This window comes from Chanos chanos, chromosome 8, assembly GCF_902362185.1.
Source record: "Chanos chanos chromosome 8, fChaCha1.1, whole genome shotgun sequence".
NCBI lineage: Eukaryota > Metazoa > Chordata > Actinopteri > Gonorynchiformes > Chanidae > Chanos > Chanos chanos.
Window position 1 is genome coordinate 32,677,140 of NC_044502.1, and position 60,948 is coordinate 32,738,087.

The 60,948-nt window shown below is 42.2% G+C and overlaps 5 protein-coding genes across 6 annotated transcripts; 1 reads left to right on the plus strand and 4 right to left on the minus strand.

Moving 5' to 3' along the window:
* Nucleotides 1-10,768: 10,768 nt before the first annotated feature.
* LOC115818956 (death-associated protein kinase 2-like) lies at nucleotides 10,769-15,444 on the minus strand. Its single transcript, XM_030782476.1, has 11 exons — nucleotides 15,383-15,444; nucleotides 14,963-15,184; nucleotides 13,811-13,949; nucleotides 13,064-13,193; nucleotides 12,488-12,536; nucleotides 12,006-12,032; nucleotides 11,740-11,892; nucleotides 11,504-11,549; nucleotides 11,322-11,411; nucleotides 10,947-11,033; nucleotides 10,769-10,849 (listed from the first exon to the last, which is right to left on the minus strand). The coding sequence occupies exons 1-11, from the start codon at nucleotides 15,442-15,444 to the stop codon at nucleotides 10,769-10,771; spliced, it is 1,086 nt and encodes a 361-aa protein (XP_030638336.1).
* Nucleotides 15,445-23,816: 8,372 nt separating this feature from the next.
* tmem79b (transmembrane protein 79b) lies at nucleotides 23,817-27,813 on the plus strand. The gene is made up of 5 exons (XM_030782053.1): nucleotides 23,817-23,887; nucleotides 24,491-25,297; nucleotides 26,625-26,819; nucleotides 26,943-27,165; nucleotides 27,468-27,813. The coding sequence occupies exons 2-5, from the start codon at nucleotides 24,589-24,591 to the stop codon at nucleotides 27,673-27,675; spliced, it is 1,335 nt and encodes a 444-aa protein (XP_030637913.1). The 5' UTR covers nucleotides 23,817-23,887; nucleotides 24,491-24,588; the 3' UTR covers nucleotides 27,676-27,813.
* A 3,551-nt stretch (nucleotides 27,814-31,364) lies between these two features.
* Nucleotides 31,365-36,445, minus strand: cct3 (chaperonin containing TCP1, subunit 3 (gamma)). 2 transcript variants are annotated; one of them, XM_030782042.1, is made up of 14 exons: nucleotides 36,363-36,445; nucleotides 35,517-35,578; nucleotides 35,349-35,399; nucleotides 35,104-35,166; nucleotides 34,348-34,444; nucleotides 34,116-34,233; nucleotides 33,829-34,015; nucleotides 33,414-33,563; nucleotides 33,170-33,302; nucleotides 33,001-33,082; nucleotides 32,708-32,888; nucleotides 32,184-32,429; nucleotides 31,867-31,998; nucleotides 31,365-31,767 (listed from the first exon to the last, which is right to left on the minus strand). In XM_030782042.1, the coding sequence occupies exons 1-14, from the start codon at nucleotides 36,388-36,390 to the stop codon at nucleotides 31,675-31,677; spliced, it is 1,623 nt and encodes a 540-aa protein (XP_030637902.1). In that variant the 5' UTR covers nucleotides 36,391-36,445; the 3' UTR covers nucleotides 31,365-31,674. The 2 variants fall into 2 exon arrangements, with proteins under 2 accessions (XP_030637902.1, XP_030637903.1); XM_030782043.1 differs by lacking the exons at nucleotides 35,104-35,166; nucleotides 35,349-35,399.
* Nucleotides 36,446-38,495: 2,050 nt separating this feature from the next.
* Nucleotides 38,496-43,211, minus strand: pdia7 (protein disulfide isomerase family A, member 7). The gene is made up of 13 exons (XM_030781940.1): nucleotides 42,994-43,211; nucleotides 41,963-42,041; nucleotides 41,619-41,736; nucleotides 41,432-41,539; nucleotides 40,999-41,128; nucleotides 40,758-40,871; nucleotides 40,457-40,582; nucleotides 40,093-40,275; nucleotides 39,521-39,629; nucleotides 39,234-39,362; nucleotides 38,985-39,064; nucleotides 38,775-38,832; nucleotides 38,496-38,654 (listed from the first exon to the last, which is right to left on the minus strand). The coding sequence occupies exons 1-13, from the start codon at nucleotides 43,146-43,148 to the stop codon at nucleotides 38,565-38,567; spliced, it is 1,479 nt and encodes a 492-aa protein (XP_030637800.1). The 5' UTR covers nucleotides 43,149-43,211; the 3' UTR covers nucleotides 38,496-38,564.
* Nucleotides 43,212-44,308: 1,097 nt separating this feature from the next.
* gon4lb (gon-4 like b) lies at nucleotides 44,309-60,297 on the minus strand. Its single transcript, XM_030783112.1, is given in 32 exon segments — nucleotides 44,309-44,428; nucleotides 44,619-44,721; nucleotides 45,145-45,448; nucleotides 45,659-45,815; nucleotides 46,036-46,149; nucleotides 46,248-46,544; nucleotides 46,832-46,975; nucleotides 47,176-47,373; nucleotides 47,580-47,740; nucleotides 47,986-48,274; nucleotides 48,469-49,091; nucleotides 49,404-50,208; nucleotides 50,210-50,809; nucleotides 50,936-51,052; nucleotides 51,196-51,346; nucleotides 51,643-51,793; nucleotides 51,929-52,103; nucleotides 52,653-52,739; nucleotides 52,950-53,151; nucleotides 55,548-55,666; nucleotides 55,775-55,815; nucleotides 56,015-56,116; nucleotides 57,007-57,220; nucleotides 57,438-57,611; nucleotides 57,741-57,866; nucleotides 57,972-58,070; nucleotides 58,195-58,245; nucleotides 58,366-58,416; nucleotides 59,161-59,235; nucleotides 59,363-59,592; nucleotides 59,812-59,913; nucleotides 60,102-60,297. Coding segments are annotated over 32 exon segments (6,378 nt in total).
* Between the last annotated feature and the right edge of the window lie 651 nt (nucleotides 60,298-60,948).

Consider the following 60,948-nt stretch of genomic DNA (forward strand, 5'->3'; position numbering starts at 1 on the left):
AAATAGAACCTCATGGAGTATTAATCCAGACATACAAAACACAAACACTAATACTCATAACAGATGTGGCAAGAAACAGGCACGCGTGCATCTGCACGCACACAAACACACACATTCACACACACGCACACACAAACACACACACACAAACACACACACACACACACACACACACACACAGAGTAAAATATTATGATTATTGATGTCCAGTAGATCCCCATGCTCACTTCCTGCCTCATGGTCCAGACTGACAAGTCTCATCTGTTTATATTCTTGGTGGAGACATAAACCTCTAACTCAAACCGACTCTCTCTCTCTTTTTTTTTAAATCTCTCTCTCTTCTTTTCTTTCGTTCTTCCTTTTTAGCTGTGCTGTATCCTCATAGAAAGATCATAGATTTTTCAAATGTCATTTTTATATGAACTTTCCTATTACAGTTATTAAATCCTAAGACATGCTACCTCTCTGAACCAGCTGAGACCTGTGATTCTAACAGTAATAATCCACTCTTTTTTTTTTTTTTTTTTACTGCTCATATAATGCAGCAGGGTCACAGTAACAAACTGGGCTCAAAGACGAAACAAAGCAGAACATTTACCTTTACAGTTGCTCAAGTACAAGAATAAATGATTAGTTCAAACTAAAACTCTAAAAACATAAAACTCTTGAGAAAAAATACGGACTGAGTAAGTGTAGTCTGTTTCTTTACTTCACTAGACACACACACACACACACACACACACACACACACACACACACACACACACACACACACTTACACACACCCATGAATGCTGTAAGTTGCCAGAAATAGTTCCAGACAATCTTGCTATCGCAGGGCTGATTATGTCATTTCACAAACAAACCGCCACACTACAGTCAAAACTCAAATGCGGCTATGCAGACATAAGAAACAGCATTTTACCCAATGCACGACGATGTTTCACCACATCAAACCATAAAACATTATAGGCTGTGCAACAGTTCCCAAATTCAGAAGCATAGACTCTCTCAACTCCTATTTAGCCTGAGGAAGCATAGCCTGAAACTAGCTGGACCATCTGATTTTTTACATCCCAATACCGGTACTTTAAATAAAAGACATGGTCGCCCCCTAATGGTCAAAATAAATATGTACATCCAAGTTAGTTTTCAGTTGTTGTGACTTCTCTCTTTTTCTAATTGTCATGACTTCCCTTCATGTTTACTGAGCGTCGGATGTGTTTTGACGCTTAGGTAAAGGACAGAAAGCCTTTTTTTTAAGCACACTCAACTCCCACTGAGACTCTCTGTGTCCGTTTACAGTGATGTAGTGTAACATTTCAGTAATTCTCCCAGATTTTTATGGTAATGAAACGTCTGTCATTATTTTATACTCAAAAAATAGACAGACAGGACTTTTCTGTCCACATGTAACTCACACTAATGGTGTTTGTAAAAACTAAAAGAACTTCAGGATAACACTTCATTATCGTTTTATTAGTACTTTACGCACGTTAAGTTGATATCTTTGTGATCAAAACTAACACATGGCTTATCATAAGGCTTTTGCGACTGTGGTTTGTTTGTTTTGAATGCTATGACACAGTTTTGTTAGTCTTGTGGAAGGCTGGAGTTTGACATTATCTATACGATGTCAAAGATAAAGAAGTGTATCCTGGTGTTGAGGAGATAGAGACTAATGTGGGTCAGTGGTAATATCAAGTTCTTCTCAAGTTCTGGTGAAGTTATAATGATATGCTTACATTCCTATAAGCGAAGACTCACTATGTCTCTGTCCAGCTTCACAGTTCAAAAATATTTTTATTATTCACATAATGACTCAGGGTTACATCTGACCTTTTTACTGTCCTGTTGGGATTCTAATCTTCACAGAACTAAAACCAGTTTAACAAGTTTCACATAAATTAGACAATGAAAACTGAAAATGTAAATGAAAAGAGTGATTATGATCTAGATGCATCTGAGAGTAATGGTATCATGCTGGTTAACCATGTAACCAGCTATGAATGTAGTGGTATCACTTAACACACATCCCGCCACGCGCAGCCCCTGCACACACACACACACACACACACACACACACACACACACACACACACACACATAAACACACACACACACACACATGCACACACAGGCAAACACCGAATTACACGCACACACACACATGCATGCACCCTTAACAAAAACCAATAACTTCCTGTCCAGCCCTTCATTCTCTAACCTAATTATTTTGAACCACATGGGAAGTTGAAGCACAGCCTACTCCCCTGTCTATGTTCCTCTCTCTCTCTCTCTCTCTCTCTTTCACTCTCTCTCTCCCACACACTCTCTCTTTCTCTCTCTCTCTCTCTCACACACACTGTCTCTCTCTCTCTCTCTCTCTCTCTTTCTCTCTCACACACACTCTCTCTCTCTCTCTCTCTCTCTCTCACACACGCTGTCTCGACACCTCCGCACTCTTTCCCGTACCTTACGATTCCCGGCCATCTTGCGTAGGAAGCTGATTGTACGTCCCAGTGAGCTTCCAGCAATCTTATCCTCGCGGCCCACCCTCAGTTCCCTCTCTCCCTCCGTCCTTCTCTCCTCTCCTCTCCCCCACAGTCCTGCTCCCCGCTCGCTGTCCGCATCCACGCTGACACACACAGAACACCGCCCGTCAGCACACAGCTCAAAACGTACTCGCACAAACACAAACTCAAACACACGCACACGTCAAGCCTTCACAAAGAAGAGTTAAACAGAGCACGTGGCGGAGTTCACAGCTGTTTGCTCACGATATCAGTTATAATGGTCATGAACGCAGCGTTCAAATCAGAGTAGGTCTACTCACCTCTGTGTGGATCCTCCTAGCTCAGCATGAAGAGAGGAATCTGTGCGGATGAAAAAGACAAAAAAAAATGTCAAACTTTCTTCAAGAAACAGTCGTGTACCGTCTATCTTTCTATCCACTTTTGTTTTTTGCTCTCTTTTTTTTTTTGTCTGCAAGTCATCACCTAATGAGTGTCAACTCCTTGGTAAGTTAGAGTCTACGGTCCGAGAAGTGGCGGACACCCATGTCAATGATTTGGTTGACTGTTGAATCACAAATAAATGCTATATGGCGTAAAAAGAAAAGGAGACTTTGGGAAGCCGCTGGTAGAGCTCATTGGAAAAGAGAAAGAGAACAAATGGAGGAGAAGTGGAATGAGAGGAAAAAATGGCACTAGTGCATGAGCTCTGCTTTTGTGCACTAACGACAGACACAGCCACAGCAGAACAAACACAGGAAGACCGCTTCCGCATAACTGCACAGACCAAGAAACACACACACACAGACACACACACAAACACACACACATACACACACACTCACATCCTAAGACATTCAACATTCACTGGACAAGACATACACAAAACGACGTCATTTCTCAGACAGATAGACCGCACACTACTTAGATGCTGACAAAAACTGACAAAAGAAAATGTAAAAAATAAAATGTAAAAAATATATAGAGATACATTCTAACTTTTACTGTGCATCTCTCTCAGTGAAGTAGGAACCTTACTGGAAGCAGTTCTAAGAAATTCTGACACAAACACACCCTAATCATATCAGTTTTGGCAAACTCAGCGGAGAGTGTTACTGATAACCTGATGAGAGCCATAAGAAACCATCCTACTTTTGACATGATATATAAATTAACAAGACAGACAGCCGTGTGAGCATGGAACAGAAATACAGAAATACAGAAAGAGAGAGAGAGAGAGAGAGAGAGAGAGAGAGACACAGACGCAGAGAGAGGCATGGAGAAAGACAGGGAGAAAGTCAAGGAGAATAAGGCGTTTATAAGCGATGATGACTCATTTTGTCCTGCTGTGCGTGTTTGTTTAATGTGGCTACTTTACTTTGGATGTAAGGGTGTAGGTACTTGTTGGTACCGGTCGGCTGGCACTGGTTTGGCGTGACACACAGAGATGGAGCTGAGGCACTGCAGCCCTGCAGGTGAGACGTCTGTTCCTGAAACACACAAACAGCATGCGCACACACCGTCAGTCACACACTCACACACCTCTCCATCTCTTTTGTTCTTTCTTTCTGTCTTTCTTTGTTTTCTTTGTACGAGAGATCTTGAGCTATTTTAGACAACATTCTTAACAAGAAGAACAAAAGAAAAAAAAAAAGGATGTTCGGCATATTCTGGAATAAGTGGAGAGGAATAATTTATTTATGTTAAACGTGTTGGATCACACGCATTCCATTTTTCCGAACAGGACGTGAATTGCCTTCAGCTGAGAGTGACTAGGACTGAAGCTGTCTGTCTGTAACCGCTCCGAAACCTGAGTGACAACAAAATTCCCCCATCAAACATCTGAAATAAGTCTCACCTCAAGTGAGCAGAAATTCTCGTCTTCCGTGAGTGACAGGAGAGACTCAAACGCTTGAGCGCAGTGAGTAATAGGGGCTCGTCGCGGGTCCCGCCCACCTTTTAAACCTTGTTCCACCAAAGCCCCAAACAGCAATCTCTCCATCTCTTCGTCATGCTTCAGACCTTCCAGACTTACACTGAAAGACAAAAGGGAAAGGGAGAAAAAAAAAAGAGCGTAATTCTCCTTCCGTCAACAAGCATTTTCTTTGCTAAATGTCCACGTTTCTTTTTTGAAATACAAACCTCAGATATGTAGTAATATATTTTAATGTCTCCTGTAAGCGGTTCCAGCATTTTTAATGAGCCCTGCCAACAATACTCACACAGACTAACTGAGGATTTTCACGCCTCACCAAATATCTCACTGAAACTATTCCACCAACAATAATTGCTGTGGCAATCAGTAGAGCAGTGAACACAACAGATACCACTACATAGGCAAACGCAAACATTAATGCCAAAATAACGACAACCAAAAGCACTGCTACACCTACAGCAACTCTCCAAAGAACATTTGACATTTTGTTATATGCTCTATTTCTAGAGATCCTTAGCCTAAACCAACGACTTACGGCTGAAGAGGTTATCAATGAATGTGAGGGATGCTGATATGATAAATTAGGGACGTGTTTCTCCTGTCTCTGTGATTTAACAGAAGGACATTGTTGGTAGTTTAGAGGTTTTGTTCATTGAGATAGCAACACAAAGCCTGGTAAAAGCCTCACTCTGACAATAAAGCTCAATATGAGAGAAAAACAATGGAGAGAGGCAGGCAGAGTGGCTCCTGTTACAGTGCACAAAAGAAACTCTCTCTCTCTCTGTCTTTCTCTCTCTCTCTCTGTCTCTCTCTCTCTGTCTGTCTCTCTCTCTCTGTCTCTCTCTCTCAGACACTCCTCCACTTCTCCTCACTAACACTCACACACAGAGACTCATCGTCCTCTCTGTCTCTCTCTCTCTCTCTGTCTCTCTCTCTCTCTGTCTCTCTCTCTCTCAGACACTCCTCCACTTCTCCTCACTAACACTCACACATAGAGACTCATCGTCCTCTCTGTCTCTCTCTCTCTCTCTCTGCCTCTCTGTCTCTCTCTCTCTCTGTCTCTTAAACCCTTGTTGCGTATCTCTACACGCATCTCTGTATATATATGTATATATGAACTAGGTGAGTTTATTAGTCACTTTTTCCATATACTAGACAATATGATTAATACATTGGGCATTACAACAGAGGAATAAACAGAAATGCAAATAGCGATGTTCACAATAACATTGTCCATAGTTTCAAAGAGCTGTCATATAGTAAGGACATTAGTGAAGTCAGGACTGGTGCTTTAGGTGCATAATAAAAACAGCTATACAAGTCCTTAGCGACTGCACTCTGATTCTCAGAAATGTGTTTTGTTAGCATCACAGAAAGCATTTACTGTAAAGGGAGTGCTTTCTAAACACACCGAAATCAGTTCTTGGGACTTCTTCTGCTTCAGCAGCATGTGAATGAAGCATTAAGTATGAGAGAGGGGAACTAAATCAGGAAGTGAGGAGAGCACATACACAGAGTGAAAGAGAGAGAGAGAGAGAGAGAGAGAGAGAGAGAGAGAGAGAGAAAGAACCAAAATGAACAGACAAAAAACAGACAGTAAAAGTGGTGAGCAGCTAAAACAGCAATGATAAGAGCTAAGCTGCAGCCTGGAAGCCAAACGATAAAGGACAGAGGGGAGAGAGAGAGAGGGAGAGAGGGAGAGAGAGAGGGAGAGAGAGAGAAAGGGCATGAGAGAAAGAGAGAGAGAGAAAACACGAGAGAGAGCATGAAAGAGAGCGAGAGAGAGAGAGCATGAGAGAGTACAAAAAATCCCCATGGAAAATTTGCAGCTGCCTGCGATTTAACAAATGTCCCCATTAGACTGCGAGTTGAAATTAGTTTAAAAGCTCTCTGTGCGTAACATTCTTTCTCATGCCTGTTTCAAAATGTTAAAAAAAAGTTCAAAAGGCCAACAAACACAAAGAGGAAGCTACCCATTGGCAGCTAGCCATATGTGGAGAATTAATTTCCAGTCACCCTGAATAGGAAAAAAATATACTTTTATACTATCGTTAGCTACTAGAGCTTATTAAACGGTTTTAACCTTCACATTAACCTTTGCTCAAAAATAAACTGTAAAATATATAGTACAATTTCTATATTTGTGATATATTACACGCACAATGTACCCATCAACTTTATAGTTAACCAACCAGTTAACTTAATATGAACATTGGGATCAATTTCACTAAAAAGACAACAATTTACTGCAAAAATAAAGTGAGGTTCTTGTGTGAACTATCTTCACATTATTTTTTTATACAAAAAAAAATCACGTGAAGACAGAAAATGATTTTGTCTAAATTTGAAATACAAAACAAAACTGAAATAAAAAACATGAATTCAACGTGCGCTGTCATCTAGCACCGGGTCAAAAGAAGCAGAAGGACACTTCCTTTCACTTCCTTCGCTCAAAATAAATAAATAAAAATAAACTGCTCAGTTAACACATTCACGAGAGCGACTTCACAAAGGCGCTCGGTTTTAAAGCCGCTGTTTCTCAGACACTCTGCGGGCACCATGCTACCTGCGCAGGTCCAGCTGCTGTGCGTCTCCCACCATTATCGCTCCAGGCTGCCAGCTGTGTCTACGGAGGGGATCCGTTTGGCTGGGGTGACCGGCGTATCCAGCAGGGGGCGGCCTCACGCTGGCCCTCCCTGAACGGGGAGGGGGTGAATGACAGGGAGAGCAGGGCGGCGGCCCGGGGCAGTGTTCCCATCTGGCCTGGGGCATGGGGGAGTTTGGGATACGAGATGAGCTTGGAGGTGTGGTGATCATCTGGGTGAGAAAAAAAGGGACACGTGTAAATTAAACTTTACATAAGAAACCAGCTGCAAGATGTTACTTTGAACTGCCAGGAGGATACTATCTAATGCACAAACTAACAGCCTAAGTGACTCACAACATAAACTGTGCTTATACAAACAAATGTAGTTTCCACACAGACGCCAAAGTGCTGGTATATGGCAAATGCCTAAACATCATAAAATAGTGTCATTTCTGCATGCAATATCACTTGCAGTAAAGCCTTAATGCTGTTCAAGAGACACCATTGGTATGTATATGTGTGTGTGTTGTTACTGAGACTTTTCAAGACACTGTGAAATACAGAATTCTCACACTCCATAAAACATAGGAGCATGTTTTAGCTCAGGTCACATTGTGAGGGGAGGTAATTCTGCCCTCTAGTGACCCATTCATCTCAAGGCGGTACCACAGTCAAGTTCCTTATACGTAACTACACTGACTCATATGTTGCTGTGAAAATAAATGCTTAATGAGGACACAGTAAAAAGTGTCTTTTCCTCTACTAAGTTATCATGTGTCATTTCATTTGTGCATTCTTCATGCCCTCATGCTCTGTGTATTTCTGTGGGTGATGAGCGCCGGGAAGACAGCTCAGATAACCCTGATACAGCCTCCAGCTCTGAGTGGCACTGATCCACACATGTTTTCTATCACAAGAGGGAGTTCACCCTGCCTCTCTAGGCAACTTAAGTGTGTGTGTGTGTGTGTGTGTGTGTGTGCGTGCGTGTGCAGGTGTGTGGGCGCGCGCACAAAAGAAAAACAACAACAACAACAACTCAGAAATGCGATACTGAAGTATGCACTTGTCTGGAGAATACCCAGAGGGATCATTTGTTTCGATGTAATTAATGAGGTGAGCACTTCTATCTGCTGTGAAGTATAGTTTAGGATGTCACTCTAAAAAGCCACATTAACCATATGGCACACGCGTCTCTGAGTACTCATTCAACTGTGCATGCAAATAGCTTACTGTATAGGTAAAGCGTCTCAGAACTCTTCCTGCCATATGAAATTGAGTAAGTCTTATAATAATGGGACGTTTGCAAAATTAAGGGCAAATGACTCGCGTTTAATTACACGGCAGAAATCACAGGTGCTGAATTACATGACGCACAGCATTAGAAGAACACGAGCATGTCAAACACATGGAATTATGATCCAGGTTATAAGAACAAGAATGCTGAGGCATTTATTTAACGTCCTCCCTTCCTCCCTCGCATTTTTGCTTCTTGACAACATTTAACCAAATCTAGTCCTAATGGAATGCAAACACCACACGATGACAAGTGCATGAGAAGTCTGATGTGTCACACACAGTATCGACGGTTATTGTACAGTCTGTAAAGTTGCCGTCTCTGTTACTTTACAGCAATGTGAATAAGAAGTAATTTATTACGCTGTATTATTGGTAAGAATGTCACGTTTCACAAAGGTACCGCAGTGCACAGATGAATGTTTAACTACGGGAACGACACTCTTGTTAAAATCGTACTTTCTTAACTTTTCTCAAAGTATTTGAAACACTGCCAGTCGTACTAAACGTTGCAGGGTATTATCAGATTGAACTATAGGAAAATCTAACACCCAAGAGTGCAAATACACTTAGCATCTCTAAGATCCCATTAGGCATTAGCCAAACTACTCGTTGCGACTTGAGCAGTTAACCGATCCAACAGACCTGCCTGTCGCCTGTCTCTTTGACCTCTTCATTGTTAAATTGCCCTCAAGAAACAGCCACAGTTCGTTTTGTTGGCGCAACATCATTCTGAGAAATAAAATGACTGTTTCTGATGAAACCAGTATTTTAATGTCATCCTTCAGCAGTAATATTTCCTGTTCGTACAGGCTCAGTGGACATTCGAGTTGTCCGGTGTCCGAAGCTTTTTAGTTCATTATGCTGAGCAAATTCAAGCACGAGGACTGACCGACTAAACGGACGTAGGTTACAGTTATATCGAAGTAAAAGATAAAATGTCCCTTTTTGGACAGTATACCTTTGTATGATTCAAAACACGGGAAATGACTTACTCACCTGTTATTGTATCCGTGCACCTGTTGCTATGTTTGGCTTTGTGTGCCTTAGGTAGCCGAACCAAAGAAGGATGTCTTTTCCGAAACGCTCTGCAGTCAAACTGCGCGTATATTCTGTGACTTTCTTTAGGGGGTCATTTGTTTACTTATAAAAACGCTGGAAAATACTCTCTGGAAAATACTCCTCACAAGTACCTGCCGAAACTGTTAAACGTGTGAGCTGTCATTTGATCCCCTGACGGAAACCAGTTTTACATTTTGAAAGGCTCTCCCTGAATTTGTCGCCACTCCCACACCGAATCACTTCGCTCAGGTCCTAGTTCAACCATGTATATATCCTCTTACATAGTTTCGCTACACTGTTTCTGATCCGCTTTCAGTGGTCTGTTTGTGTGTGTGGCACCGTGCGCATATGCGTTCGTGCATACTCACAGGAAATTTAAAAAAAAACAAAAAAACAAAAAAAAAACAATAACCAGTTATCATTAGCAGTGAAAAGTCTTCCTTGGTTCACACAGGCACATAGACAGTCAGACTTTAGCTTACGTTCGTCCGGCTAAAGTGATAGTGATAACGCTTTCACGCTTGAAACACTGTTGAGAATTCGTCTATAGCAACAGCACCCGCTTTGCGCAACCGTTTCCAAAGGCCAATGCGCTGAGGTTGATGAGAGTGGGGAAGGCATCGAGCATGGGCAGTTTTAGGAATTCAGAATGTGAGAGCCTCTTTATTTCGTCTCCCTCTCTCCCTTCAAGAATGCGGACTCCTTCGCTACACTCCCTTGCCCTCCCATTCCTCTGCACGATATCACACCTCGTTTTTCTCTCTCAACTGGCTTTTCTCAGTTGTGGCTATCTAAACAACCTTAGTCCCCAGCCTCTGTGAAAAACCAGAAATAAAAAGTACGTTTTCGTAAGCTTTGTGTTTTTCTCTGACTACAAAACAGGCAGTCAAGTTATCCAGTAACTTGTCTCCGGTATCTTCCAAATCTTATGGCGTTTGTCAGTAAGAACTGTATTAGTTCATTTGTTGAATTCCAGAGACAGAAATCCACAGGTAAATTACTTAATTACTTAATACAAATGCACCATTGACAGCTATAAAACGGATTTACCATAGTTTTTAAATGAGGGGCTATGTTATTAGGTGTGTGCGTTCTTTTCAGACAAATCTAGAAATGTTTGCCACAGCCATGCTGAACGGGGCATTTGACGACCTAAAACTGAAAATATCAAATGTCTCAAACTGCTTCGAGTTGTCTCTTGTATGATATGAAGCACTTTAAGTGTGCACACTCATCATAAGAATGTCAACATTGTTCTTTAACCTGACAATTACTTCACAAGTTCTTAGTTACAGTATAACTTGAAGGTAAACTTCACATTGCCCTGAGGGGCCAGCTGGTGAGTTTTGTCCTGAGGTTCTCTGTTGGGGCTGAGTTTCAGGAACTGCTACTGAGTCTGCGACGGATCAGGGAGGCTGGCTTGGTGTCTGTATCCTCTTGATCACTTTCACAGCTTCTCTAAACGGACGAAACCAAAAGAAAAATATAAATTAACAACAATATCAGAGCCCATCTATGCAACGACTTGAGCCTACCCTCCTCTCCCTGTCCTTACCAGATCCCGGTCCTCTTTAGCACTTGTTTTGCACAGTAACTGCAAACGGCATAGTCTGTTGCATGCCCATACCATGTTATAGGACATCTGTTGAAGAAGGAGTCAGAATTTATGTTTGTTAACCTTTTAGAGCACTTCAAGTCTCTTTATGAGTGCAAATATAACATGTACTTCATTGACTTCTAGCTCTATGTTTGTTGTTCTCATAAAAGAAAATTTCAAATGAAACTGCAATACATGATTTGTCCAATAGGTGGCTCACTAGACTCCAAGCCTTAAGAGTCTCTGACATCACTCACATGTGCATAGATGCGTGCACGCATACACTACCATGCATGCGCATACACGCACATACACATACACGCATGGTCTCACCTTCCACTTCCTCCTAGCATTAAACTTTCTGAAATTCTTCATGTTGATAGAGGAGCGACTCCTGTTGGCAGCCTGTTTTCGGGTGAGAGGCTGAACAGTGCAAGAGAGGTTCCTCAGTATTATTACCTGCATGGTTATGAACTTATAATAACATTTTCATTCACTTTGATCATATTTCTCACCTTAATCCAAGGGTGTAACAAACATTCCTCCGCTGTCATTCTCTCACTGTCGAGAAGGAATGTGTCATAATATTTATCGTTGGACCTCTCATTGCATTGTGATAAATATTTAAAGAGTCTGAAACACTGATATCAAATAAAAGATCTCTTGGCAAGAGAGAGAGAATCCAGTTTGTACAACCAACAAGAGAACATGGGAAGAAAAGCTACAGTTTAATGGAAAACCGCTCAGTTACCTTGGGTCTTTGACGAGCAGTTTCTCAATGAAATCTTTAGCCATAGCACTTGTTTGGTTGAAATAATGGTCTTCGAATTCATAGTTCATAGTCACAATGTTTCGTAGTGTCTCCTCATCTGAATCTCCTTGAAAAGGAGACATGCCACTTAATCTGGACAGAGGAGAACAGAGAGAATGAGCTCTCAGTAATAAACTATCAACCAGACCTGCTGTGAAATTCTTGACCCCCCCCCCCCCCCCCGTAATAAATATTCAGATACTTACAGAATATATGTAATAACACCAATACTCCTGGGACAGAGACAGAGACATGTTTAAACATGAAGCAGTCTATGATTATGGTAGCTTATATAATAATAAAGAACTGGAACAAAATGGGTCCCCGGGTACATCATAAGACATTTCGCTATAAGAAATATGTTCATAAAATATACAAAGTTATAAAAAAAAAAGAGGAACTGGCTCTCTATACTCATGTCACTGATATAACTGATGCTAGGGGAAGACCCTTGTCCCTCCCAAAATGGCTAAGTCAAAGACATAGGTCAGCTAATATAATGAGAAGATCACACATGGCATTCTGAAGATACACATCAAAGGACAAAACGCAATAATTCTCTGAGCAAGTTGTCACTTGATGATCGCTTATTCAAATACTTCATCTTGATATATTTTTACTATGTGCTTGATGATGAGAGAAGACATTATTATGTGAAATTCAGTCAGAAGTATCTAACATGCCGTACCACATGTCTGTAGCAACACTCAGTGGTTCATAGTTTACAACCTCAGGGGCTGAAAAAGAGAGAGAGGGAGAGGGAGAGAGAGAGAGAGAGAGAGAGAGAGAGAGAGAGAGGGAGAAAGTGAAAGAGAGAGAGGACAGAAGGAGAGAGAAAAAAACAAAAAACGACTGTGTTAGATGAACTAATGAGGCAGATTTGTGAGATCAAAAAACTCTGCAAGAAATTGCACATGGGGTGAAATAAAGATATTTTTCTACCAGTTTTATACTGCAATATCATATTTAGATTAATCCTTGTTGGCCTGTGGATAATAATGTTGTGGAGAGATGCAGCTCTCTGCACAGAGTCACTCTGCACTCTGTTCTCATGAACCAACTACCTTTTGTCAGTAGTGTTATATCCTGTCTTCAACCACAAGTCATTTACCATTGTCATGGCAACCACTTTGGCTAGTTTCAGTGGGGTCGGCATTCACATGAAACTTTATCTCTCTCTCTCTCTCTCTCTTTCTCTCTCTCTGTCTCACACACACACACACACACACAAAAACACACACACGACATACATATTTCCACTCACCAATATACTGAGGTGTACCACAGAGACTTCTGTACTGTTCTCCAGGTGTAAGTCGCTGAGCCAGGCCAAAATCAATGATTTTGATGTGTGGATGCTCAACATGCTTGTCTGACAACATGATGTTCTCGGGCTACACACAACACACATCCATCAGAGTTTAGAAGGGTGAACACAGTCGTGCTAGTTCATATTTTATGCCTGTGCATTTTTAGTCAAGAATAGTACAATGGTTTTTCTATGACATACATACCAGACAATACACTATAGCTGCATAATACATTATGACAAAAATGATTTACTACTGTGAATCTTTATTCTATCATAATTCATTTATTTGCTAATTATGGCTGAAAAACAAAATATTTTGAGCTATGCATACATTTGGAGGAAAGTGTGATTGCTCTCTGCATGTTAATTATACTGTGTGTTCCCTTCAGACACATTAAGCATTTGTAAAGAACTCATGGCCTGTTACAGAAACATCCCGTTTATTCCTTATATGACATTCTATGGTTTGAGGATTCTGGACAAGTAGGGTGAGAGGTCGAGGGTGAGTAAGGCTATAAGTCAGGAGTTAAACCATGTCATTAGTTCCACAGCACTGACACCGGCCTCAGTAAAAGAATTTGTGGTCTATGTAAAACTGTTCAGAGACAGCCTGAGCAATCAATATGTGGCATCACACACCTACACACACACACACACACCTACACACACACACACACACACACAACCATAGTCTCTCACCTTCAGGTCAAAGTGAGCAATGTGCTTGCTGTGCATGAAGCCCACTCCTTTCAAAATTTGCTTCATGAACTCAATGGCTTCATTCTCTGAGAGATTCTCTTTCTCCGCAATGAAGTCAAACAGCTCACCCCCACTGATACTGGGAATAACAGAGAGCATGTTTTGGGGAGGGGTGGGGAGTTAGACAGAGACACAGAGACAGCAGTTGATATAAACAGATAAGTAACAGGGCTGATCTGTGATTCTTTTTCAGAGCAAGGAATTACACATTACAAGTTACAGGATATGAGCCAGGAACGACATTCATGTGCACAGAAACAACCATCTATGGTTAAGACGGTTAAGACGCCTTTTTACAAAGCCATCACACACACACGCACAGACACACGCGTCCACGCGCACACACAAATACACCCACAAACATACACTCTCACACAAACACATTGTCCAGATCAACAAAGTCAAACAATCTTTATAAACCACACAGAGTGGAACTGAAAGAGAGCAACTCTGATTTTTTCACATTCTGTGATGCACCCCACACACACACACACACACACACACACACACACACACTAAAAGACAGAGGGATCATGCCTTTATAAATAGTCAGACTAGTTGTGATGGCATTATGGATGTGTCCCCTCCTCATCTAACAACAGATGTCCCTGAGTGGAACATTCAAGCCTAGACCACTCATATCCTGTTTACTGGAAACATCACCAGACGTGGGCACATTTCACACAGCTAGCTAATACCCCATTCTAATCAGTTCATCTAACACTGCAATGGAGAAAAGGGCTGTCCATGGCTAATCACAAATGCTAAAAATACATACATAGAGTAACAGTCTAGCTTAAGCCCAAAACCAAGGCCATACATGTCACATGGTGTTGACCATGGTGTTGTGTGTGTGACCAGACTGCTTGTTTTAACTCCCACAGTAATGTATCAGTCAGTGTTTAAGCTAAAGCCTGGAAATATGTCGTTGCCACAACTTCCAACACAAAAAAATGGAAGAAACAGCTTAAATCTCTCTCTCTCACTCGCTCTCTCTCTCTCTCTCTCACACACACACACATACACACAAACGCATACAAAATCTATGGCTTGATCTCTCTCTCAGATACACACATACACTCATACACTCACAGCTCCACGATGAGAACCACCTCAGCACGGCTTTCAAACACATCTCTCAAGGCCATGATGTTACAGTGCTGTAGACACTGGAGGATCTCCACTTCTCTCTCCACACTCTTCCTCTCCACTCCCAGTCGACTACTAACACTCCGCCGCAACTTCAGGAACTTCCCCGCCCAGCGGGCACCCGTCGCCCGCTCCCGCACCGCCCGAACCTGTCCGAAATGCCCACTGACACACAGACAAGGACAAACATACAACTATAGGAACGCAACACTAAAAATTCAGCACTGCAATTTACATAGCACAGGGATTTTAGACATTGATTGTCACCGTGTAGTGAAATCTTCAGTTCCGTGCATCTGATCGTTTAAAAAGTCGATATGTTGATACTGTATGATCTGGTAAGAATAAGTACAGTTTTCTTACCTGCCCAACTCCTCTCCAATCTCATAGAAGTCCTCAACATTCTGTAGTTTGATCAATGCCATTTTACCACTCTGTGTCTTTTCACTTTTTCTATTACTCTCCCTCTGAAGTTATTCCAGCATCCTTTACTACAAACAGAGGGACAAACAGAGAGAGAAAATCAGGCATGAGAAAAGAAGTACACAAGGTAAAAGGACAAAGAAAGACAGCTAGACAAACAGTTTCAGTTAGAGGAAAGGAAATGGAACACGTCATGAAGTGAATGGTCAACGTGGTTGACAAATTATGCAAAAAAAAAAAAAAAAATAGAAAAAGAAAACCGCTGTGAAATGTACATATAGTATGATGCTGGAAAAAAAACAAAACAGTAAGTGACAAAAACAACGCCCTGAAATGTAATGTGCTCATCAAAAAATAAAAATAGAAAACAAGAAAACAAACAGAAATTTTAACAGCCAAATACTATACCATTGCTGAAATCAAATATGTATTATATATTTTTTCCATTCCACGAGCATTAAAAGAAACTCCTTTGATTTATATCTATCTCTCAGAGGAATGGAATTCCCGTTGTCCGCTTCTCCTAACAGTTCAAATAAAGAGCGTGCTTGTTTTCACATGCACTCTACACATTTCTGTATCACGTCCAGATCACCACCATCTCTGAACACCCATCTTTGGAATGACGCGCACACACACGCACAGTCACACATCCACAAGCTAACATACGGCCAAAATTCACGTTGCACGTACACAGTGGCCGATCTAGTTTTACATTTCAAGTCATTTTTCCTAACGTAATCGTTAAGGGGATTTTATTTCAGAAATATTTGTTCCAGGGGGACAATGTTGGGTTAAAGGCACAATTCACTTGTCACAAAAGCAAAGGAAGACAATGATGGAGCTTCCTGTGATTCCATGGTACAGAATGATATCAGCAGGAACAGGTGTGTGATGTGTTTAGTCGCTCTCCCACTGCTCCCTATGTAGTTTCCCAGAGAAAAAGCAGAGAGTAGAAAAGTAAATATTTACACAGAGTGCATTGAAAGGAGGCATGCCTCCCCATTTATCAGTGAATATCCCAAAACCACTGTAGGAACAACACACCCACACACGTGCACACACACTCACAAATGTACGCACGCACGTGCATGTACACACATAGACATGGTAGCCCCTGAGTCTTGGTTAAACTCGAACACAGGAAAGACAAGCTCTACTGTTTCATCTCAGCCTAAAAATGAAGCATAAAACTAGGGAGCTTTATCTCTCTGCCATAGTTTATTTATTCATTATAATAACTATGAATCAACGATATTACCAACTTGCACAACAAAGCAAAACCTGGGGAAGAACAAACTTAATGAGTTAATAATAGAGTATTTTTTTGTTTGTTTTTGCCAAATGACAGAACAACTTAGCCATTCACCCCTAGCTCCATCTCTGGATGTGTTTGTATGTGTGCCTTTTGTTATCTGCATTTCGCTTTGGAATATCACACACTGCCAAACACACTGGAGACAAAAATACTTGTATTGGAAAATGTAATGTAGAATAACAGGCAATAGTTGAAGTGGTCACACAGACATTCTATATGAACTGTTCTGTGATATAACCACAGAGAGAAAAGCATTTGGTTGGCTTAGTGCAGATCAGTAAAACAGGTTTAGTAGTCTGGGTGTTGGAAAAAGCCATGGGAAGTTAGGATATTAAAGCATGGGGATGTTCTTTGCTTGAAAAAAAAAGCAGCTTCATCAGCAGTCTTATTAAAATAAGCTCTAAGAAAAATGGAAATATATAGAAAAAACTACTATCCTCAGAGACATATTGTCATCTTTTCTGTAAAAAGAAAAATGCATCAAAATGTTTCTAATCTATTAGCATGTCCGCTACCCTAAATTAGGAAGGGTCGAAAAGGCTTGAGGGAGAATAATTAATGTTAAATAGATTTTAAGAATGTTAAAGTGTGAGGTTGGTGAAAATTTGAGCTGAAATATAATAGAATGGTTAGAGTAATTATTTCAAGCAACAGTGAGCCAAATAGACAATTTAAAGCATATTTGCAATATACCAAAAGGAACCAGTATTGTTCTAGGGGTGTATTTTCAAGAGCTGAAATACTGCTAAATGTTTGAAATTCGACGAGCTCTGGATTGATGTAAAATCCCCAAATCAGGTCAGTTACATCCAGATGAGTTCAAAGAACAGAGCACAACATAGGGTTAAAGAAACTCTTCTGTGAAATTTGCTCAACACACGAAAACCTATTAAACAAATTAGATACAATCCTGTCTTCTGGACGTCACACACACGCTTTCGGATAGCGGACATTAATTTACCGGCGGTAGGCAGTGATGTAGCATAAAAATGAAATGTGGTGTGGTCCCCCTGTTTTCAGCCAAAGGAGGTAAATACTAAGCTATGCACCTTATAAAATGTTGGTCTTAGGCATCAACTTCATCAGTGTTTGATACATAGCCTAGGCTTCAATGTAAAGAGAACTAATGTTGGAAATAGCTAGCTAGCTCCAGTTAGGCTAAACATAACGGGCTCCGCATAGCCTATTAGCATGCTTGTTAACTGGGCATGATAGTTTCTCATTTAAACATTTGCGATTGACAGCGCTCGCAAACCAATCAATTGACCGGGAAGCCACCGTGGATTTCGGCCCGAAGACAGATTGGACCACAGCGCTCCTAGTTAGTGATGCAATGCGTTTTTGTGATGTTTTGTGACATTATAGTGAGACACTAGAGTAAGATATCTATCAACAGACATTTTTATACCGTCCGGAGGATAGGCTACATATTGTCATATCACACAGCCCTACATGGAACGTTATTAACCGGTATTTCATTTTGTTCTAACCGGTTCGGGAACGATCATTTTAAGGTGGTACGCAAAACCGGAAACGTTAAAAAAACTGAACTGAGAGAAATTCTGGTTTGAAGCCCTGATCCCATCCCTTAAGTTTTCTGGGCTACCTTGTGCTTTTAATTACTTTTTCCTCCAAATTTTTACAGGCACTCACATTTTACTGATTTTTTTTTTCTTTTCAAGAAGTTACTCTTGAGAGTTGAGATTTATTAAAAATGTATTTAAAATCCCTAATACAGTCAAAGTAGTCATTTCCTCAGATTTGTATTCCACTATTTTAATTAAATTAATTATTATTTAATGGATACCTTAAATGAAGTCATTCACAATAAAACATTTAGCTTTTCACAGTGTCCGGTGCCAAAACCCTGACATCATGAGTTATTCTAGTCAGTCTTAGATATGCTGCCAAAATGATGCCGCTAGTTTCAAGGACAATCAGACTAAACTGAGTATCCCGTCTAGCCACAGAGATTAGGCCTCAGGATATCATCAGAGAAAAGTCCCAACAATGACTTGGGCATTGGATGGATATGGAAGAGACTCGCCAGTGGAGTATAACATGTTGACCAGAGCTTGACCTAATGCATATGAATAGGAAGTATGAGCTAAACAACAATGGCTTGCGAGTGGAGAGTAAGAAGGGTAGAGAACTGCCTGAGGAGGATGTAGCATCACACCGAAAACAGATGATTTGGGGACGGAGACAGGGCTGGCTGGTATGCTAATCAGACACTACTGAAAATCCCGATTACTGAAACTCTTCAAGGTCTCTTTAGCCCTCACAGTGTACGATAATAAAACAATCCAGACTAGTGGGCGAATTAAGGGGCGCACCCTCTGAAGTTACATGGTGACCTAAATCAGACACTAGTGTAAAGTTACACCCCCAACCCCGGCAAAAAACAAAACAAAACAAAAAAACAAGTCAAGCTGAAGGACCAAGTATCACACTGAATGATCTTAACGATGAACATATCAGGACAGAAATCCTTTCCTCTCAGTTTTGGCTGTGGACTCTTAGTCGCCCAGTTCAGTCTGAGTTCCTGGTCTGAGAGTTTTTATCTCTTACTTTCCCAGCTCTTGGCTTGGAATTCACTGGAATGTTTACTACTGTAGCCTTCGGCACAAATTGTTCACAGATGTCCAAGTCGTTTTAGCAGGTTAGGCTGTGGCGAGACTGAAAACATACAGGGGAAACACCAATTTGAATGGCGGAGTCCCTGAGACGGGGAAACCCAAATTTTAATGCTTGATGGCTGCTGGTATTCAACATAGCATCAGAGCTGACTGATGGGAATGACCGTTCAATATGAAGCATAGCCTATTGCTGCTGAGACGAGATGTGGAGTGCTGCAGCTCTTTGGTTCATAACGTGAATTTCTGGAAACACCACTAAGTGTAAGACGCGATGGGTTTTGTTAAGTAGCACATATAAAGCGCTTAAGAGTTTTACTGACAGAGACATGGTGCCGCTGACAGACAAAAGTATCCGACAGTCACATTGATTATAATGATTCTACTACATCTGTATAACTGAGTGGATTTATACTGCAGTGGAGACAGGCTACAGCTTAGTAAATTCAGTCTCCGTATTGCATGAATCATCTCCATCACCGTCAACAGCGCGATAAACTTCTGAACCTCTGACAATTTCAAACGAACGTTTCACTCTGTGCGCATTATCTTGTAAAACGTTACAGATTTCCTGTAGAATCACGGACGTGAACTTACCTGGACGTTTTGGTAAAAATTTGTCATAGCACCACTCAATCAAGCAGCTGATCCTCTGAATGCGAAACAAGGCGGCTATGCGAAAACAGTTGATTTCCTGATGGTCCACCTGCGCTTTCCCTTTCTTTGCGCCTTTCCTGTTTGAGTTGAGTTGTAATTCTGGTTCAGCCACTTCGATGCCGGGAGCTACGCAGAACAGGGGAGGCACAATGATTTGCGTCGACTGGAGGAGGGTTCAAACTCTAAACCTCATAATTTAGGATCCCATTGCGTCCCATGAGAATAAACAGCGCACAAGACCATGACAGCGGGAATCATATCGCTTAAATCCACCGCAGTGCATTTCAATACGTTCTGTAACAACAGATTTATATTTAGTGTACCATGCTGCATCTAAATAAGCGTTCAGATGCTCACAGGCACCTTAGCCTAGTCTGCAGCACCCCGCTACACCTCCTAACAACACGGCGTCATGGCGATATAACGAAGTTTCCTTATGAAGCACCACTTGTTTCACATCACAAACCGACTTCAAATATGACTTTTGGTCTTTCTTTACTTATTTGGGTTTTTATTTCTGACAAAACATTGTAGCAATGACCAACTGTTTAAAAAAACTTAATTGAGTCTCTATATGGATGGCTTTTAGATGATTAGGTAATACACAAATAAAGGCAGACGAGCAGGCATCCTCCTCTTTCCAAGAACATGTAGGTAAACAACAATTCCCCTGAGAGAAGCCTCAAAGAAACTTACCACAGACAGACAGTCTAGAGCATTTAGTCATTTCTCCACAGCTAAATATGAATTGATTTATGGGAAATAGTGATGAAAATGTAGCACCAGTTCTCACGACATTGAGCAATTAAAGACTGACTTTGCCACAGGAAATGTCCTTTTTTTTTTTTTTCTTTTTTTTTTTTTACAGCAAGAGCACATTGTCTCTTGTGGTTTCCCCTTAGTGCTTTGGTGTCTTTAAAAGAAAAAAAAAGGTTTTTTTTTTTTTTTACCATATGTGCTCCTTTACATGTCTCTGGTGTTCTGACCAATCCGATCCTTGTGATGACTGATGTTAGTTAGAACCCGAACTTTTCTTGCTCAGGATAAGATGCGAGAAACACGAATTAATAGTCTAGCAATCAGTTTAAAGTATCGCCCTAATACATTGATGACTTTCCATTTGTGAAAGTCAGTTTCAGCGAGGGAAAAAAACCAGACGAACAGACTAAAAGACTTCGGGGCTTTTCAGTGTTCGTCGAAGATCAAAATAACAAACGGTTTGTCTTTAAGATTTATTAATCATTATTTACATTCCCTAGTTTACAGATTCGAAAAAATAGAAGAATCCAGATCAGTACTTCGAAGGCCGAGTCCAGAGTGCCCTCTCGTGGTCTAAATGTAACAACCTCTAATGACGGACTAATGTACCTGTGAATAAATGGTTTTGAAGGATTAGCGCGCTCATGTAATAGTTCCATTTTTGATTACGAATGTCACAGTTAGGATAGCTATTCGGTTAATATTCGGGACTGCAAACCCGCAACATAATAGAAACATTACAGAGAGCATACGTTTGTATGTGTTTCATAGATGTTGGTAACTCCTCATATGAATATTATGTGTAATACCGTACACGTGCACTTACTAAACGTTTTAAAGTTTCCAGAATGCGGTTTAATGTCTGTATGATCCATCACAAGATTATACGTAAGCATTTATCATTTGTCACGCTGTTCATTACTCTGCACTAGAGACAATCTTTGTGATGCATTCTACACTGACTCCTACCACTAAAATTCCTCCTTTTTTATAACTGTGAAGTAAGATTGTTTGTCATACTACAGTTTAACTGTCCAGTCAAGTGTACCAAGTGTACCAAAAGTAACATATTCCTACCATATTTTTTTAAGTATAAATTAACCATGTAGCCAAATTTGTATTTATAGTGATTCTGGTTTTACAGTCCTTCAGGTTCCCTCATTCATGTCAGCACTCTACCCAAACCTCGCTCTCCCTTACATCTTTAGTAGAGCAGCTGTCAGTCAATTCCCACTAGTAGGTATGTGATGGAGTACATTTTATCCAAGTTAAAGAACTTGAATGTGGAATCTTAAATTTGGTTCCAAAATTTGTTTTGCTGTTGTTAGTGAAACAAGGATGAAGTTCTTGTGTTGTGCATTAATGTTAAATGGTTGACAATTTACTCAAAAGACAGACAGAAGGGGACAGTTAATTGCCAAGATCTAGAATGTGGGATTGCCATTTAATGATCCCCGTCCAGTTAGACTGTTCTTGTGTGTAGATCCAGGGTACATGATAACAATTATTGGGTGGATTATGTGGTCATATAGTTCATTTACCTTATTCATTGTGACTCACAAGGTAAAGTTCATGTTTTGTAAAATTGGCCCTATGCAGTATATTGGATTGGATCAGGATCAGCTGTAATTTACTGCTGCATGACATGTTGAAAGTGTTACTTCAAATGCTTTGCCATGGTGGATTGTTGGTATTGAGGTTTAGGTCAGGTAGCCATTTGCTAGCTGGTATGGTATTATGTGTATTTGAAGTAGATGATAGTTTGCATATTTTGCAAGACAAATTCTCGCTTTCAAGAAGTAGTAGCATGTGAAATAGTAATATGTGGTCTAGGTGAGGGTGACGTAATCCCACAGAATGATTCATGACTGTTTTAAACTGATGGTATTGAAACATGCTTTTGCTAGGAAGGTGCTTCTTTTTCTTGTAACTCATCAAAAGTCATGAAAGAGCCATCTTTGAAGACACATGCCAAATGGCTGATTCTGTGTTGTTTCCAGAGAGAGGGTGAGATGGGACTATGTAATTTAACTGGTTTGTGCCAGAACGTGAAGGTCTCACACTGGGAGTTTGGAGTCCAATGGGTGTTCTGTATCCATTCAAATTGAATATGTAGAGTTGTTTGTTCAGTGACGAACATGTTCCAGTTCAATGGAGAGGAAACAAAGAGGGATGGTGGGTGCTTCTAATCCTCCAAGAGAACTTGACTGTTATGGTGCATGTATTGAAATCTTAGGGTTTTTTCCAGCAGTAGTTACTAATTTTGTTATCTAGCATATCCAACAACTATGCAGATGGTGAAATCAGGATATTACTGAAGAGAATATATAAATCATTTCGAGGGTTTTCATCAAGGTTGTGAAGTTGAAGGAGAAACAGTCACTAACATTGTGTGAAATGTGAAGGACCAAGTATTTGATTTGTGATACAAGTTTAAAAGGAAGAGCTCTGATCTCAGCATTCCACTTTATGACACTGAACAGATTTTGGATCAGGAAACAGAGTAACCACAGATTTTGTCTAATGTTGCATATGAGATCATGGACCGAACGCAGAGAGCATTCAGGGTTTGTCAAATATAAAATGATGTTACTGGCATATGATCTAATTTTGTGATGAAACGAGGGAGTCGGAAGCCAGTGATGCTGCTATTTTGTCGAATGGGGACGGTTCATCGACGATAGCAAAAACAGCAGTTAAGACACCACCTGCTTAATTTGGTAAGGATACTCAGTCGCCATCTGCCTAAATTCTTACGTTTGTTAGAGGAAGTGAACTAATCCATGGGATTGCGATAAAGAACGCCGTAAGAAACTGTTCTTTGATTATTTTGTATCTTCAACATACCTTTTGAGCTTTAAATAAACTATCAACTGAGTAAACAAATTAACTTGTAGATGGACAAAGGGTAGCCTACACACCAAGTACACTCCCCTTTAACAATCTGCCCCTTTAAATATTTACCTGGACACACCTGTTCTTCCGCTCAAAGTTGCACAATAACAAAGAGTAAGTGTCGCTTGTCGAAACTATCGGAGGATATTTAGAATACGGATTTTCAAATCTTAGTTTTAGGTAAGTTTATTTGACATTTCTGATTTTGGCTAGTTTCGATGTGCTTCACTGTTCTTAACCCATAGCCTACTTTCGAACAACGTCACTGTTACGGTGTAGTATCAACCTTTTTAAAGTGAATTGAAGTTGCCGACGATTTAAAAACGTACGATACAAATTGAACAAAAAGGTAAACCCGAAATGGCGACGTTTGTGACATTGTCTATGAAAGATGAACCCATGATATGTATTGAAATAGGCCACTGAAATGTTTCACTGAGTAGTCACGGCCTAGTAGGTGCGTATACTGTTTCGTGCTCTCTTCCTTGATTTTGCAGTTACCTTGTGCGACTTCACATTCACTATGTACTAATCGGGGTGCCATCTACGGCGGTCTATTTATCCATAACTACCAGTTGCAATTAGCCGACTGTTCCAAGTATCGCTACTGTGAATGTTGTGTTCTTGTTTTAGCAAAAACGAGGAAACAAACCAAACAGTAGTATTGCGTAATAAATTTCCGATCTGTTATTTGAATTTGTATTAATTAGACAATACAATTTATTTGGACTCCCATGTAGTTTGTGTGATTATCATTGTTATGCTTTCTCCCCTTTTTTACAGAGAGGACACTGAGAATGTGCCAGGCCAGGGCCATTCATACAAACAAACATTAGTTTTTAACACCAAAACAGACAACTGCCACTGCTCATTTTGAAGAAATGACTGAGATCCTGTCACCAAACACTGAGCCAATAGACAAGAACCCCCCGGAGCTAACGGCAGTGCCCCCTGTGCTAACAGCAGAGCCCCAGTCCCCAGGATGGGTAACTGAAGGAGACACAGAAAAAGTAGGCCAAGGGGTAAATAAAGCGGATGAAGGTTTTGACGTGTATGGCAAAGAGAGAATGGGCTTAGCCAACAGTGAGGCCAGCACTCTCCGGTTGCCCGTTGTTGAACAGCCGAGCGGAAGCAGAAAGGACACGTCCAAATCTAAAGCGAGGAGAAGAGAGGGAAAGGGGTCGGACGCAGAGGGAGGTAGTATGCGATCTGACTCTGCCTCGCTGAGAGGAAGAGTGAGCAGGACGGAGAGCGAGAGAGAGTTTGGGACAAGGGAGAAGGGGAACACGGGTGAGGGCTGGAAAGAGTTAATGGAAGAGAGGGAAAGAGAACACGAGTTGGGGCTGTGGGATAGTAGGATGGGGAAAGATTTAGAGATAGAGGTGGAACAGGTGAATTCAATGCCAGAGAAGGCAGCAGGGGTCTTTAGCCCTGTCACCATCATCCATTCCTCCAGCGTCCCGGGATCACCCAGAGAGAGTGCACCTGTCTGGGAAGGGGACACAGAAAGGAGCCCCTTCCTAGGAACTGGTGGGTCCCAACCTGATGCCTACTACCAAGACTGGTCAAGAGAGGCTCCCTCATTATCCTGTAAGAAAAAAACGACAGTTCAAAATGTTACTTTACTCAGTGCTTTTATTTTAGAGTAAAAACAGCCATTTCACAGAATAACAGAAACTGAAGAAAGCTGAAGAAATTAACATGGTACATGTTTAAGCACACTGGACTGGTATTGGTTGAGAGATCACACAAGACAATGCCACAGATGTCACAAGTTTTGAGGGAGCGTGCAGTTGGCACGTTAACTGCAGGAATGTCGACCAGAGCTGTTGCTCGTGAACTGAATGTTCATTTCACTACCATAAACCAGCCTCACAACGTAGACCACGTGTAACCACGGCAGCCCAGGACCGCCACATACGGCTTCTTCACCTGAGAGATCGTCTGAGAACAGCCACCCAGACAGCTGATGCAACCGCTGGTTCAACCGCAGAATCTCTGCACAAACGGTCAGGAACTTTCTCAGGAGGCTCTCAGGACCGGGGTCTTGACCTGACTGCAGAAGCTGGATTTGGCGGTCCTGGGCTGGCGTGGTTACACATGGTCTGCAGTTGTGAGGCCAGTTGGATGTACTGCCAAATTCTCGGAAACAATGTTGGAGACGACTTATGGTAGTGAAATGAACACTCAGTTCACGGGCAATAGCCCATCATCGACATTCCCGCTGTTAGCATGCCAGGTGCGCGCTCCCTCATAACTTGTGACATCTGTAGCATTGTGTTGTGTGATAAAACTGCACATTTTAGAGTGGCCTTTTATTGTGACCAGTCCAAGGTACACCTGTGCAATAATCATGCTGTTTAATCAGCATCTTGATATGCCACACCTGTCAGGTGGAGGGATTATTTTAGCAAAGGTGAAGGGCTCACTAACACAAATTTGAACAAATTTGAGAACAAAATCTGAAAGAAATAAGCCTTTTGTTTGCATAGCAGTAATCAGAATCAGGTTTTATTGGCCAAGTATGATAACACACACAAGGAATTTGGTTCTGGCTGTTGGTGTCTCTCTAGTACTACAGGCAATATACAGACAACGTACATGTACAGACCAGAGTACACAATATATGGGTGTGGAAGTGCAAACAACAAGAGTAATGTGCGTCTCATATGTGGATAGTGCAAACAACAGTAATGTGCATGAAGTAAAAGAATGTACATGAACAACGGTAATGTGCATATGTATGTGGGTATTGCTAACGTAACAACAAAACAAGACAAAGAAGTAAAGTGCATCACATATCTTACATCTTTTACTTCAATTCACGAAAAATGGGAGTGAAAACAAAAGTGTTGCATTTATTATATTTTTGTTTAGTATTCTTTTTTTTTTTTTTTTTTTTTTTTACCCTTCCAAGGTGGATGTACCGGAACAAACCGGGACGGTCTGAAAGTGGGAGCATCAGTGTTTACTTCAGCTTTGATCTTCCCTCTTCTTGTGTGGGGAGGCTACGTCTTTTTGCCCTTTGATGCCCCCCTGTTGGATAGTGCCCCATTGCGGCTGGTCTACACACTGCGTTGTTCAGTGTTTGCTGTCATACCCATTGTGCTAGGTGAGGACAAGGCAGCTTGTTAAAGCTATCGCTTCTTCACCCAGTGGAAAAACCCACGATCCTGCTGTGCAAGATGATCGGCACTGACTCCATTTGTTTTTTTTGTTTTCTTCCTTTTCTCAGGTGTGTTGGTACTGGGCGTGTCTAGGCTCCGTCACCGCTCTTTGAAGCCACTGTGCGAGGGAGAAGCTGAGCCCAAGGGGGTGAACGTTCACCGACGTTTCGTGGATGATTCGATATCCCTCTTCCTCCTCTATTTCTTGCAGCTGGCCGTCATGGCAAACTACCTGGGCCAAGGCCAGCTCAAACTGATCCCTTTGCTTACCATCATCTTCACTTTTGGCAGGTAATATATTCTGATGAAAAAACCTGGGAGCTTCAAGCAGCCGCCTTGTAGTGCTTTGGAGTGGGACAGTAGGCAGGCTTGAGTTGAGTTGATTTTCAGTTGAAGGATCCTTATTGGGTTTTATTTTTTCTCCTGCTTGAAGTAATCTGATTTAATGCTTTATAGTGTTGGTTGAGAGAATGTCTATTCACAGAAACATGCTGTTATGTATTTACTTGTGTTTGCTTGGTGAACAGTATTGGACAAACCCAGAAATATGACGTAGAAAAGTCAGACACATTTCCCTCTGCTTTAATCCACAGGTTGGTTTATTGGATAGCTGCTGCCTGGGGCAACAGCGTGAGGGGCTTTGGCTATGGCTTCTCCTTCCTACCCATGGTGACCATGCTGGTGGCCAACCTCTATTTCATTTTTACGGTCGATTCTGCAGGGAGCATTTTTGCTCAAGATGCGGCGTCCTCTTCTAATCAACCACCACCAGTCCCATATCGGCAGAGGTTCTGGGGTTAAAATTGGGAGGGGTCACTGAACTTATCCCAGGCAGAACCGAGAGGAAGCAACGTAATTATGTCTGACGTTTTACAGGAAACAAATGGAAAACACAGATTATATTATTTTGGAATAAAGTACTGTAACAGTTTTCTGAATTAAAAACAAACAAACAAACAGATGTCAGTAACACAGGGCAAATAGTTCAAGTTTGTTTCATCATTGTATTTCATTGCACCAGTTTGTCACTAAACTGCATACTGGCTAAGAATTTAATACATTAATTATAAGAGCATGCATTGTACATGGAAAGAATTCTGTGTGAGAGATGAGCTCAAATATACTAAGAATATAGATTTTTACAATGTTATAACCCCCCTCACTTTTTTTGGAAGCTATTTTGAAACTTCTGTTGTGGCATGTCTGTCAAATTTTCAATTGTAGTTTTTCACTACTACTACTAATGTAGCTTGATGCATTTCCTCCTAATTTGTAAAAACGTTGATTTATTTTGTTTATTAACCGCATATTTATAAGAGCGAGTCAGCAAACCTGCACTCCACTGTCTTCCATGATCGTGTCAAACAGTAAAATTAAGAGCGAAAAGCATGTGCTTGTATAGTGCACCATCAGCTTGTTGATTAGTAGATATCTCTTAACTGTCGAAAGCGCGTAAAAATATTTCATAATATTTTTACGAAAGCTAACTAAATTAATTTAGACGATATGGAACAGAGCTTCTTCCGTGTTTTATCTTGACTTTTCAGTGCATTTATTTTAGGTGCAGGAAACTTCACTGTCTGTTCCTTTTTCTTGTTTTGTGACATTAAATTGCAGATGCTTTTTGTATTTTTGTAACGTGCACTACTATAAATACGACTTTAAAAGTCTTGACGTAACTATGACTACAGACTCTAATGTGTAGAAAGACTGGCAGTAGACCAAGAATAAACTATGTGGGAAGGCGTTTGTCTCAGACATGAACTTGAAAAACCAGTTCTGATTTTAGCCTGTCGGAGGGCAAAAAATATTTCCTACTATTAGGGCCGCCTCCATTACAGGACTACATGACAAGAGTCGCTCCGAAAAACGTCTGAGGTGTATGGTGACAAAAGCCATATAAAGGGTCAACACAAAACCTCTTCTCGCACGAACTTTGGACAAAGTAAAATGACGAGCAATCAAGGAAAACGAAAGCACAATGCCTGCCTGCTAAGGTTTAAAGAAAATTGCCCCTTCAGAAGGTGCAGAAGAAACAAATTCAGTGGTAAGAACTATTTAATTACGGCCAGGTGGATGAGCAGCAGTTGAAACTAACATACTGTCACAATGACTCTCTACGTGTGTCGTTGTAGTTGTTAATTTCACTAGTAATATGTAGTATGATACAAATGAAATAAGGAATTGAAAAGTAACGCTAAATGACAACACTTGACGGTGTATGTAGAATATTTTTTTCCCATCACGTCAGAGTTGAAGAACGACTAGCCTCAGTCGTGGTAGCACAAGAATATCGGTATGATACGTTGTCTTTGCTGCTAAGGCTATCGAAACATGGTTGCACGAAGTCTACTGCTCGAAGTAACTTATCAATAGGCTACTATAAATATCAACATTGTCACAGTATTTTTGTAATATGTAGTATAACATTACAGTTTCCGGGGAGGGGGGGTAGTTTGGGGACACAGAGAAATTCCTTTTCTGTGCACTTCAGTCGATAAGATAAAAGTACATGTAAGGTCAAGTGAAAGGAGAGAATTCATTATAGCGCTTTGACAGAACTGGTCATACAGGAACTACTAATGTAGAGTGACGTATTTTGCAGATCATGACGTCTTCTTCTTATTTGTTATAATAATACTAATACTACTACTACTACTACTACTACTACTAGGAAGTCCACGGTGAAGGGTATGCATGTCTGCGGATATTTTGTAATAAGTGTTGTATCCTCGGGATAGATACAAACGTCCCCTCGGTGCAGGCTGGGGCACGTTGGGCAAACTTGGGTGAACAAGGTGGTGGTCCTGTTGTTACAAGTGCCAGCGCAATGAACGTCCTTTACGTTGAGACACACCCACAACCATCCGCAGGTCTGCCTGATTATCACTCAGCTCAACAAGAGGAGCACTCAGGTAAGGAGATTAGATTACTCCATTAAACATGTTCTTGCTTTTGGAAAAACAAAGAGGTAACTCAAATTGTCAAATTCTAAAATATTCCTTCCTCTCTCTTACCCCATACAACTTCCTTTCCTCTGACAAAGAAGCCATGGATATGGATTTGGCAGCTGCTCCCACAGGCCCAAACTTTGCCAATCTCCCATCTACCTCATACTCTGTTCCTAGACCCTCTGCTTCCAACATTCAACCCGTTAACGCTCACCAGTTACACCTACCACCAGCGGCAAGCGAGAGTAGCATGGGTAAGTAAGGAACCTTGTCAAGAACGACGCACATCATTTCGATTTGAGCATTAAAATGTTGTTTATCTGTATTCAAGCCTTTTCACCGCAATCACCCAGATGAGGAAGTTGTGTTAAGGACCTCTGATTATCTTTTCAGAGTTGGACAGCGGTGTTGATCCAGAGACTGGAGAACGAGCCCAGGGATGACAAAACGGTGTCTCTTCATTTCTTGTCATTGGATTTTATTGGATCAGCAGTGGATGCACCACCACAAAAAACTGAATGCACTTGAAAGCATCAGTAATTATTTGCTGTTTGCTGACCCCAAATGTGAACCTTGAAAGCATTATGAGATGGGCAGAATGGCATTCATCATTTGACTAATGATGGCAAACACTGGGCCAGTTTGGATGAACTGCACATCTTCCCTGAAACTTTAAGCGTTTCAAGCTATTGGATTGGAGGCAAGTTGACTTCAGCCCTCATGCTTCACACTGATTTGTCGACGTATGACGTCAAGGTGTGATCAACACTGGTTTCTAAAATACAGACTACAATTTCATGAACGTTTCTAAAATTCAGACAATTTTGAACGAGTTTGAGTCGTCCCATGAAATAAAAAAACCCCAAAAAACTGCTTAGATCCAGCCTTGAGTGTTTTCATCGTATAATTGTAAGTGTGGTCTGCTTTAGACCTGGGTGGTGGGCACATGTCCACACAGGATGTCTTGAAAGTTGTACTGAAACAGATCATGTTTTTGTATGATCTGTGCTGTCTGTTTGCTCTGTCAGCACTGGATGTGTTGGATATCAAGAACATTCAACCAGGGGGGCATTCCAGAGAGCAGGTTTAGTGAAAACTCAGTCAGTTAACTCAGCGTAAGTCGTAAACCTCCTAAAAGAAGAGCCCTCTGACTTCATTCTCCTAGCAAAACAAAGCCATATGGGCTCTTCCATTAGGTTTACTACCTGTTAACTGAGTTTTCACTAAACCTGCTTTTTGGAAAACCCCCCCAGGTCTTTTTGAACTCTGAAAAAGTTACTAAGGAAACACGTTTTCCGTTTTATGCCTTTGAAGTACTTTTCCTCTGTATATTTGAATCGTGTTGTAGTGGTGAAATCTGTCTGGTTTACTAAGTTTCTGAACAATTTCATTAAACAAAACTAACTCTTGACACTTATTTGCCTTTCTACTGTGTGAACAAAATGTAAAATCCTTTATGAATGTTTACCCAATCAGCAGTGAACTACAACAACAACAAAAAACACATCCACACCAAATGAACAGAGTGACATCACAAGATTAGATATTGAAATTTTATCACCGGTGAGAAAGAAAACACCAGTAACAACAGCAGGTAACAACTATGGAGTGAAGCATTACGACTATTACATAGATCCAGAACTGTTGACAAACAAACCAAGCCATGTCATTACGTCAAATAGTTATGATTTTAGCGTAAGCTTGGGTGGATTCGAACGATCTGTCTTTACACCACCAGTGTCATTCTTACTCTCTGTAATCTGGTGTTTTGTGTCTTACTCTTCTTTGTCTAACATCCTGACCCTTTTCTCACTCCTCCTCATTTTTTTTTTTCTAAATTCCCTTCCCACTACTCAGCTCCCTGTCCTCCTCCTGTTTGCTCCTCTCCCTTCTTCTTGTGACCGGACACGATGTCGTCAATGCGCAGCAGCAGAATAGCCGTCTGGAATCCAAAAAACGACAAGTTAGTCTCCGCCGACAATTTACTGGCGAGCGCGCGTTGTATGACGAGGTGGTTAAAGTTCACACAAAGTTTAATTACCTCAACTGCGGTTTTGTACGTCTGCGCTTTCACTGCCGACGGCTCCCAGATGCCCAGCTCCGTCATGTCAGCCAGGGTACCCGTCTCCCCGTTCACGCCCCATGTGGTGTGGCCCTCCTGGGTGTGCTTCGCCTACACGAGGGGTCAGAACTCAGCTCGTTAAACAGTGACCGAAGACTTATGACAGACAGGGGATTGAGCGCAAGTGAACTAAACACAGAACTGCGCAATCACAGCTACCCTAAAGTGGAGCGTTGAAGTAAGACATCAAGACGACGACTGGCGTTTGAGTAGTGACAAGCCAGAGGGGTTCTTACCCTGAGGGAGGTGAGCACACGGATGGTGCTGGCCCCACAGTTCTGGATGAGGGTACGAGGGATGACCTCCAGGGCCTGGGCCACGGCGCGGTAAGGCCACTGCTCCACCCCGGTGAAGGCGCGAGAGCGCTCCATCAACCGGTGGGACACGGCCATCTCCACGGCGCCGCCCCCGGGGAGCAGGTAAGGGTCTAAAAGCACGTTCCTGCACACCTGCATGGCGTCCTGAAGATTCCTCTCCACCTCCTGAACCACCGAAAAAACAAAACAGGTTATGAAAACAGCCTCTCTGTAAAACCTTCGATTCCTGCCTGACCAAACACATCAGGTTACAAACGGAAAACTTAACAAGATACACTACATTTTAGAGTCTACTTATCCTTTTTCCCTGAATCTTAAAGCTACACAGTGACTGTCTACCCCTCTTGTGTTCACTTTTAATGGAGATGAGAGTTACTACAAAGTGAAAGCCACAACTAACCTACAGATTAACTGCCCTTGCATGATCGTAGTCCACTACTTACAGCCAGGATTTCCTTGCTGGCTCCTCGCAGGAGAATGGTGCAGGCCTTGGGATCCTTACACTCGGTAACAAAGGTGAAGTACTCGTCTCCAATCTTCTTCACTTCAAACAGACCTGCTCCAGTGCCCACGTCCTCTTCCCTCAGCTCGTCTGTTCGGCTGGCGATTCGGGCTCCGCAGGCTCTGGAGGAAGTGAGAGAGAAAGGCTGAAACCTCACACAGATAGGCTAAGCTGACAACACACAGAAATACGGATCGTGTCTCAGTCTTCTTCTTTACGCTACGGTGGTCTCACCTTGCAATACGGTTATTGTCTGTTTTCCTGACTCTGCGGATTGCAGTGATGTTGGCCTTCATCAGGTAGTGCTGTGCAAGGTCTGGTTTGAAAGAGTAAAAATGTCACCATGATAGGAATTAAATGAGATCAAGAAAGCTGTGTAATGGAGGAAAGAGATGAGTTTTACCAGAGATTCCCTTCTCAGTGAACACCAGATCGGGTTTGACACGGATGATGTCTTCACAGATCTGCTGGATGTACTCCTCCTCCATTTGCAAGATTCTAGCAAAGTCTTCCTCGCGTGTGATCTCAATATCCGTCTGAGGAGAAAGGGAGCTTCGTGAGAATTCTCGACTTTAAAGTACATATCAGCGTTTCCAAATGACAGCTGTATCTTGCTGTTGGTCTGTGAGCGAGTGTGTGTGTTTTACCTGGCTTTCACCCTTCTTGTACTCCAGGGAGCAATCGAGCAAAACGATTCTGGGGTTCTTAATTAGACGACGCATACGAGGGTGTGTGACATCCTTATTGACCATCACTCCCCTCAGCACACAGGAATCTTCAATGATTCCACCGGGAACCTGCACACACATTCCACAAATATTACACATTAGTTCTACTATTGCAGGGTCATAGTACTGATAGGACCAAGAATGACCAGTCTTCCTCCTGCAGGATTTTTTCCTCTTAACACATTCAACAACAATTACCACATCAAGCTCCCACAGACTCTTTGAATATTAGGTTCAGCTGTCCTACGCAAGAGCTGCCACAAACTTCTATCCTCTTGGGGGACAAACTGGCTACCACAAAAGAAAGAAAGAAGTCACACAGTCATCTCCTGACCTTCTCCACTTTGGCGTACTTCTTGATGTCAATCTCCTTGCGTCCGTTCTCCTCCAGCTCCACGGTCCGCACGGCGTCCAGGGCGATGTTACAGGCCAGGCTGGACCAGCGGCTCAGGGCCTTGGTGTTGATGGCTGAATTAATGATCTTTAGCATCATGTCCCGGTCGCTCACATCAACAGGAGTGCTATTTGAAACGATGGGCAAAGACCACGAAGAGTGTTATAGAGTACAGGAAAGAAAAGAAAAGAAAAGAAAAAAACAACACAAAAAAACCCCTCACTCACCTGATCTCTTTGAGCAAGTTCAGCATGTCGTCCAGGGCCTGTCTGTAGGCGCTGATAATTACTGTGGGGTGCATCTGCTGCTCCAGGAACTGCTCGGCAACAGACAGCATTTCCCCGGCTGAAGGACAAATGGGGTGAGCACCATGGTCACAATGCAGTCAGTTCCAGCTCGTATCACCAAAACAAAGATGGCAACCGCTGCAAACAAAACAGACTGACTGGAGATTCTTACCGAGAATGATAACTGAGGTAGTGCCGTCTCCAACTTCTTCGTCCTGTGTACGACTTATCTCGATCATGGATTTAGCTGCAGGATGCTGCACCTGGATCTGTCAGTAGAGAGGGAGCAAAGAAGGTGGGTTAAACTATCAGAATAGGAGAGCATTGTTGGATTACTGATGTTAAATGGTCCCACTGGTGGGGTGGGGGGGGCATCTCGGAGCCCCAAGACAAAAAAAAGTTTCAGGCTTTGGAGGTTATCATTAGGCGTTTCATTCCTACTAACAAGCAGTGGTATTCTCTTCTAAGAGTATTTCTCAAATCAGTTTATGAGCTCAGAAATAGAGAAAATGTTGTGGAAAAATTCTAAATTTCTTTGCTCTGTTGTCAGAAATCACAGCATACACCTTTCAGGACACCTGAGATTGCTGAATTTTTTAAAGTTGCTGAGGTAACATTCTGTCAAATTAAGTCTGTTACAAATTGTACACTCTCTCGCCTTCACAGTAACTCCGCATCGCTGTATAACTGAAAGGCATCTTTGAATTCCTCAAAAGTCCAGCATTAGTACTGCTGCTACTTAAGTTCCTAAGTACTTAGGACACATCACAAAGAGGCCTAAAAGGCACAGCAATGAATCTAATACAAGTGTTTATGTCGTAGCATAAAAGTAGAAGCAAAAATAGCATCATTCTCCTAAATTCAGCGCACTAAAACCAATCCCCATATATATATTTCCCCTAAAAAGAAATATGAATGAAATATTTACCTCTCTCAGAATGGCGTTGCCATCGTTTGTCATGACAATACCACCCATTGGATCCAGCAGCATCTGTTCACATAGTAGATAAATACATTACAGTGATAAAAACATGATGGCAAAAAAAAAAAAAAAAATCATAAATTCTTCCCAATGACCTCACTGCAACCTATGAAACTCTTTAGCTCCTAATTTCTAAACATTAAAGCACATTTACTGAATCTTAGGAGATGCGAGGCCTAATTATGACAAACCTTCATCATAGCTCTTGGTCCCAGGCATGTCCGGATGACATCTGCTATGGTCTGGTGAAGAATAAAAAAAAAAACATTTGCAAATGAAAGTGATATTCGATATTCATATGCAAAGATTCCCAACAGCTACCAGTTCAAAAAAAAAAAAAAAAAAGCTCAATGTTTCACCTTAGCTGCACTGATGTTCCCTGTCTGGACTTTGCGTCCAGACTCTCTTTTCATATTCTGGCCTGAAGCGGGAGAGAAAGAGAGTGAGTGAGACGTAAGAGAGAAGAGATGACAAACCTTCAATGGTGACAGCCTCAACACTACTTATCAGTGGTGTCAATTCCTGTACGATTACAACGACATTTCTAAATGTTACTCTAGCAGGCATACAGAAGCACTTTATAAAAAAAACGCGCTGAATAATCACCCCGAAATAAACAGGACTCAGCCCTTCCAAAAAGACTTAAGGCTTGAATTTACATGTTCCTCATTATACGAACGGCGTATGTTAAATTAACAGCAGTAGTAAATATTGACGATGTGGGTTAAGAACAACGGCTCTACGGACGGGTGGAACTATAATTTCTGATTCAGGGCTGTTAAAAAAAAAATCATCGTGATTTAACTATTATCAGTTATCACAATTAGCTCAAATGCTACGCCGTTATAAACTAATTTGAGCACTAGGAATATCAGACATACAACACATGAATCACTGTTAAATTGTACGCTCATCAGTTTCATGGTGGACCACTAATCGTACTTGTTTTAATAATGGGTTAGAAAAGATATCTGTAAAACGAGCGTTCAATGAAGGCATGTCCAGTCATACAATAAGTGTCAGCCCAAGACGAGGAACAATCTAGGGTGTTGCTAGGCCCAAACCATGCCTGCTAGCTAGTTAGCATACTGAAGACGGGAGGCATGGAAAACGATAACATAACTATACCGTCCCCATATTTCACTCAAACACACCAAACCTGTAAACATTGATTGTTTTATTGGTACAATATTAAAACAACTTACTAAGAACGAGAACTGGTCGGCCCATCATTTTTGCGGCGTGGATTAAGCTAACCGGCAACCAAACCCACACGCACTTTGCAGAAGGAAAGAAAGAGCTAGGCGGAAGGAGGGATTAGAGAAACCTTATCGCCAATCAACATAGAAGACTAGTTGATACATAGCCGTATGAACCAATCAGAGTGAAAAATTCGTTGCGAAGGAAGCGATGGAGGGATGTGAGCAGCATGGGACGAGACCGTGCACGAGGATGGGCTCACTGGCTAATACGACCAAATACAGTAAGACATACTGTGGGCTATATCAGAAGTCATTTTTTCTGCGTTTAGTACTTCGCGAAATTATATATCTAGGTCTCAAAACTCAACACAACTAAAGTTTAAACTGACTCTGCAGAATTAAATATATTCTGAGCGATTAGTACACTTAAAAAAAAATAAACTTAACGTAAAATGTTATTTCCATCAAGACTCGTATTACTCCCTTAGCAATTCCCCACCACTATAATGAATTCAAAACACTACCAGAATGAATGTTCAGGTTCACGAAAATCAGATGGGTTTGGACGATATAGCTTTTACTGATGACTACATCTGGTGTATACAAAAACGGTGTGCTTGCACTCAGCAGACTGCTGTCAGTGTATTTGCCTAATGAAAATAAGCTTATTTAAAACTGCAGATAAACTGCTCTGGTTTGTACAAACTGGTGTAACTACTTGTGGAATTAAGTGGCTTTTTAAAGCTACTCCATCAACTGTACGATGAACTTCATCCACGTATTAAAAATTTAAGTGAAACTATATGCACTGTGCACTCACCAAGTTATCCTGTGTGAACATAGGCAATGAAAACACTTAGCCAACATTAGCAAACATGAATTCAGTGAAGAATGAGCAGTTTCACCAATTTATTCAAATCAGTGTTATCACAAGAACCTTACAGTACAGCAGTTTTCACTTTTCATGTTACATATTACACAAAGAAGAGCATTTCATTAACATTTCTGTATACAGCATATTCAATGTTTTTGTACTAAAATACTATTTTAAAGCATTTTTACTTTTTAATGAATTCATGAAGAATTTCTTATCCAATTAACATGTTAAATGTTTGTCCATATTTGATAACGCTGACATTATTGCTGCCCCATATCTGCAGTTTCATTATGCACAACACCGTCACATAACATCCTGATGTTATAAAAGATAACATCATCTGTCTGAACATATGATGACTGTAGGTGAAGACCAACCCAACCATCTACTGGACATAAATAATTGCAGAGTTATTCACTGCATATGCATAACTGCACATGTTATGAGCATGAATAGCACTGTAATATCCTGCTATATTAGCCCAAAAAACATTCCTCATAAAAGAACCTCTTTCCCTAAAACAAGTGGCTGTAGTTTAGTGTTCAGTGTGGTGCGGCCATGTGGTGTGTAACTGATAATTACTAATACATCAAGAACTAAATTTCATCGGTATAAATTCAGATGTATTCACAGATGTGATATGAAACTAATGACATATAACAGTCAGGTGAACAGGTGAATTCAGTGAACTGTGGAGTCCACAGTGACCCTTCTTAAAAGACACATGAGAGACAGAAGTTACAGGCATTGGCTCACTGTTAAACAGCTGTCTCAAGGAACAAATGCATATTTACAAATATGATAACTGCACACTGGAGATATTTTAAGATATCAAGGGGTGCATAAATCTTGTCCTGGAGGGGGCAGGAATTCTATTGTTGTTTTTTCATATCAACAAACTACTGAGGTATTCATTTGGCTGAAGAGTGCACACACCTGTCCTCCAGGTAAAAACCACCCTAAATAAGAAGAGACAGTAAAAGACGTAGGACAGGATTTAGGTACCCTTGGTCTATTCAGTGCAATGCATAGGGGTGAAGTATAGTGCTAATTTCTGATAATGCACAGTAATCTGGGTTTATTTTTCAAACCTGAGTCCTTTTTCCTTTTGTTAAATTTCTTGGTGTGCTTGCTGCTTGTTCTGTTGCTCATATTGCACAACATAATCAATTTTTTTTATTATTATTATCATCACTTTTACTGTGGTTCCCCAAAGATGACCATAGACGATAGGAGTTAAAAGTAAAAAAAAAAAAAAAAATCATGTTTGCTGCTGAGTTCCTGATTTTCTTGACCTATGCCCTCCTCAAACAGTTTTTACACTGGTTTCACAAATCCTCTCTTGCAGAACCCAGAACAAGCGGATGAGTAGCCTCCCTCTTCAGGTAGTTGATGAAGTCGCTCACCTCACGGCCACCCTAGAGGTAAAGGCAGTTATATCAGAAAGTTATTATACAGATCACTGGAGAAATACAACATTTAAATTTCTCCCTCTCCCTCCATTTGGAACATTTCGTTTCTGAAGATGACACACTTACATCATATCTCCTCGGCTGATCTTTCTGCCCAGATGGTACAAAGTAAATTGTGGGGAAGCTATGGGGCAAATGACAATGTGTGTGAAAAGAAAAGCAAAATTTCTTGTACATCGTTACACACACACGCACGCGCGCACACACACATACACGCACACACATTAGAAGGGATGTTAAAGACATGTGGAACAGGTGAAGTGTCTGGACTTTTACCCCTGAACATCATAATTGGGTGGGACATCATTAGCAGTGGCATCCATCTTGGCAATGACAATGTGGGGATCACCAGAAAGCTAAAAAATAGCGAGAGCCAAAGTCAGAGCGGAAAAACGCTTCAACTCTGAAGATGTCAAAGAATCAATCACAGACGTTTGCATGAAAGTAACAAAAAATACAGTCCTAAGCAAAATGTAATCAGTTTCAGCATTACAAATCCACAGTGCAGTGTCTGTATTACAGTACCTTCTCGCCCAGCTCTGCGTATTTGGGTTCCAGATTTTTGCAGTGGCCACACCAAGGAGCGTAAAATTCTACCAGCACATCCTTGTCTGGGTTATTCACAATCTCCTCAAACGTATCTGCCACCACAACCTGTACAATGATGAAAGTCCATCATCAAAAGGCCCAAAATATCATCACAATGAGCTGGCACATATCTGTTCTGGATAGTTCATCTTTTGGTTCTGGTAAATGCATTCTTTAGCGTCCCGTGACAAAAAGGGGATTACGTAGGGTGTGTTGAAACACACCTTGACAGGCCCATCATTTGATTCAGGAGCAGGCTCAGACTTGACGTATCTCTTCAACCGACCAGCAAAATAATCTTCCAAGAATCTTTCAAGGGATTTGCCATCTCGACTGTAAGAGGCAAAGATGATTTTGAGTAGCTTTTTGAAAATCGAACAGTTTTGAAAATGCACTATTATTTTTGCTATGAAGTGCGATGAGCATCTGCACGTTGGTTGACTAAGCCAAATGCAGGCATTCCTTCTCCTGCAGAGCTGTTAACCTTTCAGACAACCGCTCCACCTTGTCTTAAACAAACCCGACCGTGAAATTATGTCGCTAATAGGAAAACTGGATTAAGATTGGGACAAAAGCTGCAGACACTGATTTAAGAGTAATCTCTTATCTACTCTAAGAGAAAAGCACTTATTCACTCTATAGTGCCATCTTGTGGACAACTGAAAATACATTCTAGCAGGATCAAACTCATGACATGCTCAAGACACAGAGGCAAGTGTAGCTTACGTCAAAGCTTGACCATTAATGTGGATTCAGTAAAAGGTCTGTGAGGATCAAAATAAGTGTGGGAACTGACGTGAATTCCTCCTGCATGATGTACTTATGGCCCGCTCTGGTCCTGATGGTAATGGTGGGAAGTTCTCCTCCATCTGAGAGTCCCAGGCCAAACTCGTCCTCCAGGTCCTCCTGAAACTCCTGCCGGTCAGCCACAGCATAGCTCAGGCCCTGAGCCTGGAACTGAGTGGCCACCTTCATCACTCTGACAGGGGGAGAGAATTAAGGAGCAAGAACAGTGACAGTGCAGTTCAGATTGGCTTGGGGCCTCAGAACCATAATATGATAATGGAACATTCTCTATTAAAATGAGAGAGAGAAATCAACTGTAACTGTCACTGTAGTGTAAGTATGTGACCGCCAGGCAAGGAAGAGAGAGCACTCACCTGTTCCTCCAATAATTTGTGCCCTTGGGGTTCCGCAAGTAATCAACATCGTAAAAGGCAGTGAGCAAGTCTCTACCCCTCAGATTATCTCTGTTCTCAGTGGTAACATGTGGACACAATCCAAATCTGATGGAGAATAGAGAACAGAATGAATTATGTTTCATATCCAAAAGAGCACCCCCTCCCCCACAACAACAGCATGCTTTAAAAATAAAATGTAGAGTCCATGGAGTCCTACGGTGAAAGAATCAGATCATAGTGTCTAGGGTTCAGGATTAAAATTTAGGGGGCAGAAGCATACATGTTATCCCTGATGAATATGCGGAGAGAAGAGGTTGAGATGGGCTCAGTGAACTTCACCACGCTGTCCTCAAACTTGCTATTGAGCCGAGGGGGTCTAACCAGCAGGACGCATCTGCCAGACACAAGTTTAACTTTGTCAACAATCAGTTCACCATCCATCTTATGCATCAACTCCTACTATAATATTTCTCTTTTCCCTTTCTCCATCACTAATACATAGGTTTTTTTCTGTTACATACTCAGAATCCACTCCATGTTTGAGTCCTAGTCCCAGGTCTGTGGCATGAGCAAAGCGATAACTGTCCCTCAGGGCACTTGACGCCTTCTGAAACTCCGCAAGCTGAGGACTCTGAGGCCCTGAGAAAAACCCTGAAACACACAGATAAGAAACGCAAGGTGTACAGTGCTGGTTTCTAAAGTAAGGATTAAACCTTCCCCTGGACTGAACAGTACAGTGAATGAAGAGACTCTTCACTCAGAAATTAAATTTAGTCCAGGTTTAGTCTAAACACTTCCCCAAGAAATCATCTTATAGAACGTCCTTTCTGGTAAAGTCAGGACTGAAGAGGACTTTAAGAGGACTGAATGCTGCTATGTTTTGGGTCAAACTGCCAAAAAAATTAGTATGGAACATACATGTACTGATCGGTACTTTCATGGACCAAAACTTACCGACTACACTGGCATCAAAATTGTTGATGAAAGAATCCAAATCGGCTTCACTGAGCAGAGGCAGCGAGCTTGGTCCTGCCTGCTTCTGCATGTAGCTCACAATCCCATCTGTTTTAAAACAAAATAAAGTAATAATATGTTCCAAGACAACAAAATTCATACTTCAGTGGTGTGATAAAATAACTACCTGCTGTCCGAGGCCCATCATAGGCTGAGGACTCCTCGCCGTTACGGAAGATCTTGAGCGTGGGATACCCATTGACCCCGAAACGTCCACAAGTCTCAGAATTCACTGTGCAATCGACCTGGTTACAGGAGAAGACCTGAGATCAATGACTGTGCTGAGAATGATTTTCTAAAGGCTGAAAAGCCTCTCTTAATGAGCAGATGACTGTTAAACTCCACAAGACGCGGCTTTCAAGAGAGTAATACATTTAAGTTGGCTGAGGATAAGAATAAGGGCTAAATAAAGAAGAGAAAAAGAGACAGATGTAACAGATACGTTTTTTGTTACAATACACTGTTACACACCTTTGCCAAAGGCACTGTCCCTTTCAGTTTGGTAGCAGCAGTTTCATATTCAGGGGCTAATTTCTGACAATGACCGCACCTAGAGAAAGACAAACAACAGAAACAAAAAACTGGTCAGTATATTTAATGATGCCGATAAAGCTGTACTTTTTTATATATTGGAGCGACATTGCTAAGTAACCAATAACACCTTTAATAACTGTGAAATAATTTTCACAGTCATTAGAGTGGGACTTCACTCTAAACCCAGGCCTACCCATGGCTACCAAAAACTAACTTCTCAGCAACCCCAATTATCACACAGGAAAACACTTGACGGTTTTTACAGCGAGAGCGAGTACAACGTTGCTTTCACACATTGAATTTATTGGGGGTGCAAAACATTGTCCTCTTTATGTCCATGTAATTCTGCAAATCCAGTCTAACAGTACAATGCATACTATTTTACGTGCATTAGAAATGTATAAGTTAAGAACATTGCAAGGGTGATCATTTTTAATAACTTAGTACACGAGGGAACAAATAAGCGGAAAAGATTTTAACTCGCTGAGGTTGGTTAAGCTACAAATAAATGTTTAATGGTGGAGGCAAAACTGAAGGAATTTTGGAAACTGATACATTTTAGCAAGACAACTTACTTCCCTCATTTGATCTCACTGGAATCCTGTTTGGAAATCAGGGAGATGTGCAAATATCATGAGAACCGTCTGCTGACTTAAATGAATGCAGATTTTCCTCCACAGATTCAATGAGTGATTTTTACGAAACTTACCAAGATTAATTTACTACGATAAATAATTACTGTCTTCTCAGCTTGCAAGTAACATCAGCCTTTATCATCATACTGCAACTTAAATGGACACGGGCTAACCGGCTAACACAATTAGCCACTAAGGCTAGTCCATCTGATCCATTGTAACAAGCTACTTGCATGTCATGTAAAAAAAAATCAACAAAATATATAAATGACCACATAGACAAGAGTATAATTTTAAAAGCCTTAAAAGACACTGACATTAACATTGACCTACCATGGAGCGAAGAACTCCACCAACATAGTCTCGTGCTCGGCTACTATATAATCAAAGTCCGAGTCTCCAAGCTCGAGCACATCGCTGCCCAGGGCTGATAGGACGTTTTTTGAAACGATGACAAAAATGGAAACGCAAAGCAAATATATATTCATTATACTGTGCAGCCGCTTTACCCCCGTCTGCTTGTGCGGAAAAGTTTGTCAGTTATTGCTGTAATGGGGCTTGTCGCTGAAGAATGGTGTCAATGAGAAGACCCAGCCGATTCAAAACCATTCTGTGATTGGCTGTTACCCTTAGCCTTCAGCACGCCTAAGAATCTCCATTTTTGGTGTCATGACATTCGTCACTGCTCAGATGCTGTCAGTGGTACAATCGCTAATCTATCCTACAATTTCAGTAAATGGGCTAAAAAGAGTCGTTATTTATGAGACTAATGTCTGAACAGACGTATTACCAAAAAAGATAATCAGATTTTAAGAACTGTTGTGCGTGTCCTGTGGATTTGATCTGCTTTCCGAAATGATCGCTGCTGCCCTAGAATAAGCTGTATACAGATATGAAGACCTTGTTCCAAGAGAACCGTTTACAAAATGGGACACTTCACCATTAAAGACAACATTAGAAACTGCGCGCACATGGATAAGCCACTGTGATACCAGGTATTCTGGTTTTAGTCTACTATCCATGAATGCAGAAAAGAAAGAAAAAGACAGGATTTTTAATATAAAATAAACATTTTCTGGAACCTTTAATCAGGTGTAAGGTTTTTTTTTTCCTGATCCACACAAGCCTTCGTATCAGCATTATGGCATATCGATCATATACAGGCACAAACCAAATGCAAATAAAAATACCACTCTTAATAAAAAATACTGTACACGCTGGGATCATGCCCCATTCTTGGATTTACAGAATATACAAAATAACAGTTTGTTATGAGCTTTTAAGAATCTGGTTGGTGCATTTAAAAAAAATGCTTTCAAGTTAGATTTGAGCTGCATCTGCCAAACGACAGAGAGCTCCAGCTGCGTTGTTCTGATGAACTGAAAAGTCTCTGTTTCAACCTGACTGAACAGCTGCCTTTCCTTAAGGTTGCTGGTGATATGGTTAATATTGTCAGGTCTCAGGAAAAATTAAGCTTTAATCACATCAGGTAAACAACTCCTTTTCACTAGCTTCATTTGTGCATTGAGATAATAGCTTCTAAGTGGTGTATTTCTGCTATTCATTAACAGAAATCATAGAAAGTCCACCCAGTGGACATGGCCCCATGGGTTGAGGGAGTTTTTGGCTGATGCTGTGAATCTGGAGGTCAGTCCTGTTCTTCATCCGTCGCTGACTGCTGTTCTGTGTTACTAGCTTCGTCCTCAGAGCTAGCCTGACGAGCTGCAGTGTGAAACAGTCTCATAAGGTCCCGAAACCTCCTGGAGACCTGTTGTGGATAGAGTCATTAGACGCTGCACAGGGCACACACAATTCTACTCTAGCCTCAATTCTCAAGTGAATGCACCGTTATAGACCCCGTAACCAGTCTACCGAAGGAAAAAGAAATAGTGCAAGGGCATAATATTAAAAACAAAAAAACAAAACAAAAACACAAGGACACGTCTCAGACTCATTACCTCACTGGGAGTCTTGTTGCCTAGTTGCGCAGAGACAGCCTGGAAGGTACTCTGACTGGCTCCTTGTTGTTGACAGGCAGTTAGGATGACACGATCAGCCTCCCTTCAAGCCAAAAAAGAACAACAGGGGAGAGCATATAAAACAACTGTGAACAAATTCGCCTAAAACTTCTCATTTCACTGCAGTAGGGAACTTTCACTGCAAGGTAAAAGCCAGAGAAAGAAGCTCCAGGGTTGTGTTAATGATCTCTTCTCACTAAATTTACTTTTCAATCTTCTCACTAGTTCATGACATGATTTCAGTAGCAGCAGCCTTGAGTACAGGAATACTGCTCATTCAGACCAAATATAGCATGAGTGAGTCAAATGAAAATTTAAAAAAAAAAAAAAAAGATCTATTCAAATTGCTGGAGAAATGCTCAGTTACCTTTTAATTCAATAAACCGATGACTATAAATACCATACCAAGACAATGATTTGAGCTTGAAGTTGAATGAATTTTATTTGAGTCAGGTGAATTTCTCACCTGGTCCAGAGGATAACCTTCTCTCCACTGGGAGTAAGGGAGATGTTTTTGGCACAGACTGGGGTGTCTGAAGTAAGGTTGGAGCGGGCTTGCTGAGGAGTGTCTCTCTCCTCTGGAGCTGAAGCCTGAGGCTCTTCCCTTGCGGCTGGATCGTCCTCATCCCTGCGGGGCTTTTTTGGGGAAGGATGGTGTTCCCCCTCTCCCTCCTTCCACTCATCTTCTTCTTCCTCCTCCTCCTCTTCTCTTGCCTCTGGGTTAGGGAGCGGGTCTCCCTCAGCACCATCCCACACTTGCCCTTCTTGATCTATGACGAGGGAAAAGCTTTTACTAAAAGCTTGTATGTGTGCGTGCATGTGTCTAACCTTGAGTTTTCAAAATTCAGCATTAATACTGGCTTCGTCCAACTGTGCATGAGGAAAATGTTTGACAATGTCATGAAATTGAAAAAGAAAAATTTAACATTCATATTGAGAATCAGTGATTGACAAAGCAGCACAACTAAGAAGAGATGTACCAGGATGGGGGCTATTGGCCCCACTTTCAGACTCGTCTTTGACCTCCGCCCCCGTCTCTTTCTCTTCCTCTCTCTCCTCTCCAGCTCTCTCCGTGAGAGGATCTGATGTGGGATACGAGGGGTCACGGCCCTTCATCACCTTGGAGACGTCAGCGCCCTGAGGGACAAACAGAGATGAGCAATGCATTTTTTGAGGCTGGCGTCAAGTTTTAACCTGTGCTTAAGCAGCTTGTCTATATTCTGTGGTGTGAGGTAATTTGAAATATATATTTGGGCATTGGCGGTTTGGGTGTATTCCTCTTTTCCAAAATTCGGAGTAAAAAAAAAAAAAAGCAGAAATTTACCAAATAGCTGAAGAGTATGAACTGATTCGGTACCTTGTTGCTATGGCAGCGAGGGCATCCTTTCCTCTTGTGTCTCCGATGCTTGCCATCATGGTTGGAGTCATGACAATGGCAAGAGCAGTCTTTATCTGGCCAATCACATTCCTGCTAATAGTGTATGTTCAGTTCAGAGCAGAGCATTGCAGAAAGACCAACTAACATAGCATGTCACCATTAAGCTCTAGACAATTAAGTTCTGGACCAACCTTGTAAGGACCCAAATCCTTCCTCCGCCTACTCCTGGCTGTCATTGGTGGGATCTTCTGAACTTCTTCCTCTTCCTCCAGGTCAGGGAGGGTGACCTCCTCAAATCCCCCACATGTCCCTGCTCCCAAACTGAGACCATCCACGCCATCTGTCACACTCCCTCCCTCCTCTGGCCATGATGCCTCCTCAAACTGCCCTGGACGAGCTGGGGTCGGCCGAAGCTCATCAAAAAACACCCAGAACTCTGCCTGCAGGTGTGTGTGACCTTTCAGGAGTGTGGCCATCTGTGTTTTAAGCTGATATCAAACAAAGCATTTTGATCTAGTTATGTACACTGGTAAAAACACGAAAGAACATACATGAGGGCAGTCTGAGAGTTTAACAGCTTTTAACAGAGTTTAACAAAAAAGGACTCAAGGAAAAAAAAAAAAAAAAAAAACACTGATTGGACTCCTATTTGCATGAAAATGTATTAACATTCGATCGAGTACACCAAGCTCACTAAAATGCAAATGCTGTGACACTGAATGTAAAACTATAGGGAGAATCAATCACTGGTTGCACCAAGACTTTTCATCCTTACTTCTTCTATCCCAGCTGGACTGAGGCCAGGGCCACCCTGTAGTGCTCGTACAATCTTCTGGTAATGTGATGGGTTTTCTCCAAAACTGATCTCCAGCTGCCTAAGGAAGCGCCGACTACGTTCAAACGCCTGCTGTTCCTCAAACTGAAAAGCACGAGGAGAACATGTTCACTGATCTATATCATAATTTCTTCAACTGTTATCTATAACAACAGATTCCAAGTACATTTTACAGATTCACATTTTGTGTGAACTTTTCGAAAACTCATGTTTGATATGGCCTAGTGAATTCCCCCTCTTACAACCTCCCCCACTAGTCTTTATGCAAATGTAAAAGCCAATACCAGTCCACACTCCAAGGCCTGTTCAGGTAAGAGGAAGGCAGCAAAGTCTCTGAGGAGCTCAGGCCAGTCTCTGAGCAGAGGTTTAAGCTGGAAAAACAGGTCCACTGCACTACGTCCATCTCCGCCCTGCTCAAACTCGTACAGAAGCCCCAAAAATTCCTCCATCCTCCCCGGCACATCCTGCAAGGCCTCGCGCACCTGCCCCGCCAATGAGAACCAGTTAAAATGTAATATTTTAAAATTTATAAGCAATGTTTACGTGTTGCATAGAAGTTAATCATATTCAAGCAAATTACACTCTAAGTGGATGAATTGAAAGGGATCTACAACAGCATTAAATCAGATTTTATTTAAAAGCGTTAATTAAAAATGCATTGTCCGATGAAAGCTGGAACGTTCCTCACCCTGTTAAGGTAAGCCTGGGCGAACGCGATGTCTTTGCTTTCTCTCATAGGGTCGTTATCAAGGATGTGGTCGTCATAGAGCAGTAAAAGTTTGGAAGCATCCTTGCTGCCCCGTTCTTGCCGTCGACTACGCCGGAGACTTCGGGAGGGGCGTGCTCGTCCTTGAGAGGGATTTTGACACCATGAGTATGAAAAAAAAAAAAAAACCACAGATAGCACTTTGACCTTAGAAGGTGTGCCAGAACATCTGGCTCCTCCATTCATGGTTAAAGCACATACACTTATAGCTAACACGATAAATGATTTTGCTGAGTGTGTGTACTAACTAACTCAAATTTAATAGTTGTTTCTGTTTAATAAAGTGGCAGACAGAGCAGTCAAATCGAATCACAAGTCTACGACTGACCTCTGCCACGCCCGGCTCCTTTCCCACTGGTCTGTGGGGGGTCATCTTCCTGAGGGACGTCTCCTCCAGGAAGCTTACTAGCATCTCCTTCCCCTGCCTCAGACTCTTCCCCCTTTGTCGCACCCTCCTCCTCTTCCTCAGAGTTCTCCTCCTGGGAGTTCTGTGACAGTTCAGGGGAATTGGGGGAGTTTGGCGAGTTCGGAGAATTTGGAGAATTGTCCTCTTCAGAATCCCCCATACCACATAATCTTCTTTCGGATGCTAACCAGGTCAACTTTTCCATGGTCTCCTGTAGCAAATTCAACAGAAAAGAAGTTGTTTATGGTGCTACTTTACTGCAGGCTCCTGATGCTAATGAGCCAAAAACAGCATTTGTGAGCTTTAAACTGGTACTAACTAGTATTTAAACTAGTATTTCTTTTTGAAAAATATAAATGACTTTTTCAGGAAAAACAAACAAAAAAAAAGAATAGAAACACAAACCTGCAATTCAGGCACAGAAAGCACAGACTCCTCAGAAGCCGATGACATCACTTCCTCCTCATCTTCATCCTGAGTGAGGTCATCAAAGTCCTCTTCCTCCTCTTCATCCCCTGGTCTCTCACGCTCGCCATCTCCATCTTTCTCTCCGTCGTTTTTATCATTACCTCCATCCCTCTCTCCACCATCATCACCTTCCCCTGCTCCTTGGCCCATTCCTCCATTCTTCTCCTCCTCTCCATTTCCATCTTTCTCTCCTTTATCACCAGCTTCACCATTCTGATGTTCCTTTCCATCACCTGCCTCCCTCTCCCCCCCGTTCTTCTCTTTCTGCTCCTCTCCACCTCCAGAACACTCCTGACCCTTAGCTCCAGTGCTCAGTATGTGAAGACCTGGTGATGGACCTCTCTGTGGGCCACAGGTAAGTGTAGGCAAGGCCACTCTGACATGGGCCTGTCTACCCTCACCATCCAACTTCTCATTTTCACTATCACTCTTTGATATATCAGAATGACTAACCAGCTCCTCTACTCTCCCGCCCTCCTCATTTCTTCTTTCTACAGGCTGTTTCCATTCTTCCTTTCCCTCTTCTTCCATCATCCTCTCCAGGGCGCCGGCACAGCTCCCTAGACTAGACACAGGGCTACCAGAGGATTCAGATAAGGTCAGAAGGGTGCCACCAAAACGTGCATCCTCCTCTTCCTCCTCATTCTGTCTCCATATCTCTCCGTCTCCCTCCTTCACCTCTGCCACCTCTCCTTTCAACCCCACATTGCTTTCTGCTTCTTCTCTGATGCTCTGTGAAACGGTTTCTTTAATAGGACATTCAATTAAAGGCAGTTCCTTTTCCGAAATGCAGATCTCTTTGTTATTTGGCACAGATACAGTTTCTTCCACCACGGATTTGGAGGTAATAGCTGACAGTGCTTTCAACTCACCCTGTGGGGATGGCACTAGTACATTTGTGTCAGGTTTTTCAGCAGTGAAGGACATGGGTTGATTTGATATCAAACTGTGTTTGGGTACCAGGATAAAGTGCGGCGTGCCCTGTATGGCAGTCTGAGCCAGTACGTACTGGGAACTGTCCAATGGTGAACCAGATAGGGCTGAGAGTGCTTCAGATTTCATAGCTAGAGTTATAGTACCTGATTCGAAAGGAGTATTACCAGGTTCCCCTTTCAAATCTGCCAGACTAAGACCCCGACAGTCCTGCTTATCTACTGCTGGATTGTCAGGGCTGGATTTAACATTGGGAGTGAGAATGGCAGATGAGGTGTGAGAGAACACTACTGGGCTAGACTTCGGTATGACGTCATTGTCATGTGGTTTGGGTTGTGTGACTTGGCAAGGGTCTGCGGGGATAGGACCAGATAATGGGAGTTGGGAAAGTTTACAAAGCTGGGAAAAGTCATGGGTCAGATGACTGACGTTCCCTTGAAGGGGAGAGGTAGAAGAGTGTGTCTTGGCCAATTCATCCACAACAGGCTTATGGTGGACACTGTTGGTGACTAACACAGAAGGCTGTTGTTGGTTAATAACAACCACAGGAGCTTGTTTATTCTGAACAACACTTGGAGTCTCATTGGCGACTGTAACTGGTGAAGCTGTAGGAGCAATACTGCTAAGATGTAGCATATTCACTTCACCGCCTGCAGTGACTGTGAAAAGCTGAGGGAGTTCAGGTGTAGGTTTTACTGGAGCAGGTTGGATGGGAAGCAGTTTTCTGGGGATGATTCGTTTTTTTTGGGAGCTCTGTATTCTTGAGCACTGGTTGCACTACACATGTTGTAACTACCCCCGGGCTGTGGCGAGAGGTATCGTGAGACACGGTTGAGGGGACCCGAAAAACAGCAGGAGGCAATACCGCAGGCGTGTCCAATGGGACCCCACATACAGGTTCCTGACCAATGTACTGAAGATTAACAGGGCAAGTGCCATGTGCTGGAGTCAAAGGGGTTTGTGACAGTGGAACAGCCCCACTAATTGGAGTGCAAGGTGCTTTGGCCAATAGGATGACCCTTTGAGGAGGAAGAGGTCCACGAACAGTGGTAATGATATTTACTGAGCCCACAGGACCTGTGGGAGCTTTTGCCAATGGTGCAAGGGCCGGACGTGCAAAACCGCGAAGAGGGCGGGGCTTGGTGTTCTGTTTTTGGTTTGGACGCTCCACCCTGAACGAGGGATGCAAGCGTAGATTAACATTTTTGGGGAGTGACGGTGGGTAGACAGTTCCCTCTGGAAATACGCAAGAAGGTGGAGACTGAGCTGACATTGTGTCCAGTGTTGCCCCCGCATTTTGTTGGTTGTATTCCAGCACTGCCTTGTGGATACACGGTAAACTCTTCTGTAATGACAAAATGTGTGTTGTTAGTACACTTGTTTACACCACCTTGTCAAGATCACATAGTTTAACAAAGTAAGTCAGTGGACAAATGCTGTTGGGGAACAGCTTCACCAAAGATTGCCATACCCGAAGCCAGTTAGGCAAGGTGATCTCTTCTCTCTCCACTGGAGGGCGCTCTTCTCCAGGCAAAACAGGCGAGCATGCAACAGGCAGAGGAGGGACCACCTTGTGTTGACAGTAAAACTGTGAAACAGAATCCGGCAAAGGTTTTAAGCCAGTGAGATAAAAATCTTCACACACTTCATGAGAAAACATTAATCTTATCTCAGTAAAAACCCACGTAAAGTAACGACAAAAAAGAAAAGTGTTGTTATTATTTCTCACACCTTGATGATGTTATCTGAGGCACGGCTCGAGCACATGTCATGAACACGGATCCGCAGCTGTTCCTGTTTCTTCGTCCGGATAAGATATCGGCACATGAGGTGGTAGGGAAACTCAGTTTGACTGAAGTGTTTCAACCCCAGGACAATCAAGCTGATGAGTAAGAGACAAAGCGACATGACCTTGAGCATGGCTCACTGCACTCCCAAGTGTTTGTCACTTGCTTCATATCATTCATACGGCCAGCTAGTGTCAAAGTGGGACTGACCTTTCACTTTCTGGGGTTGTTTGTGAAAAGGACTTGTTTATGACATCAATCTTGGGAAATGACTCCCATGAGTGAGGTTAGCAAAGCTGCGTTTTACTGTTTAACTGTAAGTGCACCTACTGAGTTTAAATGAGCCTTGAACAGCAAACAAATATTTTAAGAGAGAAAAACATGTGTGTACCCATCTTCTCCCTTAGTGTATGTGGGTTTGGTGCGGGGTGGATGCAAAGCTGGATCCAGGCTACAGAGGGGCAGCAGCTCAGGATACATGAACACAGGCCGAGTGGCCAGCAGCCAGGCTATCTTGGGTGGGAGCAGCGGATACGTTCGCACTGTAGAAACACACATTGATACAAATGTAATAGCTAATAACTACACCCAATGATAAACTCACCAAATACTGATGGCGGGAGTTGTAGTTATAGACATTTTACCACGCAAAAGGGAAAACGTGCTCTATGTCTCACCGGCATGGGAGCGTGTTGGTTTGGGTGCAGGGATGAGTGAAGAGGGAGACTGTTTCAGTTCCTCCAGCAGCTCCAGAGATGGCTTCAGGTTCCATGCCCTGAAGACACTAAGGAAGCCTGGGTTTAGAGCCGCACGTGCTTGTTCTGCTCGCTCCGCAAACGACTGCATCTCCATCTGAGTGAGGGAGCAGAGCCCGAGGACGACGGGTGAGATGAAGGAACAACACAAAACTTTTGGAGAGATGGGGAGTCAGACTGTGGCAAAGCTAGAGCTTTAGATATAGTGGGAAAGGCAGGCCAACACTGAGCCATGCACAGGCATATTAAACACTACAAACAAGAGCTGGATGACCCATACATTTATGCACTTCTCTAATATGGATCACTAAAGCACAGAGAACAGAATAAGGGCTAAGTTCACCCCCTTGAGTTCTAATCATATTAATGTTTTTAAGGTAAGGAGCACAACACTAACAACTTTCTATTAGAAATTAATAAAATTTTCTTTTGACTGAGAGCAAGCACACATCATTGCCCTAAACAGTGAAAAAATGTCATTTTGATTATAAGTATGTTTTTCATAATTTTTTGTGTCCCAAAATGTTTAGGAACATTCCAATACTAATTTACTAATGGTATTGTAAAGATACAAAAAGGGTAAATTTGTAGCTCTCCTCCTAGTTTGGTCTGGGACCACCCCAGTGCCATAGAACAGAGGACTCACCAGGAAGAGTTTGGTTGTTTCAGCCTCATTGTGAAGAGCCTCCACTGGGGAGCTCAGCATATTCACCTGCGTCAGGAGCTGGATGTGCTGGAGAGGAAGAAGAGAGGAGGAGGGGAAAAACAAACAAATAAAAAACAAACAAACAAATGCTGCTGAGCTCACGGACACACTGACTTATCAGACTCTGAAGCTCCATTACATTTCTGTTGGTTTCATCTAAATTCTCGTTCTTTTCCAACCCTGTTGACTTCATTATCATTATGGTTTCTGCCCTACAGGTCTGTGCTACTCACTCACCTGTTGAATCTGCTGTTGCAGCTGCTGTTTCTGTGGAGACGTGAGAACCAGGGCATTCTCCTGAGTCAGCAGCATCATCTGGGGTACGGCTGCGTTCTGGTCCGTCTTGGCTTGGTTCTCTCTGCGCTGCTGCAGGGCATCCAGCTGCTCTCTGACTGTGCGTCTGCATTCTGTCAACATGTTGGCTAGAGGCTCCTCAAACCTACAGAGTGTAGAAGAGTGTTGTTTTACCCATCTCAGTGTTCGATATACATATAGAAGATGGACCAAACATGCATTTCATCATTTCTGAGCCTTTCAAAAGATGAGGTGAGAAGTATCGAGTTTACCACACTGAACATGACATTGACCATGACTAGCATAACTGCTCATGTCATATCTTAATAAATGAACAAGGAGATAGATCTTTCAAAATAAACCAAAATATGAGACAGGAACTGGTCAGACGTGTCAACAAAAAATGCTTATACAACAGTGCTCCTTGCTTGAGCTTTAACAACCCAGACATGCTTCTTAATTGGGGACAGTAAACAAAACAAACAAACAAACTAAAAAAAGACACATGCCTCCATTTCAACAAGTTCACTGTGAGATGGGGGGAAACTCCCTGTCATTCTCCAATTGGGTTTTCCATGACCTTATCACATACAATGACATTTACCAGAGAACAGGGCATAGCAGACTCTGGAACAGGCTCTGTCTGTCTTCCCTAATGAGAAATCATTAGAGTCACTCGCACACACCGAACTCCTGATACTCACCATGGGATGCTTCTGTTCACATGGAAAAAAAAAAAAAAAAACAGAGAAAAAAAACAAAAAAACAAAAAAAAACAGAAGAGACGTCATGCTGCCTCGTTAACATTTAAAACCCCACATCTTTGCAAAGATCACTATCTGTACCCAGCTAACCGTGACGCAAATACACTTTACCCCATCATCCCACTAAACACTTTTCAACAAACAAAGCAATTATCAGAACAGACGTATATGCCTTCACCTGTTCCTTCCCTCATCCCTTTCTTTTTTTGGGCTGAGCAGAGTGACTGTGACAGCTTCTTTCTTTCATTTTTTTTTTTAAACTAGCAGGGCTCTTCTTAACAGGGAGCACTCAGAAAATGGCAGGTACACACTGAATTTTCTTGAGGACAATAACTTACAAATGCTTAAAAGGATTATGACACAAACACTAAAATCAAGACAGATTTTTTTTTTTTTTAAATATCTGATCTTTCAATCTGAAACAACACTGAAAGTCACATCAGCACATCTTCTCTGAAGCTCTTTTATCAGTGACAAATTTAAAACATAGCAGCTTGACCAGAAACCAAACAAGTGACCATTTTGTAGAATAACAGCAAAGAAATTGTTGAACAAAGCTTTTCCAGCTATAAAACAATTTTTACAGGAATTTTAAAATCTCAATTTATTAGTGGGTGTCCCTGAAAACCAGTATTTTATCTACAGTATTACACTGTGATTACTGACTATGTACAAGTCCAAGGGCTGTCACATTACCTACACATGCAGTTACTGTATATGAATTAATGTCATATGTAAATAATTGCATGTAAGTAATTATTAAAGGAGCCTCCTTTTAAGGGAAATAGGATTTAATAGGACTAAATGAACAGGAAGGTTCTGCCTGTTCAGTGTGAGAACAAATTGGAGCACAGGTTGTGTTCAGGTTTACAGGGTTGAATGGGAATGGTGTTGAGCGCTGGGGGAAGAGCAAGGTGTAATATCATAGGGGGGTGTGTGTGTGTGTGTGTGTGTGTGTGTGTGGAGACTGACAGCGCTGGCCGGCACACAGCTGCCATCTATTCCCGTAAGTCTGCTTTATTTCCATCTGCTGCCTCGATAAGGCACGTTCCACACACACACACACACCCCTTTCAACAGGAGACACAATTAGGCTCAACACCTGTATGATACACATAGAGACACACACACACAGTGTGTATCAATGTATGTGTGTGTGAGAGAGGGAGTAAGCGTGTGTGTGTGTGTGTGTGTGTGTCTGACTGGTTAGTGAGTGCTGACTGAATGGCTTTGTTACTGCACAGTGCAGGTACTCAGTCTCATGACTCGGGACGGAGAAGAGTGGCACTTTACAGAGCATCTCTCTGCCTCCCTACCCAAACAGACACAGCACCTCTCTGCTGCCCTGTCCCAAAGGGAGGATTGTTTGTGTATACATGTGTGTTTACTCCACAAGGCAGAAAAACTGAGTGCCTCATCTGAGTGTTAAATGGGCTAACGCCATCCATAAAAAAAAAAAGAAAAACACAAGGAAAACTCAACCAAGCATGATCGTTTTTCAAATCATGGGCCATTTGCACTCTCATACAGACTGGTCTTAGGAGAGGAGACCTGGAGGTAGCCGTGCTGCATACGTGCTTAGAGGCACATTCACTTAGTCATTCACTCACTCAATCACTTTCTCATACACCGAGTGGCAGATGTAAGATAGGACAGAATGTCAACAGAGAGGTGGTGTGTGTGTGTGTGTGTGTGTGTGTGTGTGTGTGTGGGGGGGGGGGGGGGGGGGCAATTTGTTTTTCTTGTCTAATGATAAGAACAGACAAGAACACCGTACCGAATGGCTTGTGGAACATTGAATTTGGGAGCTCCCGTCTGAGGCGCCTCTTCGTCCCTCTCCTCGTCCTCTTCGCGCCCTTCTTCATCCTGTTCGTTCACTCCTAACTCATCCTGGAACTACAGAGAACCGGAGAAGAAAAATTATGGAAAGGACATCAGAAACACAGCAGGACATTCAATGCCAAGTTCAGCATCCCTCTTGTGTCTGTTAAAACCCCTTCTCACCGTCTCAAACAGCTCCTCCATCAGCTCATTCACTTCCTTCTCTGCGAAAAGAAAAAATGAAAAAAGAAGAAAAAAAGAGTTATAATTAAGAAGTGGGAAATTTCACAAAGTATTGATGAGATGGTACTATTCCTCATAAATCATCACCAGAATTTCTGGGTGGATTTCTGACTAAAAGTAAAGCCCACCGGTTGCATTTTAGAACATAAAACATGACAGGATCGTGTAGTTATGGCCTACTGGTGATGCGAACTGCACGGTCATTCCGATAGTCTTCCAAGTCGGGCTCGTCCAGGTCTTCCAGGAAGTTGTATTCAGGATCATCGTCGTCGTCACCTTCCTCTGAAAAAGAGAGGAAAAAAACCAAGAGTTTATTATCAGCAAACAAAACCCCATGAAAATATGACCAAAGTTCCTGACGTCCATTACAAGCCAGACGTTTTTATGGGACTGAATGACACCTTTTTTTCTCTCCGCACCAGCTCAAGGGACACCTAAGGTGCGCTACATAAAAGGAGGAAATAAGACAGCTTCAGGAAACTCACAGAACAGGACTGCAAATATTACACATACGCAGTCACACACTGAGTCAATGATGGATTGAGTGAACTGTTCTACACAACAGGCTGTATGTACATAAGAGAGAGAGAGAGATAGAGCAAGAGAGAGGGAGAGAGAGAGGGAGAAAGAAATAGCACTGTCTGTTCTGTGAGAGGGAAAGTACAGTGCCAGCACACAGTCACTCATGATGCGGAGAAAGAGAAGTGGGGAAAAGGTCAGCAGAACATAAACATGTGAGAGCAAACAGAGAGAGAGCCATTAAACTAGTGATCCACACAGAATACACACGCACTCTGAGGAAGCCATTAGAGGCTTTTCACTGAAGAACTCTGAAGGCTATTCGTCTGAGAGCTTTGGTGAAAGAGACGTGATTAATCCGCCCCATTAGCCGACCAGATCCACGGGATTCGCTCACTCGCATATTAAACCAAGTCCCATCTGCAAAACCTTAATGGCCACCCTCACATATAGATTGTCCGGTAATCTGAAGGTAAACGAACGTCTGACGCTGGTGATTTCATCCATTACAATAAGTATCAGAATTGTCAGAAAACCAATTGACCCCAAACTTGCAGGATGCGCAGTGTTTCTGCTTACATCCACAGTTTTATGGACCGGCCGTGCTGAGATGCGTTCATAAAAGCCTTACGGTCGTGTCTTTGCCCTCTGACCTTCGTTCTCGATGTCGGATGCCATGAGACCACGCAGCCACTCGCTCCACTCGCGATCCTCCAGCGTTGAGCCACAGTCGTACATGTCCGGCGTGATGTCGGGAGCTTGGAGCTCCGCCTCCAACCTGCCCAGCGGGATGTCCCGCAGGGGACGCTTGGAGCGGGTCCGACACGCCACCAGACTGTCCTCTGCCTCACTACCGCCACCCAGAGTCTGAGGGTTAAACACAAGTGGTGATGAGAAAGTCAAGACAGAAGCTAACCTCACCTCAAGAGCTGCCCCAAATCTAATACCAGTCCTAAAACATCCTGAAATGTTCTTGCTGAGTGTTGGCGAATGCTGGACTTACTGTGAGAGTGTATCTAACTCATTAAGTGCGTCTCTGGTCAGCGTGTGTGGGTGAGTGTGTGGTTGGTGGCGATGGTGGTACCTGATAAGGTTCCATACAGATAGGGCTGAGCTCCAACTCCTCATCTACAGCGTGAAGTTTCTCCATGAAGACGGAGTCAGCCGCCCTGGCAGGCCGTGAGGAGTCACAGGACTGCGGAGGTGGAGGAGGTCCCATAGGAACTGCCTCAACGCTCAAGTGTCTGAACGGTTTGGGCTTCAGAAAAAGAAAGAGCGATGAGCGACAGCAATCAGGGGAACCCCGCATCACTAGGCCTGAAGCATCATTGGTTAAAAACAGCACTGTGAGACTCGAGTGTCATGTTGAGGAATGTATAAGAGATACCTGTCTGGGGCTGTTACTGTTCTCGTTCTCACACTCGGGGGACTCCTGGAGCGGGGTCCTGGAGCGAGATCTTCTGCTGATGCGCGGAGATGATGCTGTGCTGTCCACATCACTCTCCAGGAATGTCTGCCCCGAACACACACTCTGTCACTCAGAGCCATCCGTTAACATTCATTTAATACGAGTGTTACACCCGTACAGCACAACAGGAAAAAGTAGAATATTACGCACCTCCTCTGCAGTTTCGTCCTCTTCATCCTCATCAGGGCAGTACTCTTCATCAGATGAGTCCTCTTCCTCCTCCAGAGGGATGTCCACAAACTGAGGGGGCTGCAGGGAGAGAAAGAGAGAGAGAGAGAGAAGAAACGGAGAGAGAGAGAGACTAAAAGTGTTGATAGATTCAACAAACATGACTTAAATGTGAAAATGCTCGGTGCGTTTTCAGATGAGGTACCTTGACTTCATTGGGCTTTTTGATGGGTGAAATGTTCCAGGTAGGAATACCCTGGAGTATGAAAACAGTTTGAAAAAGTTTGAAGCAAACACGTATGCACAGGCATGGAATCGATCATGACATACAACAAGCCATATCAAGAGAATGAGAGCTAAAAACAAAATTACTCACCACCCCTTTCTCAACAACCTCTTTGAGTTTGGAGCGGGTCATCTTGGGCTCCTGGGAAAGAAAAAAAAAAAAAAAGAGGAGACTGACTATAGATATCATTAATAGAAATGGTATTTCTCAGCAGTCGTGATTGCTGTTCTCAGTAAATCTTGGACCCCTTTCACAAATGTAGTTTTATCCACAAATATTCCAGTAATTTTCCGGAACTGGGTCATGTATGAATGCGTGCTGGAATCGAAACTGTGGAAGAGTTGAATTTTCCAAATCAAACCCAGTGACTTTTCTGGAAGGGTACTGGATGGGCTCGAGTGTGAACAAATCTGTAAGACTGCTGGATAAGAGGATGACGTTATTTGTTATATGTATCTCTGTGCTCAGCTTTATATTCTTTTTTTGCTTCTCTCTGATTTATCATTCAACCTTTTTCTAATGTCATGAATACGTCTTTGTGAACCCTGTATCATATGTAACAACATTAGTTGTCTACAAAATATGCTGCAAATTAATTTTGACAGCAAATCAACATTTGATACATCTGTTCACCCATCACTTTGTTTAAAAAAAAAACTGCACAGGCTAACATCACATCCTGCCTTTTTTGGGATTTTCATATCATGTGTGAATATTTGTGCCCTGGTAATTTTTCAGGAACGGGGTGCAAGTGTTAAAGGGGGTATTTTCCAGCATTCCAAGAATAGTTAATCCAGCAATGTTCTGGGTCTTATGTGTGAAAGGGGCTTTATTTTCAAAGTCAAAGCAAAGCACACAGAGAAAAAGACAGCGGTTGGCACTCACAAACATTGGCATGTCCTGGGTGTCTCTGATGGCTGCTTTCATCATAGCTACAACATGCTCATTGGTAATCACCTCCTGCAGGAAACAGCAAGAAACGTTTAGTCCGTACAGGACTCTTACAAACAACCTAACAGCAAAGGGACCATTCACATTAAATTCGCCCTAGATAACTGCTTAAATATCAAAGCCAATCAGAACTCACATGAAGGATGTTGCGGACGTTAACAGAGGTTAAATTGTGTTGTCGTGACTTGATTTCCAGGTCCCGGTCCAGCTTGTGTAGGTCTTCCTCCATAGGATCTTCCTGATAGGTCAACTCCACATCCTTCTCAGATCCTGACTGAACCTCTTCATCACCACTTGCCATCAGTCTCTTTGGCTTACCCCTATTCTTCCCCCTCATTGGTTTCTGCTCTTCACATCTCTCCTCGTCTACACATTATTAACGACACAAAAATGTAAAACAAAAATGCATGAAGCTGTATTCACTGTTGTTTGTGTTTGAATGAGTTGTTTACAATCATTTATCTGTAACTACAAATCATCACCGTGCCAGCTGTTATACAAAAAACAAAAAAAAAAAACTACACTAATGTGTGAAAACACATGCAGACATGGTCACATATCACAGTGAACGAAATGGACACACACCAAGAGTGATCACCAAACCAAGCTCAGCATCTTCCTCTGACAGTAACGGTGATGACACAGAGCTGGAGGACTGCTCCCCATCTTTTCCACTGTCAACATGACCTGCAAAGAGGAGCCATCTCAATTTATCACACACACCGTAAGACACAAATACTGTCCGCTTACATTCACACCACTAGCAATTCTTAATCAGTGATTATCCCCTTTTACACTCATTCCAGATTAAAGACAACTGCTTTTCATCTATTGCCACAATGTACCTGCAAATGTGTTCAGTTTCTGGCCTTGGCACTTGAATCTAGGAGACTGTCGCCTGGGAGATGATGTACTGTGAGCCAGTCTCCATCCCTTCCTTTTGGTGGGAGTGGAGACTTTCCTCTTTCCAAAACTGAGTGCCACATTGGAGGAGATATCTTTATTGAAGAGCTTTGAACGGACAGATCTGGACTCTGGAGAGCCAAACTTGCGTTTCCGGCCCAAATTCATCGTGCTTGCGGGCCTGTCAGAATACATCACACTCAGTGATATTTTACTATTAAGAATGGACCGAACCAAACCTGGTGAATTCAGGCAGGGTCTGGTTAAAAGTCAGTGGTTGAAAAAAATATGAATTGCTGTCATGACCTTCCAACTGTGCTGATTCTGTCAAGACTTCATTAACAAAGAGAGAAGCAGTAATGAACTGACACACAGGGCTAAATAAACTGACTTCAGCAAGCAACAAAGCCTCTGTCAGATATCGCCTTACCAGCTCTAACGAGGCACTGATGACACGATTTTAATGTATGTTTAATGAAGTTGTGGAATAATTATCTCGCCAGCTCACCCCTTTGTTTTCATTCAAATACACTTACACTGTGGTGCTGTGAAGGTAAACAGCTAAGACAGAACTTCAAGACCGTTTTTCTTACGCTATACATTTACGACATGTTGACACATGTGGAATCGTTTGCTGGACAACGACATTAACTGGATGATTCAAATTATAGGGCAATTTTCCAAAGCTCGTTAAGTGTTAGCTAGCTAGCTATCAAATCTGCATTGATAGATAACTAGTTGTGAGCAATAGGGTGGCTCTAAAACAAAGGCGACATCTGAAATAAATTTGCAACTATGTAAACTCTTTAAACCGAGGTA

Coding starts and splice junctions, on each gene's coding strand:
- LOC115818956 (XM_030782476.1), bottom strand. CDS start 15,444: ATGGCATTGATCAAACTACAGAATGTTGAGGACTTCTATGAGATTGGA. Junction 13,950..14,962: donor GTGGTTCTCATCGTGGAGCT/GTGAGTGTATGA, acceptor TGTTATTCCCAG/TATCAGTGGGGGTGAGCTGT. Junction 11,034..11,321: donor ATGCTAGGAGGAAGTGGAAG/GTGAGACCATGC, acceptor CTTCTTCAACAG/ATGTCCTATAACATGGTATG.
- tmem79b (XM_030782053.1), top strand. CDS start 24,589: ATGACTGAGATCCTGTCACCAAACACTGAGCCAATAGACAAGAACCCC. Junction 25,298..26,624: donor AGAGGCTCCCTCATTATCCT/GTAAGAAAAAAA, acceptor TACCCTTCCAAG/GTGGATGTACCGGAACAAAC. Junction 26,820..26,942: donor TGTCATACCCATTGTGCTAG/GTGAGGACAAGG, acceptor TCCTTTTCTCAG/GTGTGTTGGTACTGGGCGTG.
- cct3 (XM_030782042.1), bottom strand. CDS start 36,390: ATGATGGGCCGACCAGTTCTCGTTCTTA. Junction 35,167..35,348: donor GACCAAGAGCTATGATGAAG/GTTTGTCATAAT, acceptor CTATGTGAACAG/ATGCTGCTGGATCCAATGGG. Junction 34,445..35,103: donor GCAACGCCATTCTGAGAGAG/GTAAATATTTCA, acceptor CTCTACTGACAG/ATCCAGGTGCAGCATCCTGC.
- pdia7 (XM_030781940.1), bottom strand. CDS start 43,148: ATGAATATATATTTGCTTTGCGTTTCCATTTTTGTCATCGTTTCAAAA. Junction 40,276..40,456: donor ACAAATTATTGGAGGAACAG/GTGAGTGCTCTC, acceptor TCCCCCTGTCAG/AGTGATGAAGGTGGCCACTC. Junction 39,065..39,233: donor ACGCAGAGCTGGGCGAGAAG/GTACTGTAATAC, acceptor GCTATTTTTTAG/CTTTCTGGTGATCCCCACAT.